At 38.3% G+C, this 67,112-nt stretch overlaps 9 protein-coding genes across 16 annotated transcripts; 7 read left to right on the plus strand and 2 right to left on the minus strand.

The window, feature by feature from the left end:
• The first annotated feature begins 2,469 nt into the window (after positions 1-2,469).
• Positions 2,470-2,997, plus strand: LOC135620397 (dirigent protein 11-like). Its single transcript, XM_065123321.1, has one exon. The coding sequence runs from the start codon at positions 2,470-2,472 to the stop codon at positions 2,995-2,997; it is 528 nt and encodes a 175-aa protein (XP_064979393.1).
• A 3,104-nt stretch (positions 2,998-6,101) lies between these two features.
• LOC135619529 (uncharacterized) lies at positions 6,102-11,130 on the plus strand. 2 transcript variants are annotated; one of them, XM_065121629.1, is made up of 6 exons: positions 6,102-6,689; positions 6,787-6,919; positions 7,959-8,062; positions 8,978-9,122; positions 9,208-9,348; positions 9,466-11,130. In XM_065121629.1, the coding sequence occupies exons 1-6, from the start codon at positions 6,649-6,651 to the stop codon at positions 10,906-10,908; spliced, it is 2,007 nt and encodes a 668-aa protein (XP_064977701.1). In that variant the 5' UTR covers positions 6,102-6,648; the 3' UTR covers positions 10,909-11,130. The 2 variants fall into 2 exon arrangements, with proteins under 2 accessions (XP_064977701.1, XP_064977702.1); XM_065121630.1 differs by lacking the exon at positions 6,102-6,689 and having other exon boundaries at positions 6,786-6,919; positions 7,940-8,062.
• Positions 11,131-16,750: 5,620 nt separating this feature from the next.
• LOC135619530 (probable E3 ubiquitin-protein ligase HIP1) lies at positions 16,751-25,399 on the plus strand. The gene is made up of 6 exons (XM_065121631.1): positions 16,751-16,976; positions 20,376-22,175; positions 23,856-23,906; positions 24,686-24,763; positions 24,840-24,983; positions 25,065-25,399. The coding sequence occupies exons 2-6, from the start codon at positions 20,418-20,420 to the stop codon at positions 25,194-25,196; spliced, it is 2,163 nt and encodes a 720-aa protein (XP_064977703.1). The 5' UTR covers positions 16,751-16,976; positions 20,376-20,417; the 3' UTR covers positions 25,197-25,399.
• Positions 25,400-26,429: 1,030 nt separating this feature from the next.
• LOC103994749 (transcription factor UNE10-like) lies at positions 26,430-30,132 on the plus strand. Of its 2 annotated transcripts, XM_009415178.3 has the most exons (8): positions 26,430-26,913; positions 26,990-27,091; positions 27,189-27,254; positions 27,332-27,397; positions 29,092-29,403; positions 29,506-29,575; positions 29,670-29,818; positions 29,890-30,132. In XM_009415178.3, exons 1-8 carry the CDS (start codon positions 26,683-26,685, stop codon positions 29,905-29,907), a joined length of 1,014 nt encoding a protein of 337 aa, XP_009413453.3. In that variant the 5' UTR covers positions 26,430-26,682; the 3' UTR covers positions 29,908-30,132. The 2 variants fall into 2 exon arrangements, with proteins under 2 accessions (XP_009413453.3, XP_064975313.1); XM_065119241.1 differs by having other exon boundaries at positions 29,670-30,132.
• Positions 30,133-31,289: 1,157 nt separating this feature from the next.
• Positions 31,290-32,769, minus strand: LOC103994668 (caffeoyl-CoA O-methyltransferase). 3 transcript variants are annotated; one of them, XM_009415071.3, is made up of 5 exons: positions 32,465-32,762; positions 32,285-32,364; positions 32,060-32,204; positions 31,833-31,964; positions 31,290-31,757 (listed from the first exon to the last, which is right to left on the minus strand). In XM_009415071.3, the coding sequence occupies exons 1-5, from the start codon at positions 32,735-32,737 to the stop codon at positions 31,464-31,466; spliced, it is 924 nt and encodes a 307-aa protein (XP_009413346.2). In that variant the 5' UTR covers positions 32,738-32,762; the 3' UTR covers positions 31,290-31,463. The 3 variants fall into 3 exon arrangements, with proteins under 3 accessions (XP_009413346.2, XP_064977704.1, XP_064977705.1); XM_065121632.1 differs by having other exon boundaries at positions 31,290-31,964; positions 32,465-32,769; XM_065121633.1 differs by lacking the exon at positions 31,833-31,964 and having other exon boundaries at positions 32,465-32,765.
• A 4,904-nt stretch (positions 32,770-37,673) lies between these two features.
• Positions 37,674-38,758, plus strand: LOC135618303 (ethylene-responsive transcription factor RAP2-9-like). The gene has a single exon (XM_065119182.1). The coding sequence runs from the start codon at positions 37,783-37,785 to the stop codon at positions 38,278-38,280; it is 498 nt and encodes a 165-aa protein (XP_064975254.1). The 5' UTR covers positions 37,674-37,782; the 3' UTR covers positions 38,281-38,758.
• Positions 38,759-45,399: 6,641 nt separating this feature from the next.
• Positions 45,400-51,546, plus strand: LOC135583803 (filament-like plant protein 7). Of its 3 annotated transcripts, none has more exons than XM_065121636.1 (6): positions 45,400-45,731; positions 47,021-47,089; positions 47,809-47,941; positions 48,052-50,491; positions 50,573-50,633; positions 50,860-51,062. In XM_065121636.1, the coding sequence occupies exons 2-6, from the start codon at positions 47,036-47,038 to the stop codon at positions 50,908-50,910; spliced, it is 2,739 nt and encodes a 912-aa protein (XP_064977708.1). In that variant the 5' UTR covers positions 45,400-45,731; positions 47,021-47,035; the 3' UTR covers positions 50,911-51,062. The 3 variants fall into 3 exon arrangements, with proteins under 3 accessions (XP_064977708.1, XP_064977706.1, XP_064977707.1); XM_065121634.1 differs by having other exon boundaries at positions 45,402-45,731; positions 50,847-51,546; XM_065121635.1 differs by having other exon boundaries at positions 45,402-45,731; positions 50,892-51,546.
• A 1,756-nt stretch (positions 51,547-53,302) lies between these two features.
• On the plus strand, positions 53,303-54,479 carry LOC103994748 (WUSCHEL-related homeobox 4-like). 2 transcript variants are annotated; one of them, XM_018830222.2, is made up of 3 exons: positions 53,303-53,723; positions 53,793-54,059; positions 54,162-54,479. In XM_018830222.2, exons 1-3 carry the CDS (start codon positions 53,487-53,489, stop codon positions 54,309-54,311), a joined length of 654 nt encoding a protein of 217 aa, XP_018685767.2. In that variant the 5' UTR covers positions 53,303-53,486; the 3' UTR covers positions 54,312-54,479. The 2 variants fall into 2 exon arrangements, with proteins under 2 accessions (XP_018685767.2, XP_064975348.1); XM_065119276.1 differs by having other exon boundaries at positions 53,793-54,479.
• Positions 54,480-56,135: 1,656 nt separating this feature from the next.
• On the minus strand, positions 56,136-60,587 carry LOC103994664 (probable arabinose 5-phosphate isomerase). Its single transcript, XM_009415066.3, has 3 exons — positions 59,832-60,587; positions 58,554-58,777; positions 56,136-56,552 (listed from the first exon to the last, which is right to left on the minus strand). Exons 1-3 carry the CDS (start codon positions 60,480-60,482, stop codon positions 56,396-56,398), a joined length of 1,032 nt encoding a protein of 343 aa, XP_009413341.2. The 5' UTR covers positions 60,483-60,587; the 3' UTR covers positions 56,136-56,395.
• Positions 60,588-67,112: the final 6,525 nt, after the last annotated feature.

Below are 67,112 nucleotides of genomic sequence, written 5' to 3' on the forward strand. Positions count from 1 at the left end.
CATTGCACCGTACTGTTTTACCTACCTATTATGTTGCAGTCGATGCATCCACGTCACCTCGAGAGAACAAGGTGAGTTCAAGTTCCAACGATATAAAAATTCATGATAACTTATAATAAAAACTAATATTAAATATGATCATTTATAATCTTTCTAAATCTCTGATTTTTTTTTGTTTACCTCATCTTTTCTTCTAATTAATTGTATGACTAAAGCATTAAATAAGTTTTTTTATTTATATAAAAATAAAAATAAATACTGTGACCGTAAGAATGATAATAATTTTTATTTTAAGTAAGACTCTTTAAAATAAAATTATATCTAATTACAAAATTTGACTAAATATTCTAATGGAACAACCAAATGGGCATTAGCATTGGCTCGTCAAAACTAATGGTTTGGTTGGACACATAAATAGCGAGAGGCCTTTTAGAATTTTTTTTTACGTTAATTGTTCCTTTTTCATTCGTATACTTTATTGATCACATAAATATGATATTTAAGAAGGCTGATAAAAATGATCAAAGAAAGATTATTTATCAAAACAAACAAAACACTAACATAAATTTGCTTCTGCTGTTCATTAGGTAGAACATATTTTTATGTTTGAACCACTTCAAAATTACTAGCCATATTATTTATGACCGGGTTAGATATTCTCCACCTACTCACCAACGACGTTTATGTCTTTCTCCAAATCTAGAAGATAGATTTAGCAAACTTTGGGAGGAACAAAGCATCAAAACGTCACCTTCAACCCTAAACCATTTCACCTCGTAAAAGCTCTTCTTTTTCTTGGTGCCTCCAAGTTGTGCACTATTTCTGCTTCGAGGACTTTCACCAACAACCCTCTCTCTCGTCAAGTTTGAATGAAACGAATTCTACTCCTTGACCAAGAAATTGTAATATGGAGCCGAATACTCTTGCTATGTACATACTGCTTCTACAGATCCACATCCACTCAAGCTTTCATCTCATTGCATTGGACTAATTCTTCATCTAGCAATGTTATATGTCACACCTTAGTCCACAATTACCATCTCCAATTAGCATGGGCAAAAAGAAATCGCTAACGACACCGATTGTTCTTGTTAGGTGATGGTATTTGGTGTATCGATACATTTTAAGCTCCATGTATGCTGCTCACACTTAATTTTGTGTAACATCATTCTTCGACAGCAACAAAGATTTCCATATTTTGTGTAACATTATCAAGGCAAAAATCGTCAATTAAATAGTCTTTTTTTTGGGGGGGGCGGGCAACAATCGTCTATTTTGTCATATGCATTTGACTGACTCACTTATACGTTGATAATAACATTAGAGGAATAAAATAATTGTCTGAAATAATCTTATACAGCAACTACCAATTAGAATAAATGCAGTTGATGCTTCTATCCATCACATTCTTTAAACTTATTAGTCAAACCAACCAATTAGAAATATATTAAACATATGGCTTTGGTTAATCAAATTCCCCAGTGATGCAACCAATCATTGCAAGTTTATGTATATGTATGTAATATAGCGTATTTAAATGTTTGTCCTTACAAAACCCAAGAAACTTGAATGCATGTTTATGCAACTAATTTGCATTTGTTGTATCTGATTTGATCGTTAGAACATATAAGTTTAATATGACAATAATAAGCATTAAAACTTCATCCTAGTGATAATATGAAGGATGGTTTAGATATTTTAAATTCCAAAAACTAGCTAAGGTAAACCATGATTATTGGTGATTAATTTAATTTTTTTTATGGATATTAAATGAAAAATACGTAATACATAATACGTTATGTTAAATGGTAGAAAAGAAGACAAAAAATACGCATACGTACGTAGTTCAAAGTTGGTAAATTTCCTACTTATCCTTCTCGACTTAAGTTTACATGTATCTTAGCAAATTTCGAAAAACTTACTTGCATTTATACCTTTGCAGTTAACCACTCTTGATTAGTTGTCATTTGATCATTAAAATAGTTATGCTAATAATGTTTAGAGTATCATAACTTTTTTTTTTTTTACACAAGATAAGTAACAAAGATAAGATTGGAACTCAAGATTGTACCATAAACATTTTTATTAGCTAAACTAGCTCACATTGTCAAAATATTTTGAATGATATTTCAAATCTTAATTTTTAATAAGTGAATTTGAAATATTATTATCAGACTAATATTTTAGGTTTTTGTGTATAATCACTAAAAAAAAAAAGGTTTATTCGAAAAGATAAACTCTAATATATTTTTTCACTCGTAAAGAAGTTGGTTCAAACGGGGATCTTTGACTTGTCAAATATTTTAGTCTAACAAGTTAATGTCAATGCCATGCTTTGAATCAAGAATTCCGCGTTGCCTTGAACTGTTCTACCTACTTCTACGTCTATCTATAAAATGCTCATGAGCTCCTCATCCCTCTGCAGCCCATCCTCCATTAGCCTCTTCACTTCCTGCAAGAAGCTTCTCCATGGCCTCATCTCCATTCTCTCCTCTTCTCCTCCTTCCCCTCGTCATCTTGGCCACTGTTGCCATTGGAAGCAGCAGTGATGAACCCAAAGAGAAGATGACCCACCTCCACTTCTACTTTTACGACTACTACGGTGGCCCGAACGCGACCACCATCACCGTCGTCAGCCCTCCCGGCAACTCCTCCTTCGGGAGCATCGGAGTGGGCGACAACATTCTCAGGGAAGGGCCCGAGTCGAGCTCCAAGCTCATCGGGAGGGCGCAGGAGCTCGCGGTGCAGGCGGGCCAGGAGAGCACGGCCTATCTCTCGGCGTTAAACTTCGTTTTCACCGCCGGAGAGTTCAACGGGAGCGGCTTCTCCATCTTAGGCAGGGCGGTGCTGACGGAGACGATGGAGCGGGGCATCGTCGGGGGTACCGGCATGTTCCGAATGGCGCGGGGCTACACCCTGAGCAAGCTCATCAGGTCAACTGGAACGACCGAACTCGAGCTTGTGATGGAGTACGATGCTTACATCTATCACTACTGATGAGCTGCCTCCTACCGCTGCTGCCCCGGCGGTCTCTCCTCGTGTGGTTTACTACTTTTTGTGTGTCGTAATAAGTCCTTCTTGTCGTCTCTATCATGACATCCTCGTGGCTGTTCCACGATAAGTTTTAGGTTCGTGTCCATGTAAGAGCATCTGGTTTTTTATCTTTGATTTATAAGCACTAATAAGAAGCGTTTGGGTCGTTTCCTCCAACACCAGAGTAATATATAAGCAGGGTTGATCAGATTAAGGAAGTAGGATAAGTGGGATATGGTGGGGAGACATGAACAAAGCTTGCGTAAAGGATCACAAGCCCATGGACTTAGCCATCAATCGTAGTTCTACCAGGTGTTAGCCTGTATCTATCTACACGTTTGATTCGCTTTAAACGCAAATGATGGCGATCGTAGCCGGACGATATATCTGCCACTACTGGAGCTGCGCTGCATGCCATCTTCTTAATCTTCGTCTCTGGGAAGAATCAGCCATCGGCTTTGCCTGATCTCAACGTCTGTGGCCGTGCGAACTTCTCTCTCACTGAAGAAGCTATCCACACGACCAACTTGAACTTTTGTTTCTTTTGTCTTTGTTTTCCCCTGCAATTAGTACTCGGTTTCTAGAGAGAGTAGGAAGAAATAAAAAGCTTAGATGATGCCCCCCCCAGAAAAAGCACTCGAGCAGCTCGCGCACTCTTCACGGCGACATCGTCTTCCAACTTGGGTGGGCGCTAATCAATGAATTCGCTTTCGTGGGTAACGTGACAACCAAGTGTCACGATATGGGATCAAAGGGATGTCCCTGTATCACTATTTATGTTGATGGAAAAACAAGTTATGGCACGTAACATCGTCGTACATTGGAAACGAAGAACAAACACTGCATTGGATACGAAGGTGCCTGGTGGAAAGAAAGATTGGTGCATCATCAGGCATCGACTTAGACCTTAATCAAAATATCTGCACCCATACATGCGATTATAAATTTCAGATGTAGAGGAAAAAGAAAGAAAAAATAAATTACTTGGAAGGGTCGTTTCTCCATCCATACTATATTTAATTATGTTACAATTATCTTATACTTATGTAGATGGCTTCACACATTCCAAGACCTTGAAAACAATAAATTACATTTATTTTCCAACCAATCATTCATTTTACATGCACAGTTTGTATTTTTCTTCTTGTTAACTCCATTGACCATCTCCAAGAATGCCATCGCCATCAATAGGCATGAATAAATAAATCTTAGAATGTCTTTTTTTTTTATTAGCAAAAAGAATGAATAAAGAACTAACCATGTGTATCTATGTGGATTTCCATCATAGCTAATTATATATTATTTTTCATAATTAACTATCTTTAATATTCTGATCTTTATATTTTGAAAAATTATATTTAGATCCTTATATTTAAAAAATAAAATATTTACCTTCATTGCTCTAACAAATTTTTTTTTTTTTTTAATCATGTTAAATTATCTTTTTAACCTTATATAGAGAGATATCTAAATGTTTTACTTTTGTAAACATAAATATCTCAATATAATTCTTAAAAGTATAAAGATTAAAATATTAAAAATGCCTACTTACAGGTGTAATATGTAATTACCTGTATCCATCACTTCAAAACCGGTGGCAGAAAAATATATACATGTCATACATGCGTCAGAGCTCTGATTTGTGAGTTAGCACATGATGCATGCCAAGCACAAAGCAGTAGACGATCATGTGATGCATGCATAGTAAAACAAAATAGTCATGCGTCTCCCTGTGTCAAACCTGTGGAGTCGCTCACGTCTAAATTACTGCAATCTTAAATCCAGCAGTAGTCAAATTGCATAGTTTGATATGGCCTATCACATCATGGACAATGACATGGTGATCTTTGTGTGCCAAACAAGCTAAAATTATGAGGTTCCCGCTATTCATAAATGGCCCATGAAACCTACATAAATATACATTATCCCAAATGGCCCATGAAATTTGTTTTTGAAAAAAAAAAATTCATGTTAGAAAAATAAACTTCATTAATTATGTTCATTTGAATTTGTCAAGTCATCTAAATAATTGTAAAATTGCTTATGTGGTCATCACTTAATTAGATAAAGGAAGAATGAGGACATACATCTTGATAAGGGATACTTTAGTTTATCTCTTATTTGAAAAAAACAAAAGGATTTCTTTAGATCATCAAATGTTCGTACAATGAATTTGGATTCCTTCTTATTTCTGGTTGGATAATGAAACATCATTAGTTAGGTTGGGTGCTCATAGTAGAGGTTTGAAGGTGCTAATTATGATGTTTACTATTGTTACAATGCTTCCATAATGACCAAAGACAATTTGTTAAAAGAGATGTTGAGTGAGTGTCTAAATCATCCCTTTCATTTAGCCTTGAACCGTGAAATCAATTTTCAGGGTGCTAATTATGATGTTTACTATTTATTCCTCATGCTTCCAGCCATTCTGGTCACTAATCATGTGCTGCTGCTGGCATGCTCTCCTGCAACAAGATAATGAGCTTTCGATGACTTGAAAGGGGCATCTCCACAATTGCATCAAAGGCAGTTGCTTCACTCGGAAGTCTTTAGTTGAATGGTAGGCAACATGGGTGGATCCAACTCCCTTTCCTTCAATCCATTGAAGCACTCCAGTCTCACAAGCATCCCATTTAGAGTTAAAAGTTAAGATGATAAGAACCAGCTTCAGTTCCAATGCTGATTCAATCCAATATCTTGTCAAAATTATGTTTGCTTGAGTTGTTTAAGGTCAAGTTTCTGTCCCTCTAATTAGAAGCATGCCAAACAAATCAACTCAGGCCAGTCCACTTAGATCCAGAATCCATAGGTAGATATTGACCCCATCTGTGCCGAGTTGTTTCGGAGTGAATTGCACCTGTGAATTGTTTGTCAACGTCAAAAAGCTTATCCTACAACCGCAGCCGCTTCCATTATGGAACTCCTCTGTTGCAGTAGAGGCGTGATCCTTGGCCATGGTTAATGACTTGAGTTGCTAATTGCTCTCTCTCTCTCTCTCTCTCTCTCTCTCTCTTCTTTCTGCATCCCACGTTCAAAGTCGTGATGGCCAGTAAACGCCTCAAGCAGTTCGCCGGGTTCCACGGAGAACATGATTGGCATCAGCAACGTCTCCATCGGTTAGAACAATAATCCTTGGTAGATGCCAAAGATCCTGCTGTCCCACTTACTTGGATTGCGATTGGTAAACGCTCTGTCAAACCTGGGGAGGTAAACTACCCACTCGCTCGCAATCCGCCACCACTTTTGGGTTGTAGCCACCCGTCTGTCTTCATGTAGTTTATCGACCAGTAAGGCATCTGTCAACGGCAGAAGAATTTGTTCAAAGAGGAGGAGAAGGATCCCTCTGCTGCTCATTTGATGCTTCTCTGATAAGTTTACATGTCTCGAGGCAGTATCCCAAAGAGTTAGCTTTAGCTTCCGCCTCTTGCCTTCCCATCTCCTTCAGCTCACCGCCACATTTAATACCTTTGTGCGTGCCGTCTTGTCTCTGTGATCCCGACTTCCTTTTGTTCTCTGGTCTGGTGTCGCGCACAGCATTCCCCCTTCGGTTCCTGTTAACGCGGGGCCGAGGAAGATAGACCGTAGAAGAGGGAGGCATCGGGAGGGGAAGGAGAGATGTTGTGCAGCTTGCTGGGTGGCAAATTCTCCAACAAATGGTAACAATTTCCTTTCTTTAATCATGTGGTTCGGTTCTTGGTTGTTCTTGCGGGTGTTCTTAAGGGTCGTTCTGATGGGGGTTGATTGGGGTGGCAGCAAGCACGCGGTGAGATTCATCAAGGCGAGGATGGGACCGATCCGGAACAAGAAGCAGGCCTTGGTGAGGTGCCTCAAGAGGGACGTCGCCGGCCTCATCGCCGCCGGCCATGAAGCCATTGCGTTCGGAAGGGTACCATCTCTCTCTCGGCTTTATTCGATTTCTCGTTCAAGAAAATGTCAAAGAAGAAGCAATTCTTTTTCGACTTCCCTTCTTTTCTCCGTTATATGGTTTGGGTTCTCCCTTCTTTCTTGTCCCTTCATTCTTGAAGTTTCCTTGGAAGATCATGTCATGATTGTGCTTCTTGGATTGCACAAGTCTTCAAGAGAAAAAAAGGGACTCCTTTGCTATCTTTTACGTGGTTTACTTTCTTTTCCGTTGCTTTGTTCTTGGTGGGTTCTTGAAAATATTATGCCAATACTGTGACTGCTGGAATGCACACATATTTATTAGTGCCTTGTGATCTTTCTTTGAATTCTTTTGATTGTCTTCATCATTTGTGGCCTGGATGTGCAATAGGAAGAAGACAGGAACATGCTGTGAATTTTGTTGCAGACCCATACCATTTCTCAGATTTTGGCTTCCTTCTATGGAATTAAATGCTGGTAGCAAGAACTGTGGGAAAGGATGACCATTTCAGCTAGGGTTTTTCTTAATCATTGTGTCCAGCAAATACCACAATGGATGTTCCTAGATTTCTGGTAGAGACCAGATTGCAACTTGCAGATGATGATAGGGAACTTTATGTTTTGACCTTATTAGTGTGGAGCTAAGATTTAATGAAGGTAGGTCATCCTACCTGCCAACCTACTGGTTGAGCTTGCTTAACCTGTTCTGTGAAAATTTGGCTTCCAGCTTGATGACTGAACAACTGAAATCGGTCGGCATCAATTCGCGACGCGAACTTTTTCTGATAAAATGATGTCCATGCTCGATCATCCAGATCAGTTTGTTTGGTGTCTTTTTGCTCACTAGCCTTAGGTTGAAAATCAAAAAGGTTTCGACTATTTCAATTCATGATTCTCTTTTTTTTTTTTCTGATTTTTGCATTGTGATTTATCGGCTGACTAGGTGATTCTGCTTGAATATATACTACTAATCTTCTATATTGCATATACAATTCTAGCATGTCTCTAACTCACTTTTGCATAGTTTTGTTTCTCTGGAATAGATTGATGCACTTATTGTTGAGATGAACCATGCATCCTGCTATGACATGATTGAGCAATTCTGCCAATATATCTTGAGTCAGCTTCCGAGCCTACGAAAGCAGAGGTATCCACAAATTTCTTGTATATATTTAAAACAAACTCTGCAAAGATTGTTATCTGCCATTTTGAAACTCATATAAATGCATCACATAAAATTTATCTAACCATATGAATTACACAAATTCCTTTACCATGTACTTTTACCGGTATATTCACATGTTCAAAGTCCTCGAGATTTTAGTAAATTGATTTGCTTCGTGTTGCGACGCAAGTTGATGGGTTCAGGATTTTGTAAGAAGGTCACTTTGCCAGTCAACTAATCTTTATATTAGTTGTTTAAGCTTAAACAATATAAGAATCTTCAGAACTTGTGTGCCAAAAATGGCATTTATAATCCACTGCCTGAACTGACACAGCATAAGCCTGAAATAAAATCCGAGTCATCCTAATATATATATAAATCCAAGCAAAACTTGAGAAGAAAGTAATGAGTATGCATTCTTAATCTGTATCCCTAATCAGATCCATCGAGTACATTTTGTTTTTCGGATATCCTATTTACGATTCGTCCTCTTAGTTTTCTGGATTTGCTATGCTCTGTCAGTTTCACCTTCTGATAATGTTATATTGTCTTGTAAATGAGAGAATGTATAGTAACTTCCACACTGTCATAGGATTACTGATGGAACCTTCCTTTAACGTTCTGATAAACAAATTCTTGATTGTAATCGGTCGCATCGACGCTTTTACTGGTAAACCATGTGTCGTTAGCGTATTTGTCTTGTAAGTTATTCATGTCAATAATATCATGTGCTGCCATTGATTTTCTCATACCAGAGACCAAGTTGGACTAAAGAATCATGATAAAAAGGCTAATGATGTTTCTAAATTGAAGATTTTAATCTGCTATCTTTTCTCCCTTTTATTAGTTTATTGGTAATGTCATGGTGATGCATATTTCATTTGTTTTGACTAACAGGGAATGCCCTCAGGAAGCCATGGAAGCAATATCAACTCTAATTTTTGCTGCAGCAAGATTTCCAGATTTACCAGAGTTGTGTGATCTCAGGCATGCTTTCGTAGACCGATATGGGAGTCATATGGAATCATCTGTAAAAGCGGAGGTGCCAATCCTTTTGCCACTTTTTTCCAATTAAAACCAATCTTTCAATTGTTTTCTATTCTTGATAAGCACAATTTTCTGTCCAGTTTGTTGAGAAAATTCAGGAAAAGTCATTTTCAAAGAAAAAGAAGCTGCAGCTACTGCAAAATATTGCAGAAGAGTTCACCTTAAGATGGGATCCTAAGACATCCTGTCTCCAATCACACAATGCCCCCAAACCTAAATCTGTAAGTTCCACAGAAACAGCTGATTTGCTACTGTAGTTTAAGAATTTGATTGCTTTTTCACATCGAATGATTTTGTTTGAAGGACTTGCTTTGAAGAAACTTTTCTTGTTCCTGCAGACTCGACCTAAGGAAGTTGCAGCTTCACATGATGTAGATAATGGAGCTTCCTCTGCGAAGGCCCCGACAAAAGAGGAGAGTCCATCCAAGAGAAAATATGGCTCTAATCCTGTAAGTGTTGTTGGAAAACAAGGAGGGGAAGTGGAGCAGAAAGACATTCATGTGATTCCAACTACTATAAACAGGCAATCGCATGATCAGGTGGAGAAACCAACAAGTACAGAGAATACTGAATTGTATCAAACTGATAATGCAGTTCGGCCATTTGTTAAACACAAGAGAAATCATGATGGAATGCGTAAAAATGATGAGATTAAAGTTGATTATCTCCAGAGTAGGACAGAAAAGGTGCAAAAGGAGCAGCATCATAGTATAGAGAAGCAAGAAGTTGGCTCAGTGAAATCTCAGAATGTGAGACTTGCGAATGTGGCTCCTCCATACGCCAAGTCGATTGATAGTCGATTTCATGTGGAAGAAACAAGAGGAGATGGTACAGTTCCTCCATGCACTAAATTGAACTGGATCGAGAATGGGCACCATGTGGAAGGAAAAATTGGTGATGTCCGAGAGCATAATAGGTCGCAAAGGCATGAAGCATCGGATCGTAGTGTAGTAGAAAAGCCATCAGTCGGACCAGTGAACAACAATGGGAGAGGACGCTATGTGATTCCGCCTTATGTAAAGCCTGGGGTCATTGATTTCTCAACCAACGGAGAGCAAACACTTCAAAACATTGGTGTAGATGATGGCAAGTCTAATGGTACCCAAGGAGTTTCTCGTGATGAGAAGCCGAAGCCGGTTTGCATGAGGAGGAAATCCCAGAGGCCACCAGTTACTGAGATCAATGGGGGTACGATCGATGATGAGAAGACCACAAGTTTTACCCCTGGCGACCAGAGAAGACATAGGGGCAAACGGAGCACTGATACCAACGATGAAAACTTTGTGGAAGAAAAGATTGCGATTAGAGAGTCAAGATCGCGAATCGGTGATGAAATGGATAATGCTATAGATTGCAGTAAGCTCTTGCTTCGATCATCCAATGAACTAAGACGACATACCAGTAGGCATACTGCTGCTATGAACGATTGTCAGTATGATGAGGAAGAAATGGCTGTGGAGAAGCTCTTGCTGCACTACAGCAGGAAAGGGAGAGCTAGAGATCCCATCAAGGAAAGGACAACAAATCATGTCGATCTAGATAGATTTGAGCGTCCTGCGAACAGCAAAATTCAACTGATCCAGAGAAGAGCAGTGCCTCCTCCAGAAAGGGTCATCTCAGTGCCATCAGAACCAGTTAGTCCAGCCGAAGTCAAGGCACCTGCTCGGTCCACTTCGATGCAGCCTGATCCATCGAATCCTAAGGTCGGTCGAGTGCATCCAAAGCTGCCAGAATTTGATCAGCTGGCTGCACGTCTTGCTGCCACAAAGAAGAAAACTTAAGATCCCCCATGGAAGTGCTCTTCCTGCATTCTGCTCCCATTTTTCTTTCTTCTCCTCCACTATAAAAGCACAATCTCTTCCTGACCTCACTTCATCTTTCTCACATTCGACAGCTTGTTTGATGTGCAACACAGTAGGTTTTTCTTTTCACTCAGCATCATCTGTGAATATGAGACGACAACAGCTTGCTTCATGATGAAAATTTCATGATATTACTTGCAACCCATTTGGTCACTTTGTTCTTTCGAATTGGATACAGATGAATAAATCCGGTGTCTTGCTTTCTCTATATTCGTCTCCTGTGAATTCCCATCGACTACTGAATTCCCATTTTCTTGCGTAAAGCCTTTCTTAAAGGTCATCGACTACTGAATTCCCATTTTCTGGTGCTCTTTTCTAGGTAGGTGAAGGAAAGCTGCAGTGGCGCAGCACAAGTTGAACTGGTCACCATACACATGCATCCATATTAAGGTGCCAAGCGATTCAACGTCTTCATATTGTTAAGCATGGAGCCAAAGTAATAGAAGCATGAACATGATTTATTTTGGACTCAAAAGTGCTTAAGCTAAGATTAACAATACTTTCACCCATCAAATCCTTGTTAAGCATTAATAATCTTAATCTTACCCAACTTTCAACGTTGTACTAATCGGGATATTACATTCTTAGCTAATTCTTTCAGGTTTTCTTCAACATAACAATCTTTAGTTGTGAAAGTCTGATTTAACTTCACACTGATGCAAACTGAATAGACTTCCAAAGACAACTGATATTAGAATTAAGCTTTTGAATTCCATTGCAGCTGTGGGTGTAATTCTCGGGATCATGAGCCTCTTATACCCATTGCAGATCCTCTTATCTGGTCATATCTTCTCATTAAATAGAGTATCTATTGAAGATTTGGTGATATACGGCCTGATAGATACACCAAGAGCAACCAAATATACTTGGGACTACAAAAGCAGCTCTTGATCTATCTCTTGGACAATTAAATCATGGCAATACATGGATTTCATAATGAAGGATTGCAAAAGTAGCAAATAGAAGAATCACAAATGATTTGAATGTCACCTATTAGCATCCTCATGGATGCGAAGGCAGCTGCTACAGAGGCAACGAAGGAGGCAAGACACAATTTCCTCCACTGCAGCTCCGAACAAGGAGCAACGAAGGAGGCCAGAGGAGCCCCACCGCATCGGCCGAGGCTGACGCTCCCAAGGCTCGGCGGAGGCCGCGACGGTGATAGGCAATGGGCGTGAGAGGGGGCCATCATCGTTGACCGGATCAAAGCAAAGAAATGTCGATCTCGACGGACGGCGAGAGAGGCGACGGGCAAGAAATTTGCTCACCCAAAGAAGAACCGCCGCCGCCTCTCCTCTCAACCGATGTCTCTTGATCCGGTCTTCCACTATCCGATGAGAGATAGTCGATGTAGCTGGCCAGTTGGGCACGCGTCAATCCGATTCGAATGAATCACATACATTTCACGTCACTCCAAACAGGTCTAATCATAACTAGTTACCTTTATATTTTAAAAAATTATATTAACTTTCTTATAGATGCAAATAAAATAATTAGATTTATTTATTGACATCAATTTTACCGATAAAAATATAAAAATAAAAAAATAATAATAATATTAACGTTCGATGGTAGACTCGGTGATGGCGGACAATAGCATCGATTATACTAGAGGATGAAATTGCTGGTGTCGATGTCGATGTAATTGCTTCACCACGTTCGATGATAATAGTTTATTCTCATCGTAATGGCACTTACCTCCATGAGGATTGTGTCGCTCACGTCGATATTATTACCTTTTTGCCCTAGAAAGGAATGAAAGATCGAATCCTCGAGACATGCTATCGGTCCAACACTTGCATCTCCTTCTAGGCTTCTCTTATGCATTGGTGCAGCACACTTGGTTATTGGCATGGGGACAACAACGAAAAGGAGACTCGAGAATGACGACAATTATGACACTCTTGGAAGGTAACTCCTCGACCTTATCTACCTGAAGCATACTGTCGTGGTGGAGGTGAGCGGAAGTACCAACTCAACCACATCATCCAAGAGTTATGGAAGTACAAGCGCTACAAGCATACCCTTGAAGCATGTCCCATCCCACCTTTACCCCTCCTCAATTGCTTCTTCACCATTGATTTCCACTAGTAATGCTATGCTAGTGTTCATATAATTTAGAATTAGTCAATTTGATAATCAGTGCGACGATATGCTCCTTATGGAGTAGAGTGGCATCGTTGACCCATTGGGATGATTCTAGAGTATGACGTTGTGCTTTGGGTAGATAAGATTGAGGATTTGCCTTCCGAGAGTGTCTCATGTCAATTGTCACTGGGAGGATGAGGTAGGTCGTGTCAGCGCATAAGTAGACCCCAGAAAGAGACATAGGCATTGAGTCGATAGCATGTCTTGAGGACTTGACCTTTTGTTCCTCTGGGGGGCAAAGAGGCAACGATGCCAACATAGGCAATGCAGTCCTCATGGAGGTAGGTGACATCATGATGAGAGCGAACATTATTGCCATTGAAGGTGGTCAGACAATTGCGTTGATGCCAGTAATGCCACCATCCACTATCATTAAGTCCATCATCAAATGTTAAAATTATCTTTTTACCCTTTGTTTTTCGTGTATTTGTCGATAAGACTGATATCGTTAGGATAAATGAACATAAATATTTTATTTTCTTAATTATAAGTATGCTAATATAATTTTTTTTAAGTGTAGGAATCGGAATACTAAAGACAACTAAGAATAGGAGACAAATATGTAATTAGCCCCTTCAAGAGATATGAATTATCCACACCGAGTATAGATATATGCAAGGATTCACTCTCCACTTCAAATAACATGGGGATGGGGAATATATGTGGACAGGACATTTTCTATTATCCGCATTGATTATAGAAAAGTTCTTTACACTAGTTTTTTTTTTCCATTTATATTATTATATTATTATATTATTATATTATTATATTATATATATTAATAATAATGTAAAATAAAAATACATAATTGAATCTATTGCTTATAATTCTAACATCTTAATATTAACTACTAAATCAATCTTGTTTAATTTTTAATATATTTTAAAAAATAAATAAATAAAATTTTCATCAAAAGTTCAAGACCAATTATGGAATAAAATATATGGTATAAAATTTAATTTGAGTGAAAATACTTTAATTTTATTTATTCAATATTAATTCTCCATTATTCTTACTTATGTAATAAATTAATATTTAATTGAATATTCGAAATGCTTCACAACATTTCAAGAAGATAAAGATGAATGCAACGTTATTGATATATATTTTAATTTTAATAATATTATTTATGTTTAAATTTTTATTGTTAGACACTTTATATATGTTTTTATATATGCAAGATCCATCTTGCATAGATATGGAAGCATGAAAATTGGAAAAGAATATTAATAAAAATATTAGTTTATATATTTATTTGGATATACTTATATTTATTTGATTGTGGATATATTGGCTGTATTTATATTTAAATATTATTATGATGTACAAACTTTACAAATATTATTGTTATTATTTATAAATTTTATCATTGTTAATCAACTTTGATAATAATTTTATTTTTTAAATAGAATTGATTAATTATGAGAATACGAAGAACTCATGAGTTTCTCACCCGAGAAGATAGGGATGGGGACACGGAAGCACTGCCCACTCCATCCCATTGTCATCCCTAGGTACTTAAACTTAATTATAATCTTTATTACTAATCAAGTTAAATACCTAAAATAATTTCATCCGTTCTAAGGATACTAATGTTACTATTTTATGGTTTTGTGACCCAAAAGGCATCTTTGAGGATGGGCATATATGAGGATGAATTTTTTTTATTCTGAATGTATGTGAGACTAAATGCATAAAGTAGGATCTTCCTAGTTCACTCTCGAGAGTCCAACACGAGATTTATTTTAAACGTTCTCATTCAAAGTTTAATCTATTAAGTCAAAATTTGATTATCCTACGTAGATGAGCTTAGAGCAAGCAAGCCAATGATCACTTCATAGGTTAAAATGTGTGAAAAATATGAGAGGATTTGGCCCGAGACATTTCAAAAATTAATCTAATGTATACGAAACTAAGCTAATCCAATACTTAATTTAGTAACAATATGAAAGATTCGATATGCACTCGTGGAGTTGAGACCACAATGACTGTTGAGAAATATTAAATATTATTTGGCATGGGTTGGTGCATTTAACCCAAGAGTTATGAAATAATAGTTTGCGAGGTCGAGTTAACATTTTCTTATTTAACATTACCTATCTTACAAGATTAGGTACCATCTAATATGTCGATCGGATAGAAGCAGAGTATTGATCAAATAAGAATAGCATATCGATCGGATACAAATAATAACAGATAAGGAATAAAAGATTTCACAGCAAACACCCAAGGAGATATTACTCCATTGCACTGTACACTTTTCTCCACAGTAACATATCATCACCCTAACTCCTACCCACCCCATCTTCCAACCATGACTGTACTGTACTTTCTCCATGTCATCTTGGACAATACAGTAAAAAGAGAAACAAACGAATGATCTAAGTAGAACCGTAGCAATGACCATCCTTCCCCATGGGAATGGAAAGTATTCCTCCTCCATGTATTCCCAGAGTCTGACGCAAAGCATAAAGCTAGTGCGGTGGGTATTCTTCTGTTCACAATCCAGCACAGAGAAAATAAGTATATGTACAGTAAAGAGAGTTGGTTGAACGCCACCGAGGAGGGGGAGGGAGAAAGGCCAGCATGCATAGAGTTTTATTCTTATCTTTATTTATATATCTATATATATAACAGTGATGGTTTGGAGAGAGTAACGTGCACCGTCCGCCGGTGGGCAGCTTCCCTTAAAGCTGAAGCCTGTCAAAATCTCTGGCACAGCTTGCATGGGTCATGCAGAATATTAAAAAAGGATGCAAACCACCATTAACTCAAACCCACAACTCCCCACGCCTTCCAAAGGCTCATGTTCTTCCACCAATGCCTCCTTTGGCAGCGTTTTAATTACTTACGGCACTGATCCACATACCACAGCAACACCAACAGCAGCAGCAGCAGCAGCAGCAGCAAACATACTGTTGGCTTCCTGATTGCCAGTAATAACTTCTTACTTCTGTGTGGAGCATTATTGGCATCACAAGAGTCTCTGCTTTGGAATGGTGAAAGTTTCAAAACACAGGTGTTTGCTTCAGACTCTTTTTCTTCTCCTGGAATACATGTGGAGACGAATCCTTCTCTGATACTACACATAATGTGAAGGTGGGAGAAGAAGGGACCCTCGTATGGAGAGGGAGGCAGTGTGCAACGAAGACGGTCAAGATGTCCCACGAACCAAACTGGTACCACGTCGTGATTTGTCTTGTTAGGGGGTCCCGCAGGGCCCCCGTGATTCATGGGTTCTCTACCAATTAAGAGGCCGGCGAGGTGACCATAACCCTGTGGGGAGCGCACGGAATCAAGTCTCACCTCCCTTCATCCTACCTGTTCATATACCTTTCTTGTCAATCAACCAGTTGCGGGATCCGGTGCTGGCCGCCGTGTATTTAGCCGACACGTTATGGCGACACAGCAGGCAGGTGCAAAAGGGCGGAATACGGTTGCGATTTTATGATCGGACTGACCCTAGAAGAACAGCCAATAGTAATTCAGGAATTGGAAAACGCTGTCTCGAGCAGACAGCCGAGTGCAGCCCGTGAGTATGGCGCCCACCCCGTAATTAACGAGTAATTAGTTGGAATAAAAGCAGGTATTTAGTGATAAAAGTGGCAAATTTCCCCCACAAAGTATTCCCCCATCTCTATCTCTCTCATCGCTCTCTCTCTCTCCATTGATCGTCCATCTCCCCTGACCCTATCCAACGAAGCAGACTCCTGCTTCCGATCTTCCCTTGATCGACGGGTTGATGGAACGAGAGAGGGGAGTGAAGGCGGTTTCTTGACTTCTAGAAAGGGGACGATCCCTGTTCTTTCGATCATCTTGGATTGAAGGATCTCAACTAGGTATGTTCTTGTGAATCGAATCGAGTCCCATCACAAAGTTTACTCTTATAGTCTGGGCTTCGTCGCTGTAGATTGTTTTGTTTCTTGCAAGTTGTTTCGGGCATTTGTTCTTGGTGATTATCCCTTCTTTTTTTGTCTCTCTGTTTATGCGTGGAGTTTTCTTGGATAGATCTGCCTGTCTTGGGCCTTTTGTTCGGATGGACGACATCATTGTCTGATCATGCATTTTCAATGTCGAATTTGCTACCTTTTTCTTCGGTTTCGCGTTTTTACTGTGGTTTGCTGGATGTTTCTGTTTGGTCTTCTCATTTGTAGGTCTCTTGGTTTAATTTGAATAGAACGTGGAGTTTGACTTGAGAAGAAGCTTTTAGCGTATTTCTTGGTCCCATTTTGTTCGAAAGATTTCATCTCTTTTCGTGATTGGAGTGAATCAGTCGTAATTTAGGCTTTGATTGTAGTGTGCGACCTCTTTCATTTTTCGTTCTGAGGAATCTGATCTGAGTAAATTCGTCGTTTGTTTTTCTGTATTAATTTTAAAGGTGACAAAAATTCAACCCTCATATCGTTAGTCTTGGGCATAAAAGAATGGAAACGAGAACTGTAAAACCATTGCTGAAGAAGCCCGTACAGGCATTACCTTTTATGTCTTATAGCTTTCTGATACATTTTGTAATTCAAAGCTGGTGGAGAAGCGATTGAGAAACATAATTTTGTACAACTGTTTGGAGTTGGTTATGTGGATCTTTTGTTGACATTAAGCTGCTTAAGATTTGCGTTTTTTGTTTATTTTTTCCTGTCCCAAGCCCGGAAAGAGGAGGGTGGCATTAGACAGCTGACATCTAAGGTAAAGAAATGGTCAAATCTTGTATGAGTAATGAAGATATATATGATGAAAGTAGTTGACACAATGAATAAAATTTGCTATCTCTACACACACGTTAGATAGGGTAACACACATATATCTAAATCATGTTTTTATCAATTGAAGTTGATTACATCATGTAAAAGAGATATCTAAGTGATGTTTTTATCAAGTGAAGTTGATTAGAACATACAAAGAGTAAATATCTTGTATACCCTCCATGCATTTGCTTCATAGCAAGTTGTGCATTGTTAGTAGCATGAACTCCTCTGGAGGATTAAGTGCAAGGGTAGTATCACCATTGAATGATTGTTAGGAGTTTGTGCATGCCAAAGGACAATAGTTGAATTTAACCAGAGAGAGATTGGCTTGGTTACCTTTTGTCTGTCCCTCTGAAGTTAGATATGCTCTCTTGTTACTTTAACGAAATTTGGTAGATATCTTGTAGTTCTAAATGACAGTTCCTTACCTTTAGAATATATTTATTTGTGAAAATTGGCATGAAGTTCAGTTTTTAGGACAAGTTGACTCGTCTTTTTCACGTTAGCACCTCTTTCCTTTAAAGTGTAAGAGTGTTTTATTCACTGGATCTTGTTGGTTTTTAAGAGTTACTACCATTTTATGCATGTGATTTTTCATAACAACCATCTCATTCATTGTTGAACTTGGTCTTTTAATGATTTTTGGCTTATAGTTTGAGCCGTACCTGTGTGTACATCTTCATATGTCGAATCTTACCTTTCTTTCTTTTCAAATTCTCTTCACATCTCAAGGAACTTCTGAGGTTGTGCCATGTTTGTTTTTTCAGATACGTTTTAGGTGCTTTTGATATAGTAATTCAAGGAAGATCATGCTTGGATCATTCACTTTGTAAATGTTATCACCTAGACTCTTATACCAATCATTTTTTACTGTTGACTTTTGTTTTAACCCCACTTGGTGTTGTATAGTTTTCTAAAGGCTGGTCATTTACGATACCTGTTGCAGTCTCCAAAATTTTATATATATATATATATATATATATATTCTCTTTTCTCTTGTTCACAACTGTAGCCATTGAATAGCTCAATAGGTCATTTTTATATTCATCTTGTTGTCGGAGGGTGGAAAATGTATATTATTACTTTGTTTAATATGCATGTATCTTTTTAATAATAATTGTCATATGATTCCTCCATATTGGATGCTTCATGCGCTGAACATCTCTTTTCTATGTTAAAAAAGATATTCCAAAAGTATCCGTTTTCTTTATTTTTTGGCTCTCAAAATTAGTTTGAGTCCTAATGGAATTTCAGTTTTCAAGCTTAGCAGATCTTCTATAGGAATGATTTGTTCCTTTTGTGTATGTTTGTTAAATATAATTTTTGATATAAGACACTATGAATTTTGCTTTAGTGATAAGGTGTTGACCATTGATGGCCTTCAATTACTATAGTTGGTTTGTGTTTTCTTTCTAATCATTAGTTGTGGCTGATTGTTCCTTGTGGCTATTCTGGCTATTTAATTGTCTTGGTTAGGAAGTATATGTTACATTTTTCACTACCTGTTAATGAGAATTATGTTTTGATGATTCATTGATTTCCTGTTTTCTCTGCACTAGAAGCCCTGCCTTCTGCAAATACAACTTCTCAGTTTCTATCTGCAGCCTTTTCACTTTACTGTCTAGTCTTTGCTGACAGATTCCACAACCCTTTCGATTTACCAAGTGGGTTGTGTTGAATTGTTTGATATTTGTCAAACAAACAGTTTTTGAACTAGAAGTCTTTTTCTAGAGCTGATGTTTGTTTTTGTATGATGATAATTTACTCGATTGAATCACATAGATAATTGAGAAAGAACAAGTAAAACCTAATAAGATGAACTGATTGATCATGTACACTGAGGAAGAAAGGTAAATAGTCTTTTTGTTATAAATTGTGAAGTTTTGAATATTGATCTACATATCCTGTTATTTTCTTATTATGATTTTTACAGGCATTCTATTATGAAATGGTATTATAAGTTAAAGATAAAAGTGTCATCCAAGATATTGGCATTATGGTTCAAGTCATAGTTCGATATGCATACCCTTATACTGTGTTCCAATAGGTTCTATTGGATTTCAACACAAATCAATAAAGATGCAAAATTGAGTTTTATGTGATGACTGGTGGATGCAGCATCACATTTCTTGATTGCTAGGATGTTGATTCCAAACAAGCAATGAATTGATTTACATGATGCTGAATTGTATAAACTTATGATGCCCACCACTCATGAAAAAAGAGAATTTTTATTTGAAAAGGATGACATAAGAAGCCATGTACACGATAGATCCTTTGATTTTAGGAAAAATGGACTGGAAATTTTGACCATCGGTTTATGACGTCAAATGCTTATCATTTAGGCCAATGATGTTTAAAATTTCCAAGGTCAATAATCCATTTGATGACTTCTTGTTTCCTTACATCGGGACTAAATGATGATTTCTTCTTGTTGTTTCTTGTGTCGATTGAATTTACCGGAATTGTTTACTGCCTTTGTTTTTACTAAATCAGGACATATTTGGCTGCCATTTAGAAGAAAGTACGCTTGCTTTGATGCAAGGCCAAAGGAGTTTTGTTGAACCCTTCCATGATTCCTTTGAATTTGACCACGGATCCAATACAACCAGCTCTGGCATGAATCAACAATTCATGTGGAATAACATGCTTTTTAATCCAGTAGAGATCCAGAGCATGACAGATCGTATAGTATCCTCTGCTAATTCAAATAGGCCATGCTTAAATATGGCTAATCAAGATGGTGCTCGATTGAGCATTTGGAACACAGGTGGATCTAGTTCGAGTGAACATGCTCAAAACCAGGGGGACCATGAGGAGAATAAATTGGATACTGGGTGGACACCATCTGCAACAATTACTTCCCAAGGTGGGCCTAGAATAGAAGAAAATCGTTTTGAAGCTTCCCATGTGCTTTCTTTGGAGAACGTTAACATTAGTCATGGTACAACACAGATTGATGGCATCCAATCCCTTCCCCGAAATAATTCCCACTCCAACAACATACATCAGAACTCAGAACATGCTGCTCTTCAAGATGGTATAGCCAATGAAATCTCAGAGCCAAGGCAATCTCATCATCCTTATATGTTGCGCTTTTTAGATCCTGAAACTGTTCCATCTTCAATTGGTTCATCCAATCCTAGTGGCAGTGTTTCTGAGAGTGTTGGATTTTTGAGAGAAGATGATGAAAGACCAGAAAATTCATTGGATGGACGACGCTCATCCTGCAAGAGAAAGAATAGCGATGGGTTCCCTGGACAGTCTTCAGCAAGCGGAAATGCAAGCTCTTCCCACCAAAGCGAAACCAGCTTGCTTCATTCTCGTAGTTATAATCCTATGACTGGTTTGAATATTTCTAGCACATCAAGTTATCCATCTGCTGCACATTTCACTGAAGAGTACCCAGCAGGTTTTGCTAATGTTATAAGAGGCATGGCCTCTAACTGCTATCCCTCTGCAAATGCAGCAGGGAATGCTGAAAGTTCACGAAGAAATCACCGAATAAGAACTAACCCTGCACAGGCACAAGACATCTCTCTGCGGAATTCAGTTGATACAGTTGGGCAATTGGAAGCATGGTTGCAAAATCGACCACCTTCTCATTCCATTTCACTGAATCACTCCCTGGGGCCTACACCACTGCTTACAACTGCAAGTTCACAAAACCAACCTCGTCCACCAATTGTTCCCGGAGTACCCCCAGTTGCATACAGTTTTCCATGGAATGGAACTTCCAATTCAAGAATTGGCATTTCATCAGGCTCTTTTAGTACAGAGGACAGAATGATTGCTGCTAGAGAGGGAAATAACTTGAGGAATATGCCAGGAACCAGCATTTTGGATGTTGTTCCTGTAACAGATATAAGGGACATGATACAAGATCAAGCAAACTGGAGTATGGGCAGCAGAAATATAAGCATGGTTCCTAGTTCACAAGCTGTTACAAACTCAGGGCTCCATCCTACATTAGGATCCACTTGGGTTTCTCATCAAAATCCTCCCGCCCAATATCCACAACCCTTATCAGAGAATATTCATGCATCATTGCTATCATCTGGCAGCTTTGAGTCTGGAGGTCAGCGTGCTAACTTTCCTATGCAACATTCTGGTCACTCTTTTAGTTCACAGGAGGTAGCTCAGCAGATTAGAGCTAGTTTGCATGGCCCGCAGACACCACCACACATCAGGTCAACTCATCTGATAAGAAGGCGGTATGATGGTCTTTTGGGTGCATCCTTAACCATGAGGAGTTTAACAGCTGCAGGGGAAGAGAGAAGTAGGATGTTATCTGAGGTATCTGTTAAGTTTAACAGCTGCATGTCCTTAACCAATTTTTTCATATAATTAAGATAATTTCTGTTGTGGACTATTCTTTGCTGAGTACATTTGAACATTTATGTATTATTCTTTCCTGAGCACATTTGAACATGTATATTTTTTAGTGCATCTTCTGTATCCTGGGTAACATTATACTTATTAAAATAAATTCGTTGAATTTATGATAATAAGATTCTAAAATGGATTCATTGGTTATTAGTGTTCCTAGGCATCACCAAGTTCCGAGAGAGTTTAGGGCAACCCTTGGTAGGAGTTCCCATCTTTTGGTCTTGGCTCACAAATATCTTCATTGATCATCTCATGTATAGCGTTGGTAATAAATTTATAACTAACAAACCTATCCTATGCAATGTCATCTTCTTCTTTCAACTAGTCTAGTGCCATTATTATTTTGATCGTCGAACAAATATTTGGAGCCAGTGATTTAGAGTTATGAAGGATACAGACTGGATAATGTTACGATATTATTGAAAAATGCTGTTCCCAGTACAATGTTATGTTGCTATTGTATTTGCTAATACACCATGAATACATTGACATGTTTGCAGAAGTCAAACAATCAATTCTTATTATAAAAATAATTATTAATTTGATAAGTCTACATTCAGATCACATTTTCTTGCCCATGTGTTGTCCAGTAGGAAGCCTTCAACTTTGTGAACATAGTTGCCAATATCTCCAAAAACTGTTCATTGTAATACTTGACAACCCTGGACAAATTCTGACGACTTGTCATTTGTCTTCTCTGGGTTGAAATTTATATGGCATTTTGAATTGTCAATGATGATTTAGGGTCTCTCATCTATAATAATTATATTTCCTTTGGAGTATTTGATGAAAATAAACCATTATTCACATATTTCACTGTCAAAGAACATCAAGTTGATAAGGTGATAGACAGAAAGATGATGTATAAACTGTCATCAGAAGTTCCTCTTGGGTTTCTGAAGCATAATCTTTTATATGGTCAATCTTTTGAGTAGACAAATTTAAATTTTCTTTTCACCATCAGTCCATTCTTTTCTTTTTCTTCTCATTCCTGTTACAAGGTCTAACCATTCTCATCTACATTCTGCATAAGATTTACCTATACTGAATCATGGTTTCTTTTTCCAAAATAAGAATACATTATATTACCCTATCCAATATAAAGAGATATTGCTCTCCTCATCAGAGCATAAAAGATTCCTATGTTCTGTTGGGAAGTCCTGTCTCCGGAGCATAAGTACTAATCATCAACTTTAATTTATAGCTTGTTGATTACTTCATTCTTAGGTAGCTTGACACCCTAAAAGAACAGCAGCCACTTCATTGAAATAGCAGTTCCTTGGTGGATGTTCTTGTTTAATTTTCTTGTTTCAATGTGGTAAAAGATTTCCCTCTTCTGTGGAGATTTACTTCATCTGATATCGAGTCTGAAAATTATTTATTTTTACTGCATATTATAAACTTATGATTCCTATCTTTTATGTAAAGATAAATCTATAATGTAAGGTACCTAGCTGCTTGCCATCTCAGATTCGACGGAAATGTTTGTTTAGTTGGAATATTGTATGTGTATAGTTACTGATGAATTTATCTCCATGGAATTATTCTAAGTTTTCATTGTGTGCTTACATTTTCCCTTTGCACCAGATTCGTCATGCATTGGAGTCCCTGCGCCGTGGCGATGGTCTTCGGTTTGAGGTTAGTTTTTGGGCAATTTCTTCTACATAATCAGAAATAGCAAGGTATTTAAAAGAGAGGGAGATGCTAGTAAGGGTAAAGATTCCTATGGTCTGTTTTGTGCAGGATCAGAGTACATAGACCACACTGGAGTTTAGAACCCAATTATTTTTTTTCACCATACTTTGTAAACATAAAAGTTGGTAGTCAAAATCATACGGTACTTTGAAAAGGCAACAAATAATTGTTTCTGATAGATTAGCTCAACTATTGCTGGAAGCAGGTTGTTAGTTCCTGCCATTGATCGTATGCTTCCATCCTCAATCCATCGATCGGCATCATCCTCACCTCCAGCACTGGCAAAACGTGTTCTCTGCCACTCTGCAATATTATAGGTTTAGGGATACATCAGCCGAGCACTCTGCCACTCTGTATGGCTACCTGGAGGAATTATAAAGATTCTTTTAACCTGCTGCAAACTTGATTTTAAGCTTGTCAAAACTTAGAAGGCCAGCTGGTAGGTAGAGAGTTCCAAAGTCACATATGTTCTCTTTGTAAAATGGAATTACCATATTGATCAAATGAAATCCGTATCTTCAATTTTTTGTTTTAGCCTCTTATTGCTCTTTGATTGTCTAATCCTTGAGCAAATCTATTTGTACAACTTGTTGATATTACAATAATGTTGACAATACATCATTGATCTATTCAAGGACTCCACAAATGGTACCATAAGTCTCATTTTGTGGGGTTCGATATGTTTGGTTTTAACTGGCCAGGATGTCTTTGTCCTTGATCAGACTCTCATTTTGGCGGGCAGCGATATGCATGACAGGCACAGGGACATGCGTCTTGATGTTGATAACATGTCATATGAGGTATGAACTTCCAATATGTTGTAGGAATTTGAACAGACGGACAACTTGCTGAACCCAAATGCAATTTTCATTGAAGGAACTCCTGGCATTGGAAGAACGGATAGGAGATGTTTGCACCGGATTGAGTGAGGAAACAATTTTGAAGCACCTTAAACAGCAGAAGCATTCATTGGGAACACTTGGAGTATCTATGGAACATGAACCATGCTGTATCTGTCAGGTATTTGTTCCGTTTAATCTCACCAGACCTGTTGATTTTTTTCCCAGCTGACGGCGTATTATTTCGGTTGCTTTTTCTCAGGAGGAATATGTGGAAGGTGAGGACCTCGGCACCTTGGCTTGTGGGCATGATTTCCACACTGTTTGTATCAAGCAATGGCTAATGCACAAGAATCTGTGTCCCATATGCAAGAATACAGCCCTAGTTACATGAAGAGGGGTGTGGCACATTTCACACACAGCAAATTTGACCATGCAGATGGTGTAGGATAATTGTATGTATTGAAATCCATGGTTTATGTCTTAATTTTTCGAGCTGTCGATTATCAAATTTTGCTGTTGGCTCAAATGGGAGTCTGTTGACTGAACTGCCCTCCTTTTTGGTTGAATAAACAACAGTCAACTGTTCAAAAGCTAGTGGTTTGTGTGCCAGGGGGGGTTGGGGTGGATGATTCATAGGGCACTGCCACTGATGTCTTCTCTTACGTGGAAATGTTGTATCCATGTCCACAGTGCTTGGATTGGGTTTGGCCATGGACTCTATTAAGAGGCTGATCTGTTTGAGTTTCGTGGAATATTTTGAACAGGCAGATGCTAACACGTTCGTTACCCATTGGTGAATTATATAGGCAAGCTTTCTTTTTGGTATCGACTTGTTGTTCAAATTTTGTAAATAGCATGGAGAAGGGGGTGTGATGGAAGATGGAGAGTGACGACAACGAAGGAAACAAAGAGGGGAGTGTGGCGGGAAGGCAAAAGAGTGCGGCGACAGCAGCGTCAATGGTGAACGGAAGCCGTAGAGGATGACAGCAGCGTCAATGCAAACGTGTTGAAAGGCAGGGCAGCGGCATACTCGGAGGAGAGAGAACGCGTCGAGGTTGGCAGGGCAATGAATGGAGGAAGAAGGGGTTAGATTGATTTGGTTTAAACTTTAAAGCCGAATGGACAAGGATTATATTCATCATATCACCCACCATATTTGGGACGCTGCCAGTAATATCCAAGAATCACTGAGTTCTTTTAAAAGTCATATTTAAAAAAATATATATATATATGTAAAAGAAAATCATTATTGTTTTTCTTTAATAGCAGCCGGTATTAAACATATCAAAGGGGTTTTGGAGTTCATCCTCCAGCCGAGTCGGTGTTCTCTCGCTCACTCAGGAACCCCAACGGAAGCAAGCGAGATCCCATCTCATCAAAGTCTGTGCCCGTTACGTCGCTGTCCTCGGGCGCAGCAGAGGCGGGGAGTGATGGCGATGATGCCACCCCTCACATCGGTGGCAGTTCCGTGGCATGTCGGGAACACAGAAGAAGACCCATCGCGTCAACGAGCAGTTGCTGCAACGTGACCCTCTCTCTCTCTCTCTTTCTCTCTCTCTCTCTGCTTTAACCCCATTCCTTTCACAGACATCCATCTTACACCTCGAGCAGGAGATGTCAGGCATTGCCATGTTCTTCTCCTGTACTTTCACCCTTTTCGCAGTAGACCAAAGACTTCGACAACTGCCTCATGTGTTCACTGGGTATTTGGGTCCGGCCTCGAGAACCTGCAGCTGTCAGTGGTGTGAGTGTAACGAAGAGCACTGGTTGAGGAACTTGCGGAGCAGCTTAGAGCAAATAGGGCATTGGTTTTGCACATTGCTGCACTTGTTTCAGCTCATTTTGCCTTTTGCTGTTGCAGCTTGGTCAGAGCTGTGATGGATGACCATAGCCGCACGCGTTACGGCTCCGGCAGTAGCTACACTTCTTTCCAAGGAGATCAGGAGAAGATCTCCTGCTCTTCTGCTTGTGTTGTTGGATCTTTCTCTCGTGACGCTGAACAGATGCCATCCTCTTCTTCCTACCCCATTTCTGCTGGTGGTGATGGTGGTAGCAGTGGGAAGGAGTCTCAGGACCAGGACTTTGACTCTCTCGACTGTGAGAGTGAGGTGGTTTGCCATGCATGTTTTCAGCATGTCATTCATCGGGCTGTGCCTTGATCGATTGTTTGTTTGTGGTTCGTAGGAGGGCGTGGAGGCGTTCGAGGAGCCTGCAAAGCCGGTTCCTCGCCGGAGCTCTGGCTCGAAGAGAAGCAGGGCAGCAGCAGTTCACAACATGTCTGAAAAGGTGATCTGAGGTCTTCATTTTTCATCTTTTTTATGTATTTAATTGGTACACTCTACCTGAGATAAATGGTTCTTGTGATATGATCTTTTGAATGCAGAGGAGGAGGAGCAGAATCAATGAGAAGATGAGGGCATTGCAGAATCTTATTCCCAATTCAAACAAGGTGCAATTGTGTACGACTTTTCGTTGTTTTAGTCAAGTGTTCTTGATTTGTCTCTGAAAGATTGTGCATTATATCAGACGGATAAGGCTTCCATGCTTGATGAGGCCATTGAATACCTCAAACAACTGCAACTCCAAGTACAGGTCGGTAACTACTGTCAAATTTCTCCTTTCTATAATTTTTAGATGATGTTTGCCAATCTATTGTCAGTTCTTTCCTTCTATGTTGTGTAATCTTATTTAGATACATGTGAAATGCGCCATTATCTGGTCTTCTCTGCTTGGAATATATTTTCCTTGAGCATAAATGATAAAGAAGATTAATGAGATTTGTCAAGCATGCCAATTCCACAAATTACTACTAACAAAATCTGCAGAGCTTCACAAAAGCTGCGTTGAGGTGTATTTGTAAATTGTTAAGTGTTGTTGTTGTGGTTCCTTTGAGCACCAAATTACAACCTCTTGGATTAGAAAGATAGAGTTCTGAAAAATCTTGCATGATAACACATTGCAATGTTTTAATATTAAAGAAGTACATTATATAATCAACTTAAATCAGATATGAAAAATGACTGATCGATCCGCTGTCAATGACAGAGTTTGTACCCTGTCAACTTCGCCGACGATCATGATTGTGTTGAAATGTCAGGTAAAATTTCTCCCATATGCATCTGTCCAGTATTTATTGGTAAATGATATTCTCGAATTTGATTCCTTTTGTTGGGAGCCAAAGATGATAAGTGAAGAAAACGTAGTGAGGTTCAGAAAACAAGCCTCGAATAGCCACAAGGAAGTTATGTGGTTCAGTTGATAAACATTGGAAGACAAAAGAGTTGATGTTTGGGAAACTGGTGGTTTTCTGATGTTCGGACTTATTGGCTGTACATTGGCTTTGTCATTGTGTCTCTTTCATTGGATACGTTCCATAGGCTAATGTTGTTTAAAACTTCTAGCCTCTAAATGTACATATGCCTCACTATTGCACTGATAGAGAATGAATAAAATTGTGCCTCATGCTCTATCTCCAATATATTACTCTATGTGATTCTTTATTTCTTTCTTTTTGTATTTAGGGTGTTTGGTTCCTGACACCACTTTGGAATTACACACCTTAGAGAGTCTTAATGGTTATGGTTTCCATAAGTCTGCTGTGTATCTGTCCAAACTCCAAACAAATCAATTCATTTTTTGCTCATTGCAGCTAATTCACTATCATTGTCGAAATGATAATTTGGAACCATGAGTCAGTCCTCTTTGAGCCATAAAGATCTTTTCAGATTGGAAATTCTGTAGTTCCTCCATCACTTTCTCTTCTTTTGCTTCAATTCTGGCTACTTAAACTTGTTGGATGCACACCCTTGATACATAGGATCATGTTAAATAAAGTTAGAGTGGGTTTCATGTATGATTAACCATGCTACGTCTACCTAATTAACTCTATATTATAATAGAACAAAGGCTCTGAGGAGAGCCAAGACTCTAGTAGGAGAGAGAACGGAACAGCGAGGATAGAATCATGGAAACCTTATATTTCTGTTGAATTCCCAGTCCAAGAGTCATTGGAGAAGTTATTTTAACATCTGCAGATAGACTTTACAATTCATCCAATTCTCGTTCGTCCTGCTTTTTTTCTGTATGGAGTTCACTGACAGACCAAGAAATTGAGCATCCAAATGGACCTCGACTTTCGTTTCAGTTAGCAAAGAGCACATCTAAAGACTATATACTCAAATTGATTTATATCCTCTTAGCTCTCAATCAACCTTGCTGTTCCTAGCTTTATTTTTATGCTAAAGCTCAATCATTAGTCATCATCCATTGTTTTAATTTTCTTGCAGATTCTGTCAATGAGGAATGGTCTTAATCTCCACTCGATGTATCTATCCGGAGCTCTTCAGCCTTTGCAAACTTCCCAAATGTGTATTGGTTTTGGTCTGAATAGTGATATGGCAATGAATACAGGAACAGGCTTGCTACCCCTGAACCAAGATTCAGCTGCTCAGATTTCATTTGATCTGTCAAATCGGTGGACATCCTCCGTCCAATCTACCATCGAGGCGAGTGTCATCAATGTGACAAAGCCTGAGGCTTCGTTATTTACATCCTCACACTCTCATCATGCATCATTCCAAGTGCCTGTTTCCTGTGAGGTAGAATTCTTGTTGCTTCGGAACAAAGTCATCTTGAAGAACGATTCGATTATGCATATATGTGGAGTTTTAACATGAATCTTTTTGCTTGTATATTGGAAGGACATGTTCTCAGGTGATGTGTCAGCCCACATGCAATTAGCTGCAGTGCATAACACAATGAGCCACATAGGTAAATTATTTTAGATTCTTCAACCAGTACGTTTGGTGGCTATTCCATTCTTGTCGCTGAGACATTGTTTTCCTCATCTCATTGCTTCTCCAAGGAAATGAGAGGAGCTCCATGGCTATCAATGTGAAGCATTTGGGTAGGCGAATCGGTGTTGACCATCTCAAAGAATGCATGTTTGGCAGAGAAGAGAGAACAGAAGGCACGTTATCCGATGAGGAAAAACTTCATCCAGAATCTGCATGGGTAATTTTTTCCTTCTCTTCCTTTTAGCACTGTCTGATGCTGATAAGTGTGTCATATATGAAATTGACCAGCTTACAGACTGGAGCTGATGCCAAGGAAGATTTCTAAAGTGCACCTGATACACAGAAGAATCTTTGCTGATTCCTACTGAGGCATTCAAGCCAACAAGATTTTGGACTCAGCCATGTCAAGAACTGCAACTGTGTTTTTGAACATTTCTTTGGCACCGAGACATCTAATATGTAAATTGATGAAACAGACACCTCTCATGTTCAGAGAAAGTATCATTTGAAGAAGAGATCCATTTTGATTAACAGTTCAATGCCAATCACAACTTTATGGAGGGAATAACTTGTTTAATGTCATAATTATTTTTTGGGTCAAAACAATAATATATTCCCTTTTGATGACCTACCAATTAAACAGAGGAGGTGAATTACAATTATGTCTATATGCATAGAACAAAATATGTAATTATATCATATGGAAGAGTGCTAAACTATAATAATACTCTACTCAAATATAATGTTCATATGCGCATATATACATGCACATTGTATGCAAATAAATAATGTTGTGTGGTTAAGTTGTTTGCCTCATGAATCTAAATAACATCAAAGTCACATACTTTGTGAGGTCTCTCTCTTGTGGCCTTGCAAGTAAATGGAACTTGGCCAAAACCCATCGTGTCAACTTGTCACGACTCATCATCAAAATCATCCACCAATGTGAGTGGATGTGGCAGGTGCTCTACCCCAATTGGTTTTCTCCCCTGTCATTACAGGCTGAGGTCACTTCCCATTCCACCTGCACTCAACTCACATGCTTTGGTACTATTCACAATAATATACAAAAAGACATGAAGATTTCAGTGTTTTTTCTTTTCTTTTTGAAGGGGCAAAAGAGTTTGGTGCTATTCATCTTCCCAATGAAGAAAATAAACAAACTCATCATTTGTTGTTACATCTGATAAATTGTACAAAATAGAATGTACAAAACCCTGATGGGTTTTTCATGGTGAGGTAAATAGCTTTCTAATTTTGATAGAACTTGAACCATTTTTAGTCCCCTAAATATCTTTTCTTTTATTCTTTATTTTCTTTTTTTAGTTTCCATTTGAACACGATTTGTTTGCTTCAGTCACTCTGGAGGAAGAAGGAAGAATTTTGACATTGAATAGTTTGCTTGGATAAAGAAACACATCGCTTTCACCTACCAAGGCATTGAAAACATAGAGATCCCCACCAAATTAAGTAGTCCAAAGGGAATGGAAACAATATTGAGATCTTAATCTTAAACAACGTCTGTAGAAAGTCACTGTGTACATCTTTATCTCTACAATCTTATGCTCATCAGTTCTCGATTGAATTTGTCATCTTTGTGTTGTTGATGAGATGACACATCTCAAAATGACATCAAGCAAATGCATCAGAGTTATTTTGATCTGTATGGGTAGCAGCATCACAAGAAAAAGTCGAACAGTCAAACTCATATTGCTGAAATTTAATTTACATGGCATAGTTCTTCTCTCTCAGCTACGATTGTAGCAGGAAAAATGTCATGCGGTTGACATTTGATGATGATGATGACATTAATTAGAACAAATTAATGGGGAGAGATGGGAGATGTACATAGATTGCCGTGATCATTTGATCCTCCGGCAGAGGGTGACGCCGTCGCCGACAGGGAGTTGGCAGATCTCGATGCGGGGGTCGGCGGCGAGAGCCCTGTTGAGGTGCAGCACGAAGTCGCGATAGTAGCGGACGTACTTGCGCAGCGGCGCGTCCGGCGGCGCCACCACGGACCCGTTCCAGAGCGTGTTGTCGTACGCGATCACGCCGCCCACCTTCACCAGCTCCAGCAGCCGCTTGTGGTAGTTGAGGTAGTTGTCCTTGTCGGCGTCCACGAACACGAAGTCGAAGCTCCCCTGCTTCTTCTCCTGCGACCAACCACATCGACAGCATTTATCAGCAGAGACAAGGAGTAATGGTTGGAAGATGCATTCCATTCTCACATCTTCAAGCAGTAGATCGAGAACAGGGAGGGCCGGGCCTTCGCGGAAGTCGATCTTGTGGGCGACGCCGGCCTTCTCGATCACCGGCAGACCAAGCTCGTAGTTCTCCCGGTTGATGTCCATGGCCAGTATCTAATTCATGAACGTACACACACACACACACACACACACACACACATAAAGCAACGAAGACCAAACGCCAAGGCCTGTCAAGTGATGGTGGCTACCTTGCCATCGTCGGGGAGGGCGAGGGCGGTGGCGAGGAGGGAATAGCCGGTGTACACGCCGATCTCCATGGTGTTCTTGGCGTTAATGAGCTTGAGCAGCATGTTCAAGAACTGCCCTTCGTCAGCCGAGGTTGTCATAATATTCCTGAAGAATCCATCCAGCGTTAGATCAAGGAAAGTATACGTCCACCCAAATCACAACCAGTAATTGCATGATGTATATACCAAGGGTGATTGGCGGTGATCTCGCGGAGTTCTTTCATGCATTCGGGCTCGCGAGGGTAAACGGTGGTCTCCAGCATGTACTGCAAGCAGTGATATCAGAGAAGAAAGCTCAGATCCGAACCGCAGCAGATGAAAGACAGCGCATAAGCTCGGAATTGGAAGTGAATCAAAGAATCGTGCCTGATAGAGGGCGTCGCTCTGAAGAAGGCTCTTGTGCCCGACCTCCTGATGCCTCCGTTGCTGACTGCTCTCAGACTCAGAGGAAGACATTACTCTCTCTCTCTCTCTCTCTCTCAGCTTTTTTGCTGGAGTAAGAAGGCTACCAACTATGCTGGTTTGGGGTGGAGAAGCTGTGGGATCATAAAGAGGGATACACTGAAGCTGGTGACCGTCGGCGAGTGATTCCAATTGGGTGCATATTGGTGAGATGAAATGGTAAGCGGTCTTTCCCATGTCTAGACTTTGTGCTTAGGATGCTCCTTGCGACAGTTCTCTTGACAGCTTACACTGAGCTGGTTTGCTTCATCCGTATGAGACTTCCTGTTGTTGTTTCCAAGAATGATGTCTACATAGGGTTGGACCACTATCATTTGTAGATTTTATAATTTTAATTAATTAATTAATTAAGATATATTAATTAAATTTTAATTAAAATTATTGATCAATACAAAATTATTTATATTAAAATATTTTAAGAAATATCTTGATGGAAAGAACTCTCTTAATTATCTTTAATAAATCCTCATCTATTTATAATGTTAAAAATAATAATAACTTTTTTTATATAGATTTATGATATATGTAGATAACAATGTATTGTTTTATGATATCCGATCTACCTAAATTTTTACATAATAATTTTATTTCTTACGATTGATAGTATCATAGCAATGTCATTCAAAACTAAGTTCTCATATATTATTAAAGAAACTAGATCAATTTTATATTATATTTATTTTTGATCTATTTATGTATTAGATCTATCTTGATTATATCGAATTATTATTTCTATTTTGATCTTATAATGCTCGTAGGATCCATTTGAGTCTTTCCCTCTGAAACAAGTCATCTACTTACAAGCGATGAGGATTTTCTAGCCCACATGATTTATATTATGGACTACTATCGACAGTATCGCAAGGAGTTACGATTGTAAAATCTCGATTGCTACCATTGAATTATACTGGTTTTGGTGACGTTGAGGGTGATGTTCTAACAAAGTTGTGTGCCGCGATGATTAGTCATCGTTACTATAGGCAGCAATAAGTGTGCAAGGTGTTGTGCTCAACAACGCAGCACAAAAGCTATTGTTGTGTGCAATGGCTCTAAGGAGGGTGGCGGCCCGCTTTGGTCACCAGTCTTATCGTATGTAATCGGTGCACACGTAGCAATGTCGTTGCGTGTGGTTGCACATGCTAGGTAGTCCCTCGAAAATAGATAGCAGTAACTTCAATGGGCAACGATGACTATTGTGTGGAGGAGCTATAACACTACGGTGAAGGTGGGCAGCATATGGACCGACGATGCTAGGAGCGATTGGAGGGAAACCATGGCAGGAGAGGCTGCGGGGCCCGCAAGGATGGTAGTCGACGCTGGTCGTCTGATGGATGACTAGCTCGGTGACCGCACGATGGAGGATGATGGCAATGTGGTTGCCCTCGTAAGTGAGTAATTAGAGCAGCCTCAATTTTGATCGAATTTGGTCAAGTTCTGCCCTAATTCAATTTTGACTGATTTGGCCTTAGTCAATTTTGATTTTGACCCAGTCCTAATTTTCACTTATCTCTCCCAAATTGATTGGATTTTAACCCTAATTTATATCTTGATCCCAAATTAGTTTTGAACCCAATTTTGACCTAATTTTTGTTTTAGGTAAGTTGGTTTTGGTCCCAAATATGATTTTGATCAATTTTTGGATTTTGATTGGGTTAAACTCTAATTTTGATCGATTTTGATTCTAACTTCCATCAATTTTGCCTTTGACTAGATCTGAATTTTGATTGTCTGGTTAGATTATAACTATAGCTTAATTTAAACCTATTTTAGTTAAAATTAAGTTTTTGACTTATTTTGATCTCGGTCTAACTTTCATTTGAATGAATCCTAATTTTGATAAATTTTGACCTTGTCAACTTTAATTTTGATTGGCCTAATTGGATTGATGTTTGGTCCATAAGTTAAATTTGAACAGCCCAATTATAGGCTTGCCAAATTAAATAAGATTATTTGGATTAATTTATAATTTTTATATAGAATTAAAAAATAAATTATGAATTTTTTTATAATTTTCTCATTAATATATTAATGAAATTTTTGCTTGTGATAATTGAATTTCAATTATTGTTCTTGGAGATTTATGTAATTATTCATATGCATATGTTTAAAATTATGAAAAAAAAATATTTTTCACATAAAGATATGATTTATATTTATCATGATTACAATTATCACATGAGTTTTTTTTATGCTGATTAATATTTAATAATTATTATATTATTATTAAATTATTTATATATAAACTAGATTAAAATAATTTGATAAATATTATTTTAATTTATATCCCTAAGCTTTATTTGACTAGCATTTAAAGTGATCTCGGATGGCAAGTTTATTGAATATGAATTATAATAAATATTTTATCATTTATATGATATTTTAAATTATATTTTATATTATCGAATTAGTCTTATGATCGTTAAGGTGGCTTGAACTAATAAATTTATAAAATGACATTAAGAAATTAATCTTAAATAATATTAAAAAATAATATTCATAATGATACACATTATAATGATATTTAAATAATCTCAAAGAAGAATATATTTTAAATAATTATATGATAGAGCAGGATGATACTATTTTGAATATCCTTGTAGTTTAGGATTATATATCCAAAGATAATAATATTATTACAGAAAGATTATATCATTCCTTCGGAAAAATATCATGTGAGCACGATATGTCAATATTTTACTCAAAAATAAAATAGAAATGATATCAATAGTTTAATATTTACTAAAAAACTTAAAGTATTAATATTTTATTATTTTATTATAATGATACTTCCTTCATTATATTCTTATAATTATCCATATATTTTTTAGATTAAATTATTATAAATAGATTAAGCATGTGTAATTTACATTGAGAGTTAGATATTGACATTACTTGTTGAAAAAATTATAGATTACTAAAAGTTTGTGAGACAAATAATCAAATGATTGAAAAAGATATAAGTGGCTTAGTTTTAATAATTATTAATAATATTTAGATTTTATTAAAAAATATAACTAGCACATTGAAATAAAGGATTGATTTAAAATTATTGATAAGTTATTAAGTGGTACCTTAATAAAAGAACTACCTTAATGTTCGAGTAAATCTATTATATATCCTCGTTATGACTAATAAATCTATAAAACTTAGTGATATTCAATATGAATGTAAATGAGTATTTCACGTATAATATATTCTTAATTCATTTTATTTTTAGTTAGACTCATGTAAAATTTGGTACAACATAAATAAAGGATAAGTGAAATTTAAATAAGCTAACTAGTATATATATATTTAGAAATAATTAAGATTAAAATATTAAAAAAAACTTAGAATATTTTGGATACATTTTGGGAACTACTAAAACAGTAGGCAACAATAAAAGGTTAAATGTGAATAATAGGATCTTGACAAGATAAATTATATGGATTATTTTACTAGAGCTAAAAAGAGAAATAATGGTGACTCTTTTACTATCTCTAACTTCTATCTAATAAAAACCCAACCAACAGAACCCCAACATAATCACCTTTCCCTTTTGTTTTGTGGCTTGCGTATAACTAATGGAGCTATTAACTCACTGTCAGCACTGTCTTTTCTTAGCCAAGGCAAAAAAAGATAAAAAAAATCAGCTAAAGACTAATAGTATTGTAATATAAAGAAAGAAGTGTGATATTAATAATATATAATCATTATAACTTATATTATTAGTCAGATTTAATGTAGTATTATTATATTTATTAAACTTATTAATTTATTTTTAAATTTGTGTGCATATAAATGTTTTTCAAAATTTTAAAATCTAATTGGATAAATTTACTTTTAAATATTTTTATTTTAATTTTAAATTTTTTATCTTATCAATTAATAGACCAAGTGAGAGAATATTAGATTTTATGATCCTAATTAATTGATTAAGATATATTGAGATTCTGATTAATATTATCAGTGGAAAGAAAATGACTTATGTTAGGATACCTTACGAGATAATATTGATGAGAGGTACTTTCCCAATTATTTTTTCTATATCCTTTATTATCCTTACGAGATAATATAGGCACAATCCTTTACAAATCATATTATAATCATAGAGATCTTTCTCTTATCAAGTATAATGATTCTGAAAATAATAAAAGAAGAAAATAGTCTAACTTCTATCTTTTGAAGATTTATTGTGCATATAGATAAAAAATATGTTGATTTACGATATCCAAGATATTATATTGATTATTATATTAAAAAAATCTAATTTTTTTTTTTATCTTGAATCTATGATACTTAAATTTAATTATAATATTAATTTTTTATATAATAATTTTTTTTTATCATTCTAATATCTTAGCGCCTCATTAGCTACAAACGAAAGAATATCTAACTCCCAACACATCAATTGAAAAGGGAAACACTTCTAAGACTTTCATTTGTTAATGATTTCATCATCATCGATTGTTACAATTGAGCTTTCTTAAGAGCGTCAAGAGATCTTACATGAACATCAGACTTTGCAGTGGCTGAGAAGCACTACGTCTTGATCTTCCTAGTCTTTTTCTAGGGAGAAGATGTCAAGAGCAAGCAGATGACTTGACTGACTTGTTTCACGGGTCAAAAGGGGTGCCTCGTGTGAGCTTTGAGGTAAGTGTGAAACTGTACCTCATCTTTTCATAAGCTATTTGGTCGGTTGTGGTTTCACTCTTCATGAAAGCACCAAACAGGGAACCAAAAAGATTGATGATGGGGATACAGAGATATGACACCAAATCCAATTAGGTAGCTGCAGAAAAGTCTACTGATGACAAGTTGGTACTGTAATTAATTAGGAAGCCAAAGCACCATATCTACTTTTGGAGGCCCATTAGGTTGTTGCTATGTTGATCTCATTTTCATACTAAATGAGCACATTAAGGACCTTCTATTGGGGCTTGGCTTTTATGTATTTATATATATGTCTGTATATATATATATATATATATATATATATATATATATATTAGCAATTAAGATTTGTTTTACAATATATATTTTTTAATGATTTTAATTATAATTTATAAAGTCCGAAAGAACACTTGTTGTAGTCATTTCCTTGTCAAAGCTTAGACCTTTGCATATGTCCAAAAAAAGGTCTCCCCTTTTATTCTGACAATGTGTTCATCGATACCACTATAATTGCCAACATGAATAAGATCTAACAGCGTGCCAAGAAAGAGGGAGATCCCGTGGGGAAGATGGATGGCCACTGCTGCTCCACCAGCGGGGAGACAAGGAAGCCTCAACCCTCACCACCCCCCGCCGACGCCGCCAGGCAGCGGCAGTACAGAGGGGTGAGGATGAGGAAGTGGGGGAAGTGGGTGGCGGAGATACGGGAGCCCAACAAGCGGTCACGGATCTGGCTGGGGTCCTACACCACCGCCGAGGCCGCCGCCAGGGCCTACGACACCGCTGTTTACCTCCTCAGGGGCCGCTCCGCCCGGCTCAACTTCCCCGACGAGGTCCCCGCCGACGCCTGCTACGACGGCGGCGGCGGTGACCCCCAGCTCGCCCTCTCGGCCGCCTCCGTCCGAAAGAAAGCCATCGAGGTGGGCGCGCGGGTGGACGCCTCCCTGCGGACGATGCCAGCTTCGTCACCACCTCAGCCGCAGCCACGGCCATCGCGGCCGACCAAGAACCCCGATCTCAACCAGGCGCCGAGCCCCGACAGCTCGGACGTGGACCGACAACTGTAGCTGCCTGCTTCATCTTCTCCTGCCATGTCGTCTCTCTTCTTTTTCTTGCTCAGTCCACAGTGGCTTGTATCGTATTATATTTGCCCTTGTCTTTATTAGTTGAGATTAGGAAGGTTAAGATGGTAGGCTAAACTCTTCAGAGTTATTGAGACAGGGAAAAGAAGGGACGGATGAAGACACAGTGATGACAGTCTCAGACTAATGCCGGATTTGGGAAACCAATGAAACAGAGTGATCAAACGAGGGGTTTAAGTGTGAATAAAAAGGTTGCATCTGTTCCTGTCCTTCGAGCAGCAGCAGTGTTAGCAGAAGCTGCCATCCCCTCTTCCTCTCAAGCTCAACAACAAGCTTGTGTTTGATTTGCTTGCAAGTCTCGAAGTAGTGTGCATGACAACATTAGATGTGCATATCTGTGCACTTCATCCCTACTAACATATTTATGTCTGAATTAATGACTTTTTTCTCTCCAAGTTCTGATCTTTAAAGACCTTTGTGGATGGTGTGGGGTGTGAAGTAGTGATTCATGATGGTCACACATAAATGTGTGTTTGCATCCCTTGAATTAAGCTCCATGCTGCATTGTTGTATCATGATCGTTGTTCGGCTGTCTGCTATGAGCTTCATGGGCTTACATATGTTAGGATCATTCCGAACTATACTTTCAGTTTCAATGCAATCCATATGGTTCAAACCCAAAAACGTTGAGATGCCTCGAGTGAGATTGAACTGTGATTCCCTCGAGTCCTTGCCGCATGAATCCGTCTCTCCTTCCGAAGTTTCTTGCTCATCATTCTGCCAACAGATTACTCCGCACTTTCAATCTCTGTTTAATGTTTCACTTTGTAAGGCACCTTTGGATTCATTTCATGCATAAATGACTCATCATTCTCCAGACATTTCACGTTTCTTCTTTGATGACTTCACCCTCTTTCTTTCCAATACAATATCATTCTGTGTCTGGGGAAAACTCTGACTGTATGTATACATTTAAGATCCAAAGCAACTAAATCTGAACAATATTCAATTGGTATTTATTCATCCTGACAGTATCTGTGTAGGCAATCTAAATGAATATTATTCTTATATTCAATTGGTATTTATTCTTATAATTGATGAGGATGAAAACACTCATCAATCTCGATGCTAAAATGTCAATATTAAAATCTGTCACTTGTCGAGCTATGATCCACAGACTCAGTAAGCCCAAATGCTATCTTCCGATTGCTGAGAAAGCTTGGCATGATTTTGTATGTCTTTGAGCCAAGACAAACAAAATTGCTAAGCAGCAAATTATAAGAATGAAGGCAACAGAAAAGAACAATTCATCTCTATTCCTACCTTTGGTGATGACCATTTGTTTGGCCCATTCCAACTTTTGTTCCATGGAGAATTATTAGAACACTGACTAGAATCAACTCATGGATTTTTGATATTATAAGTTGAGCAGAAAAGAAATATTTTTCTTAATAGAACATAGTAGTGTATTTCAATCCTTTCATACAATTATTTTGTAGAATCTGGGCTAAAATTCAGTAGGTTTCTCATCAAATTGTCAAGGGTACAGACATCATGTCACTGATGCAGGCATGTCATATACTTTTGTTCTGCTGTGATTTCTAGCAGGTGAAATTTGCACTTAATTTTGTGGTTCTATTGATCCCTCACATATGACTTTTTCTTCCTCATTACATACTTGGTTGTTCTACCTCATTTCTTGAGTAATTTGTCCATAATGAAACTAGTATGTGAATTTGCAGAAAATAATAGAAAGATCAAGTAAATACCAAGATACAATGTGTTTTTTCCTGTTTCATACAGACTTCTATCCATTTCCTTTGTGGCCTTGCTGTATGATTCATCACTGGTCTGGGGTGTATTCTAGTGCTGATCTAACTTTTTGAGCTGAGATTTCAGTGACCTCATTGTTGGGAGAGTTACTTAAAAAAATGTTAATCCTAATTTTATATAAGTTAGATGAGAAAAAAATTTAAAATATGATCATCACAAAATTGAAAAAAGCTTTCATCTTGGGAGAAAAAAATAATTGACTATTTATTACTAAAATTGCTTATGATTGTTATAATTTTTTGGTATGCTAATCTAGACACCATCCTTGATTAGTATAAAATTTTATGATTTCGTGGAAGATTGATCTGACTTACCCATAATTTTTCCCTTCACAGTTTTTCTATACAAATCTTTTCTCATGATTTATTTAGTATTCTATCACTAATCTAATCTATAATATATTTAATGTTAAATTATATTTTATTTGATATATATATATATATATATATATATATATTATATTTATCATTTTCACATGACTCGATATCTAATATACTTCCAGCACATATGGATAAAGTCCTCATTCGAGCAAAAGATTTACCAGAACCCTCAGGACATACAATCCAAAGAGGAGGTGTGTATTTACACTGCTGCATTAGCACTCATTAGATTGATTAGTCAGCAGCACCTGTCTTAAGCAAGCTTAATGCTTCAATTTATCCACCATGCTGAAACAGGCAATGATGGGCATGATGAGCGAAAGGATGGGAACTGAAGAACTCTTAAGTGTTTGATGGATGTTGCAGGAGGTTGGATCACACCCATCATGGCAGAGCTATTGCCAGTTCTTTTATCACCAGTTTCCGCACCTCACTTTTAAGCTTGTCTTTCCAGATGCAGGCTTTCCATCAACAGTAAACTCTGAGGATCTGCTGAGACTTGCTTTGCCTTGCAAGGACTTACATGCTCCTTGGGATCTGCGTCTTTGTTGTAGAATTTGTTCACCGTTGTGGAAGCTCCATTAAATTTCTGTAGCGTGGGAGGATGCACGATCTGAAGACTAAAGGGAAGTTGAAGCAGAGATCGTTCTTCACTACATGTCCATGATGGTGCAGAGTCAACATGAAAAATAGTTTGTCTAGCAGGGCTGCTAACCATGAGTTGGTGTATACACTGCTTTTGTGAGAGAGAGATAGAGAGAGAAGTGAAGACGTCAATCCCTATGCTGCTGACTGCAACAAAGACTATTTATATAGACTGCAGAGGATAAAGAAACAGACATCATAAGCCTCACACTGGGTTGTATCCTCTCGTGATAAAATGAGATTTGATGGTCAATATATGATACTTGTTATGCAATGAGCAAAAGGGCTGACTGAAATGGTTTGAGTATTTGGAACGATTGATTTCCTACGGAAAAAAATGTTTTACTTGAGCTGCATTTGTTTTTGGTCACTGTAAACTTTCAGCCAAATAGTAACTCCTTCAAAGGCACTGCACACACTGAAGCTAAAGAAGAAAAAGGTTGCGGATACAACATGCACTTCAGATCTAGTATTATGACTGTAGATGAGTACAAGAGTAGCAGTTAAAAGAGAAAAGCTCCAAAGTTTTGGTGGGGGGCCAATGTTTATGTGGAATCCAATGTTCTCTTGCATGATCTCTAGGGAAATGTAGATAGATTCTGCAAACTTTTACTGTGATGTCCGGAATTGAAATGATCGGCATGTGAGGACATATTAATGTTCTCTCTTTCAGTGATCTACAAGGCCCTACATGACACTGGATTCACTACTTTTACCCACAAAAGTATTTGAATTGATTTATTGGTCTTTAAATTACATTTATCAAGAATTTTTCCTGCATGCAAATCGACTAAGCACACACTGAGCGCAAGCTCTTGTGAAACATAGAATGGATAAGGCTTATTGGATTCCTTTGTTTTTTTATTTTTGTTCAAAAGAGAAGCAATATTTTATCATCCAACTCTGCTCTGCTTCTGTTGATTGTCTAGACAATACATCCACCCCACTTCCACCTTCACCAACTCAAGATCTGATGTAGGTCATTTTTTATTGGATGAGAGCAATGGTGAGTTCACTGCCTTGTTGAGGAATCTCATCTTAAGATCTCTATCAACATCTGGTTTAAGATTTCTGACAAAGATTGGACAAAAGATGTTATATTCTTGTTGGTAATAATCAGTGTCCTGGATGTTAGATGATCCCATGACTAGTAGCTGGCCATCACATGAGGAGAAGATTAAGTCAAATGGAAATGAGGGATCTGGAGGAGCCAAGAAATCATCATAAAGAATACCAAATGAGTTCACTTTGCACAGAACAAACAAACAAGTAAAAGAAAAACAAATCAATCTAGGAATGGGGAAAACTATTAACCATCATGCCTATGTGTTTGGCTTTTTCTGTTCTTCAAGAAAAATATGCTTGGCTTATGTTTCTCATTCCACTCGATGCCAAACTTGGACCACAACAAATGATCACTAGAATCAATCCATATTAAATCCTTCAGCAGACAACACACCACCAGCAGCAACCCACTTTTCCTGATGCTGGGATATATCCTGTTATGAGTGTGACACTGGGAGGAGGAGGAGGGACCATGAAGAGGGCAGTGGATGGATACAAAGAGAAGAGAATTGAAAGAAGATGATTACTCTGGTTGGAGTATCGGAGAAGAATGAAGATGCTAAAGGTGGAGGTTATCCCACCAAAGTATTCTTCTCTTTCTCGGGAGAAGTCTTTGGCATCTGTGCTCAAGTTCCTGTTTCCTTCCTCGCTTTACTTTGGATGCCACTGCAGTTGCTCCAGCCATTGCTACTTGGGAGCTTGAATTCTGGAGCACCTGCTGAGAACATGTCTCTCATCAGCATTGACCAGATCCCCATGATCGTGGGGAAAGATCATTCAGTCCACACGCATTGCAGCATTATTGCCTTTTAACTCGACACCATGCAGAGAACATCAAGTCGATTTAGGTTGGATTTCATCAGGCTGAGATCATGCTGGTGTTCGCATGCCATCCAAGTGTCTGCATGTCTTGTAACAGAGAGAAGGTTTCCAATGTGCCAGAATGATTAAACACCCTGCTGCAGGGTATGATGTTGTCCTGGGAAACCAGTCCAACTGTGTTATATGATTCATGGTACTTGAGAATGAATTAGCATGATTAGGTCCCCCGTTAATTCATCACAGAAAGAGAAATAGCCATTTCATTCATCACATCTTGGAGTCAATTATAAGGTGGAGAGTCCCTTTGCAGGTTGTGTCATTGAGGAATCAGCCAATCTCAGTTGCATCCAAATACTGTTAGCAGAACTGGACAACCATGTTATTTATGGGGAGGGAAGGAAGGATATCTATTTCTCAGCAGAAAAATAATATTTTCAGTCACATCAATGTGGCAGCATTTTTCTTTTTCTTTTTGTTGTTGTTGTTGTCGTCACCAATGGCTTCACAAGTGCCATAACCACAAATAAGTTGGACATGAGTTTTTTATTATTTCAGTCATGCTATAAACTCATTGTTGGTAGCCTTTCACTAGCATTCACCACAGATGTGTAGCCTAATTCTGATTCCCATTGTTATCAACTCCCTGTCATTCTGGATTCTTAATATCTTTTAAATGGTATCATAAAATTCCATACTATTATTTCAGAAATTTCTGATTATTATGAGCCTAACATTGTGAATGATGATTTTGGAAGAGATATGATGATGCATATTAATCTTTATCTTTTTTTTTTCTTTTTCAAAAATAAATCTCTTGATTAATTCTCGATAATACATCTCACTTGGGATTCAGATTGGTTGTGAAGCTCTTTTCATTACCCAACCTTTGTTGTTGATTGCTAAACAAGAGGGGATGGGCATTAACCATGTATCAAAATCCCACTATAATCCAAGAACATGAATTCAGCAATGAAGAGTTGATTGAACCAAGTACAAGTTCCTCTCACACTGTCCTAATCCACCTGTGTGTGCAAACCACTCCATGTTTAGCCATACCAATAGGGGTGAGCTACCATTGAAGGAGGACATCTCAAACTAGGTTAGGCCATCACCATCTCTCAACTGAAAACAATGTTGGACCTACCAAAACCCATGATTCCAATTAATCAAAGTTGCTGTCATGCTACAACATCCACACTAGAGATTTTCGATATAATATTATAAGTCTTCCTTTTCCATTATTAAAAATGAAACAATTATCCCATCAGTTATAGATTCTCACATACTATTTATTTGTAATATGAAATCTTTTTCTTTTATACCTTGATCTGTAATAACAAGAAACACATATAATGGAAATTGTTTCATGACAAAAAATTATAAAATAAATATTTTTTATGTGATTATTTATCGATATGTTCATCATCGATTACTTTTTAATTTTTTGTTATCATATCGTATCACTCAGGCAAAATTAAATAAGTTTGAAATGAAATGTAACGAGAGTAATTTTTGAAGAAAAATTTTGGATGATTTTGAATTGGATGAAATAAAATTTAGCTGAGGGAACTCCAAATTTTTTATGCGGAAAAATGAAAAGAAAAAAATAATTATCTAATTAATCTCAATCGAACATTAGTTTGCAACTAATCATATGGCCAACTTTCTCTAATTGTTTGCTTGGGTCCGAGACCAAGATTTGTTTGTTATACTTCCACGCGATGGTTGAGGAGGAAAAATATCTTAGCCTGTCGATTCGACAAAAATGCTTCGTCTACCTGTCCACGGAACACCCGATCGGCTACCCGCCCTGCTATAGGACCGTGCGACGACGCTGGTGTAGGCGCAACCTTTTCGTTAGGAGAGGTACGACTTGTACGTAAATCAGGAGCGTGTCGCCGATGGGGTGGTCGTATTAATGCGAAGGGCGAGATCCCGTGAAGTCCCGACCAAGCGACAGAAATGGTCCGGCTTCACCTGTCCTGTCGAGCCACCGAACATGTTAGGGAGTCTTTCCATTCGTCGCATCAGTGGGTCAGGCCCATGTCCATTGGTTGACATCGCGGGTCCCACGTCCGCTTGTTATTCGCGAGGCTGAGCCGTGAAGTGCGGCCGCAGGTCGCAGACAGCTAGCGATAGGTATTTCTGAAGTGGAGCCAGAGTCGTCGCCAATGGTAAGGGAGCCTCTCCGGTTTGGTGATTCTTTCGGAACACAGGATCCGCGCTCTCGTAACGAAGCACGGTCACGGGGACGACTCTGCCACACGAACGCGACCGCCGACACTTCGCTCGCTCTCCTCCTCCTCCCACCTTTTTACTTCCCCGTCCTCCTCTCCGTTTCACTGAAACCAAAGGCACCACCAGTGGTGGACTCGGCTTTCACGACTCCTTTATCTTTTCCCCTCTGCTCTCTCTCTCTCTCTCTCTCCGGTACCTTTTGTCCCACCAACCTGTCCATGCGCACTCCTAGAAAGACAAAACAATATATAAATAGAGAGATATGACGAGTTGCTTAGCTGGTCTCATTACTGTCTACCTTCACCTCTTCTCTCTTCTTCCTCCCCCCCCCCCCTCTCTATCTCTCTCTCTCTCTCTCTCTCTCTCCGATAGTGCATGTTGCCCGCTATGGTGTCCGGCCGTCCTTCCGTCTTTGCTTTCATGCTGAGAATGGAGCTCCTGGGTTGATGTGAGGTCAGCCAGCTCTCTTACATTGCCATGCATGATGCATTCTGTCCCTCTCTCTTTTTTCCTTTCTTATTTGCTTGCTTGTCTTCCTCTCTCGGTGGTTTTCGTTCCCTTATCTTCCGCCTTTTTCTCCTAAACTGAAAGTTTAGGAACTTCCTTAAAGAGTGGATAGTTTTGCATGGTATAATCTAGTTGGTTTTGAGCTGTTGCCTTCATTTCCTTATCTCCCTTCATGAAAAATTTGGGGTGGATTGGCATCTAAACTCTTACCGTTTGAGGTTCATGGCCAGATCATTAGCTTAAGTCCAGAAGATTCTGTGTTGGCATTTGAAGGTGCTGATTGAACTCCAAGGTGATATTTAGGCTGATTCTGTAACACCAAAATAATCAGGCACAGAATTTGTGAAGCATAGATGTTTGAGGCTTGAGCCATCCTTAGTATTTCTTGAGCTCCTCTTATCGAAATCGATTTTGGAGCTTAGCTTGATCGAGTGGTAATGGTCCCCAGAAAATTAATTTGCAGCTTTGGCTTTTCTTAAGCTGATGCACCTAAAGGGTGGTAAAACAGGGGATAATGAGTTTGAGTTAGTGTAGAAAGTGTCCTCCAAGTCCCCATAGCTGCTGCATGCATCACACATTCTAGTGTATTTATATTCATCAATTACGGTATTTAGCTGGTCATGCATCACACATTCCAAGTCCCATATCTGCAGCATTTCTGTTCCTTGAGGAGAGTTGAGCTTTGAAATAAATGAGACGCAGGCTACAAATTTGGATGTAGGCCGAGGGTCTAAAGGCAAGCTTGCCAATTCTGCTCCAAGCTAACTCTTTATATTGAAATATGTTGGTATTAATAGCTGAAATAGAATGCCAACATCCTCTATTATATAACAGTTAAAATATCTGTTGTTTCAGCCCCTTTTGGCTGCAATGTCATATTTGTCTTTCTGTTTATATGGGCATGTATGTTTGTTTATAAGAGTGCATAAATGACTTAACATATATATATATGATACAAGAAATATACAATGATCCAGAAAAGGAAATCTGGAATATTTTAATGGATAATGCATATCAGTTAGGAAACCAGAATGGGAATAACATGTTAAAATATACTAGTGGGAAAAAAATTCCATCGTTTTCTTTTTATGATTGTTATCTCCTTTTACTGCATGCTTTAAAAGAAATAGTTGGTGCATCCATCAGAGAAGTTTGCAGCTAATGATTTAATTTTACTGTTGCTTAGAAAATAATCATTTTTAATCTGGCCTCAAATTCTTGATTTACTATTGTAGGAAATTGTCAGAATCATGGATAACAAGACATGGCTTTGGAAGAGGAAGTCTTCAGAAAAGAGCATCGAGGTAAAGCATTAGTTAGATCTGCTTGATTGATTGTTCAGTACTTCTCTATCCTTCTTCTTCCCTTTCCGAATATAACGATGTCCTGTGATGAGCAATAATAGGACTTTTCATATCTGGATGATTTTTTCTCTAAAATAAACTCAGCAAACGGAATCTGTGGATCATTTTTATTTTAACCTGCTTAACAAAATGATTTTTCTGCCATTGGCATTGAATTAAAAGGGTGGCAATTGAATTACAAATTCTTTACCTAATTTAAACATATATTATCTCAAAATTTAGTAGTACTTTTCAGAATCTCACGCATTGAGATTTTGATTTCAAACTATGGCCTATTAATCTTTTTTGGTCCTTTTCATGTGAATAAAATTGTATATGTACATGCTATATGTATATGATATACATATATGCATGTATATGACATATATATACATGTATGTATACGCATATAGCCTCATAGAGCAATGACCTTTAGTTCCTCATCGCCATGACCAGTCTGGATGAAACCATGTAAAAGAGACTGATGTACCATGCCAACTAATTTTTCGAATGAATATTTTGATGCTATTATTCTTTATCTCTCTTTGGAAAGATCATACCAAGATGATACAGAATGTCATCATCATGTGTCAAACTATTTTCTGTTTCCAGTGAAAAAAGATATACATTCTCTTTTTATGCTAGGAGTAGTTCTAAAATTGTTCACAATTTTATTTCAGAAAGAGAAGGCTCTTGAGTTAGAAAGATCCTTAGAAGACTTAAATGAACAACTATCATCTGTTCGCACCGAGTCCGGTGCTAAAGATGATCTTCTGGCAAAGCAAGCGAAAGTGGCTGAAGAAGCAATTGCAGGTTAAACATGTTATTCTATATGTCTGTGCCTGGCACTAGATTCATATAAACATGATGGAGTTGCTGAAGGTATTTTTTGTCTTAACAATTAAACATTGTCAACTTGTTAGGATGGCGGAAAGCAGAAGCTGAAGCCCTTTCTATAAAGCAACAATTGGATGATACAATACTTCAGAAAAAAGCTGCTGAAGAAAGGGCAGCCGATACTGATATGGCATTGAAAGAATGCAAGCAACAGCTGCATGCTGTCAAGGAAGACCAGCAGTTCATTATTAGCAATGCTGCCCTGAAGATATCACGAGAACAGGAGAAGTCACGAACATTAGAACAAAGGTTGGTGGAGACAAATAAGAAGCTCACTGAAGCAGTTGTTGAAAATGGAAACCTGAACAGAGTTCTAGAGGTCAAAGAGAAGTTGCTTAAAGAGTTGAGCGAGTCTAATTCCACGTCAGAAGCAAAATTCACAGAAGTAAAGTCTAGACTTGATTCCTCAGAGAAACTAAATGCTTCTCTGAAGTATGAGTTGTGTATGCTTCAGAAGGAGCTTGAGATTCGAAATCAGGAGAGAGAATTCAATCACAGATCATCTAATGCTGCTCACAGGCAACACCTAGAGAGTGTTAAGAAGATTGCTAAGCTAGAAACAGAGTGCCAAAGATTGCGTGTCATGGTCAGGAAGCGACTGCCAGGACCAACAGCTTTGGCTAAAATGAGAAGTGAGGTTGAAATGCTGGGGAATAATTCTACTGAACTGAGAAAGAAAAGGTCAAGTTCCACCAGTGAAGCCTTCAATATAAAGGACATTATTCGAGAAGACTCTTATGATGCATCAGGCAAGGGAGCTGCTTCTCTTGTTGAGAGATTACACACCATTGAAGATGAGAACAAGATCCTCAAAGAATCATTAACCAAGAAAAACAGTGAGCTTCAGGCATCACGTGTGATGTTTGCACGTACAACATCCAAGCTATCGCAGGCTGAGACAAAGCTCGAGGAATTATCAAAAGGACAAGCTTGCTTTGAGCTAGCAAGGGGCAGCCCAGCGTCATATGACCTGCCCCTTTCATCAATTTCGGAGCATGGAGGCAATGAAGATACCATTAGCTGTGCTGAATCATGGGCTTCTGCTTTAATTTCTGAACTGGAGCACTTCAAAAGTGGAAAAGCAACCGGATCATCTTGCCAAAGTGCTGTTGTATCGGAGTTGAGTTTGATGGATGATTTTGTTGAGATGGAGAAACTAGCAGTAGGTTCTGTTGACAAACATTTTGAAGGTTCACTCGGTACATTGGAAGATAGTAATTCATGTGTAACTACCAAAGAATCTTGGACAGGAGTTGATCTATCAGAAGCAACAGGCAAGGAGTTCACTCCAATCAGAAGTAATGACAATCAACTTAGGTATGTATCACTTGAAAACCACCCTAGTTGGCTTCAGGATATTCTAAGGGTCATCATACAAAAGCATCATATCATGCAAAAAAGTTGGAGTGCAATTCTTGATGATCTCAGAGTTGCTCTGGGTGATTCAAATCAGGCAAAGCATTTACTTCAACAACCCAAACACACTTCATCGGATTCATTTGATGGAGCAATCAGTGCAGGCATACCGAACAGAGAAAGTGGTACCCAACTTTGTCAGTCAAACTTAGAGAAATCAATTCACAAGCTTATTGACTTGATTGAGGGAATCATTCAGAGAAATAAAAAGGGTAACAACGGTCAACACGTTCCATCTGGAGACGATGAAGGCACTTCTATGCATCATAGTGTTACAGCAGCAAATGGATATGTTGCTCGCGCGTTTCTGTGGAGAAGTTCTGAACTTACTGTTGTTTTACAGAGTTTTGTTGCAGTCTGTAACGACGTATTGAATGGCAAGGTCGATCTTCGACAGTTTGTGGCTCAAGTAACTTCATCTGTGGACTGGATTATAAGCCACTGTTTTTCCCTTCAAGATGATTCAGAGATGAAAGAGACTCTCAGAAAACACTTGGATGGAGATGTTTCTTACAGTATTGAAGAACTTCAAGCTATGGTGTGCCCAGCCAAAGAACTAGACAAGTTGAAGGCACATGAAGAATCCAGTATTACTGAACAGAGGAAAAGACCTTTATTATCTGCATCAAATGGTCTGTATATCTTGTCCAGAACAGATGATATGGAATCCAAACCAAAAGATGAAGGTGAGAGGCTAAAATTTGATATCATGAGTATGGAGTCTAGAAGGAAAGATTTGGAGGAAAAGCTGAAAATATCTAGCGATAAGAATGAAAAATTGGTAGCTCAACTCCAGGAATCAGAAGAAAAAATTTCCAATTTACGACTGGAGCTAGCAGCACTCAAGGAATCCAAGGGGAAGATCGAAGACCAGATTATAAACCAAAAACTAATTAACGAAGATCTTGGAACACAGCTAACAGTTGCAAAGTCAGAATTGAACGAGGCTCATCAGAAGTTCTCATCCCTTGAAGTCGAACTGGAAGAGAAGAGTAATTGCTATGAAGAATTAGAGGCAGCATGTCTTGAACTACAGCTTCAGTTAGAAAGGTAAGCACCATTCTTTTTGTGGGTTTCCTTTTAACCAAGACATCATAAATGTCTTCTGATATAATTAATCATGTGTCACAGTGCTTCACACAAGGAAACTCCAAAATATATCATGGGTCAGGAAGAAAAGCAAATCCAAGCAGTAAGTGCTGTTGTTTCACTTGATGAACTATACGAGATTTATCCTAATTGCGCTACTTCATTAACAGTTTTCTTGGTAGCAGACATTAGAATATCTGCAAGGACTTCCCGCTGGTTTTATTCTTTCTTGTTAGTTGCACGAACAAGATATCACAATTATGACATTATTTTCATAAATTATGTATCAAGTACATGTTAACGTATGATCTTACAGGAATGTGATATAGTTGCAGCCTCACAGAAGCTTGCTGCTTGCCAGGAAACCATTCAAAACCTAGGGAAACAGTTAAAAGCATTGGCATCACCGAAAGATGCACCTCTATTTGACAAAGTGATATCCAATCCTGCTGCTGCAAAATCCAAACGTCGGCTTCAATTACTTGATCATATGAGAGCAGAGGATCATGCAAAATCAGAGGAAACCGATTCTCCCAACACAAAGGAAATCATCTGCACTGATGCACCAAGGCCACCGGCTGCAGCTTCTGAGAATCTGAGTGCAGGCTTGCAATACAAACACAAGATTCATATGAACCATGGCCAAAAAAGTTCAGTAAGAAGTATCATTAAGCTCTCGCCGGAGAAGTCATTGATGATAGTACCGAAGAGAGAAAAGGGAGCTAAATTTCTGAGAAGTCTCTTGCACCGAAGGAAGCGAAAGCACTAAGAAGCTTGTCATTGCAATGTTTGAAGCTTCTCGACTTGGGAGCAGCTCTAAAATCTCTCGAGTAGCAGAAACACAAGTGTTGGCATGCTTTTGTTGAGCTGTTGTTCATAGTTGCATACAAGTTAAGAAGATGACACTGAGAGAGAGCAAGCCAGGTGCTTCTCAGTAGCACATTCCATGGCTTCTTTGGTTTTGTGGCATAGTCTGGTGTGGTGTAAACTTCCATATTAATAAGTGTTACCCTGTATGTAGTTTCCCTTTGTTTCTTCCCTTTGTGTGTTATGCCAAATAACATCATACCGCACGAAAACATCATCTCAGTTGCTTGAAGATGGTAAGCTGCAGCTGTTGACATTGACATCCTTCAGCTTGCCTTCATGCTGCTGAGATATATCGCTGTCTAAGATTCAATTTATATCATTAGTTAATTAACACATAAAAAAGTTCTCCTAAATCTTGCAATCTTCATATAATCTGTAGACAGGTTTTCACTGAATTATAATACTTGTTCAAAGTGAGACCATAAAAATCAAATGAAATCATAAATATGCATACAAATTGGATTAAAGAGTCAAAACTCGTACAGACTAAATCAAACTTATGTGCAGTATTATTATACTGCATTTTTTTCTTTTGTATTATTACATAAACACTCGTAATGAACTATAAAGAGGAGAAAGGCAAGTTGGTAGGAGAGCAGTGGGTGTTGTAATAGGAGATGCATGCACAAAATTAATCTTAATTTAGGTGGATAAGAAACATTAAAATTAGATTAGGAAATTGAAATGCTGATTATCCAACCTAGTCATTCATAAAATTTTTACTCTTACTTAAAACTCAAATTAGCAACTTCACTAAAGTAGGGTGCTCGCAATCATTTCTCTCTGTTAACTGATGATGAGGGGTATGATCGAGGATGATCACATACTTAACTATCCTAAATGTAGGATTAACAATAATGAGACGAAGGGATTCAGTAATATCTTTCACCTGTGGAGGAATCACCTTCAGTGCTCTGACATCAACAATATAACGCAGGAGGCGAAGATTGAGGAGGAAGAGTAGTAGAAGAAAAGATCTAATCTTGGAGTGCCGGCATCCAACAACAGCTCGTTCCATCGTCGCCATCATCAACGCCTACGCACAAACACACACGGACGCATCATCTTTTTCTCGTCTTCACTCCTCCCTTTTCCTCTTTTCCTCCCTTTTGTTTTCCTTTTGGTGGATTGGAGGAATCTCCCTCATTGCATCTCCACCGAAAAGCGAGGAAGCCGCCATCATGAGAGGCAGAAGCACCGACCGATTGGACGGGCCAGCACTGCACTGGAGCAACGCATTCAGCTGCGTCGTCTCATTCCAATTCAAAACCTACACACACTCTCTCTCTCTCTCTCTCTCTCTCTCTCTCTCCCTCCTTTTTCCCTTTTCCTCTCTCCCAAGTCAAACTCCTCTCATCATTTGGTCTTCCCTCCCCCGCATGCTTCAAGTCCCAACCATGCCTCCTTCCCTTCTCCTTTGCATCCAATCCAATCTTTCCTGCACTTTCACATCTTATCATCAGTCCAAAAAACAGAAACAAATAGTTAATATTAGCTCATTCGAGTTTCATCAATCCAAAAATATTTTTTAGTGTTATTATATTTAAGATAACTTTAAATTTAATAATGATAAAAAGATCCATATAATAGTCGAAATATTATGACCTTCATCGAATCTTTACAACAATAACTGATGAAGATTATATATATGTATGCAAATTTGTCTGTCTTGCATATATAGCCTTTCTCCCAAAAAGAAATAATAGCTACTACTTGGACTTGGTTTGGCTTGGCATGGCATAGTCTTTGGGACACAAAGAAAACAACAACAGTAAGTGTGGTGCAGTGATCTCTTAAGCACAGGACACAGTAGAAAACAGTGTTGTATGTACCACAACCTATGAGAGTTAGGGAGATAAAATGTGGGAGATGGCATATGGCGGCATGAATGGAAACGTTCATGAGATGTTCCTATAGTTAAAGCATGATTACTTACCGCCACCTACCCAACATAGGAGTTGGCCATTTTAGCATGTAGATCTGATGCATGCCTTTACCACGCTTGAGCTCCATGGACACAGTATAAATACCAACCTTTGTCCCTTCCGTGTCCACCCATTCACACACCTCTTTGACCAAAGAAGCCATGAAGGTTCACCAGTTGACGTTAGGCTTGTGGGAGCAACTCCCCTCCTCGCCTTCCACCTCCTCCTCCCTCTCCTCTTCCTCTACCAACCACCATAAGCGCCTCCGCCCGCTTGCCCCGAAGCTTTCCTCTTCTGCCGTCGTTTCCACGACTACAATGGCGGAGATCATCAGCTTGAAGAGCTTCAATTCGCCGCTGACCACCAAATTCGCCTCCAGAAACGTAGACGCCTCGCTGGTACGTCGTCTCATCGTGGACGTGCTTCCGGTATTCATTGGTAGCACTGAGAGGCGTTGCTGTTTGCAGATGCAGCTGCAGTCAGGGGGAACGCGGTGGAACCCGATGCCGGAGCAGATAAAGCTACTGGAGGCACTGTATCAGGGCGGGATGCGGACGCCGAACCCGGTCCAGATCGAGCGCATCACCGCGGAGCTTAGCAAGTATGGCAGGATCGAGGGCAAGAACGTGTTCTACTGGTTTCAGAACCACAAGGCGCGGGAGCGCCAGAAGCAGAAGCGGAGCGCGCTCCTCGCCCTCGCCACCAACAGTGCTTCGCTTCCCAATCTGCTCAAAGTACGAACGAAGCATGGTTTCTCGCCTCATGCACACTTCGTGTGTCGCGTTACTTGTGAGGATTTAGGTTTATGTTGGTCATGCATGATGGTGCAATTACAGGGAGAAGAGATGAAGGAGCTCCATGATGGGAGCTGCAAGCGCAAGTGCAGGAGCTGGGGCTGTCTGGAGCCGGACGTGGAAGACAGTGGGCCTGGTGACCGCACCTTGGAGCTCTTCCCGCTGCACCCAGAATGGAAGCAGGTGGGATAGTCTCCACACAAGCAAGAGAGGACTACTGTTGCTCCTTGTCTTCTTTAACCGGGTGACTGTCTCTTTCCCCCTCATGTTAAGCCATATCTGTGTCGCCCTCTCCAAGTCCGCGGTCTCTTTTGTTCGCACTGTTCTCCCTAAAACAAATGGAAAGACGAACCTTTTTTCCTTGTGCTCGCCACAGTGCATTCTTTTTCTTTTGTCAACCACAGTGGGCGGAGGAGACCTGAGAGCGTGCTTTCCGTGCTGCGCTTTTCCGAGACTAACAGCCACCACATCTCTCTTCTCCTTTGTTATCTTCCGCTCTATACACTCGCACTGCCCTGCCTTCATGGCTTGCCACAACGCTGTCAGATAACTTCAGCTGCTCACAAGCAGCAGCAGCATGCATCGACATGACAGCTTGCCGTGGTTGGTTGGCAGTAGTCGGGGACACGACTGCTTCTTAGTTCTCTGAAACGGAGAGCATGCAGGGCTCCTTCTACCTTGGTGTTTCTGACACCCCTGCAAGAAATGCCCGCCTGGGAAGGGCACTACGCCGAGTAAGTGCGCCAGTCCTGTCAATGACACCCCGCAGCTGCTGGCGATCCTCCTTCCTTTGCTTTTTGCCCCTCAACAAGAAAAGGCTCGATAGGATGATTAATCGTCACCAAGAACTTGATGTTCGGACCAGAATTCATCGGCGAAACTGCTACTCTGGTGGCCTTTGCCATGGTCACACGCTCCCCGTGGCACGCCCCGGTTCGTCTGTCCCCGTGAGGGACGGAGTTTCCGGAGCAGGGTCTACACGGATCGACCAACCGGGGCCGACCACATCGATCGCCAGCTGATAGGGGTGGACAGGGGAGGCCCAACCTAGCATGAGCGTGCACACACACACTCAAAAGGCCATCATGGAGTGAGTGAGGGTTGCAGCTACAAAGATGGTGATGGAATCATCCTTTTTCTTTCCTCATCTTTTGTGTGTTTGCGCCCAGATATGTCGCACAAAGCCGTGCTACCATATCCTAGATTTGCTTCTTGTTTTGCGTTGTCATTACTAACCTAATGTTCTACCAAATTAATGCCATTCTACTTAACCTCTGAGAATATAGTAACTCCAGGCAGAATCATCAAGCTGAAGCTTGATGAGTACATAAAACAGAATTGAGCAACAACCATTGTCACCATACTGACAATGGTTCATAAAGTCACCAAATTAATGTCATTCTCATTCATTGTTCTAATGAGTACATAAAACAGAATTGAGCAACGACCAAAGTCACCATCATCTCTCCTCCTGTATCACTTCTTAGCCCTCTCCCCCTATCGACAGAGAAGGGAGAGAAGAAGAAAGAGGAGACAGAGTATGTGATGCAGTAGTAGTAAACTAGTCAAAACTTTGTATTCTACTCTCCCAAGGGATCTGAAGCTAATTACAATATGAAGGGATTTAACACATCAATGGCTAATCAAATCATGACTCTAACATATGAAACTATTCATAGTGCTTAACATTGAAAAAAACAAAAAATGCCTACCATTCTCACTTCAAATTAACAGATCTTACCATACCAGTCTTTCCCATATCTTTTGGCAAAGGATGCCATCAAGGAACAGGTAGTCTGACATCATTGTTTACTCTTTGTTCCACTGCCAAGTAATTTGCAATCATTGTTTACACTTCATGTCATCCTTTCTAAAGAGAGAGAGAGGCTTAAAGTGGAACTGTCACTACTGCAAGATATGCCCTGCCATGCCCAAGTTTCAGGGTTGGCCTAACGTAGCCCTGAGCCCATCCCCATCAGTCTTGTGTTGGATCACAAATATCATTACTCATAAACATTAGATGTATTATGTAATAAATACTTATGTTACAAAATCACTGATGGTATTATTACAAATGCCTTGCTAGATCCATATTACACCAGCATTGCAAGTGAAAACAAACTTTCTTTGACAGAAAAAAAAGGAAATAGAATGAGTGCCCATAGGCACCTTACTATTCAATGGCAAGATATGAACTGAGATACAACATCAACATAGAAGACAATGCCCAGACTAGAAAAGCGAGAAAGAATCTATAAACATAAGCTGAAGTATGATCACAAGCCTGCTGTTACCAGTCCATGCAAGGTGATGATACCGATCACAAGGTTGTGGTCATCAACAACAGGCAAGAACTGCACAGCAGATGGTGGTGATTCCATCTTCTGCATCGCCTCCACTGCCATAGCATCTGGGCTGATTGTTCTTGGATTTCTGTTTGGCAAAAAAAAATGTATCCAATTAGTTTCCATCTTTGCATCATGACGCACAAAAGTCAGTAGATCTAAAAGCATACAATTCTTATGCAAGCAGCGAAATTTTGACATCCTATGGCCAGAAGTTGCCCCATTGAAACATAGAAAACCACTTGATAGGTTGCCAAAAAACTATAACCAGACAATCAGAGGCCACAGTGCAAAAGAAAAGAGAACTACTATGACATGCATAAGAAAACTTAGCTCTGAGAATACAACTCACCAAGTAGCATCTATGTCCACTTAAAAAATAGTGAAAAACTGTAAAATAATCAATTAGAGTCTAGATGTAATACATTACCTCCAGCTACAGTTAATATTTATTAACTACCCTATAATAATTGGGTAGCATTTCAAAGTTGCATATGTTATACCACTATATAAACCACATGAGTTTAGGGGTGTTTAGTTCTCTGTCAATCGATCGCCTGTGAGCCTTTATAGCAAGTTGCCGAGTTGCAAGTATTTGGTTGCCTGCAACTATGCTACTTATAGCATGTGTACTTGCAGCATGCAACTAAAGCCCTACATGTGGCATGTGGGCTTTAGGTTTGAAATACCACATATCACACTTGTTGACCGGCTGCAAGTTGAAATTGTCTTTGGATACCCTCTCCATTCTTTCACATGTTGCCTTCTCAACATTGTACCTCCCTCCGCTCTATATTAAACCATGAAACTGCCAACTCTTGTGCTAGCACTGGCCACCATCTTGTTTACCTTGGTTGCAATTACAGGTTTGCAATCATGCATGCAAGCACCCAAATAGTTGCACCTACAACTGTTAGTTGCATCATTTGCTTGTGTTTGCAACTTTATTTGCAGGCATTTCCAATTGCAAGCAACAAACCAAAACCTTTGTGAAACTTAAGGATGACCACCACTATGTTCAAACTCCAAGATGCCCGCAAAATTACAATCTATCTGCTCAAGTGAAATAAGAGAGAATAGTTGCTAGCATACTCTCGTAAATGAGTTTATATGGTTGCATACTTTTCTTTTCATCCACTGTGGAGGAGTTCAGAAGGGTACAGGGCAGGTTAGTTATATGATGAGAGGTTCAAGCTCTTGCTGTTTCTGCTTGTATGAACTTGTCTGTTGAGGATGCTTTGGGTGATTTGCTCTGCAGTCCGGTATTACTTTGTCATGGATGGGATGCACTTCTTTTTCTTGACAAAGGAATGAGATACTGTATCTCAACTTTTCCTAGAAAAGATATATTAATCTAAATCTATGCTCTACCATAGTAGGATCAAAATGCAATGTGGCACAAACAGAATCTGTTTTGTTATCGTTTACCTATCGAATTGTTTTACACTCTTCTAAGGTTCGTTCTGATTATCAGACAATATACAACAATGCATATGATATTAATGTCATCACCAGCTAAGATGATAATGGGTAGTATGAGCTTATTAAACAAAGTGGCTGAAATAAAAGCCTGTAATAAGTCATGCATATATAATTTGAACATCACAGCATTCATATGAATCAAGGTTGTTCAACTTGAACTGATATAATAACAGTCTGGTTGTTCAACTTACTAATTTCAGCTGCCAATATAAAGATTTGGGGGTTCATGTTAGATGACAAAATATTTAAGTCATGCCAGTTTGTCCCAAGATACACAAAAAGTTCATTTTCAATCAAGATGCCTATAACGATTGCATTAATGGTTTTGGGAAGTGTTTTTTTTTTGTTAGAGAAGTGTTACATTATTTAGGTGCTGCTAGGAACTGGGAACTATTGTGGCTTCTTAAAAGTACTTTTATAACACTGTTAAAAGTGTTTTTACATGCAGCTGTTATGTTAAGCACCTTGTCTTTCCTTTTTGGACTTAAAAAGATGGTTATTCATAGGTAAATGTTATGCCCATGCAAAATGGAACATCTGCGAATTTAGACTCTTCCAGGAGCAAATTGAATTCATAGATTCTACTCAAAATGAAATATTTAGATACCTGTTGCACATCTCACCAACTGTGAGATTGAAGATGGCAGCACCACTGGATTTGAGTGTGCGCCGAAGATCACCATCTGTAAAGGTACCAATTAGATGCAACATTTCATCAACAACAAGAAGACATCCACATCCTTTGCTTGTCAACTCCGTTAACTGATCCATAATCATGTCCCCGTCCTTGCACAAAGGAAGCTCATTTTTCTTTTTCATGACATCCTTCACCTGCATAAGAATGGCTGAATAAGTGTATGCTATATCTCTAGCTCTATAATTTCTTTTGGATGCTTTCATCCACCAATGCAATTGTCTTAAGTCATGCTGAGAGATTGCATCATCTACATATGCTCCAGCTAGAATCTCATGCAATAAGCTGTCCTTTTCTTTACCATGATTGTCAAAAAAAATATAATGTGAGATGGAGGACTATTTTCAACGCATGTGAAAATCATTTAGGTATAAGCAAGATCGACGACTGTTATCCTTGACGAGTACGTTCTATCACCAAAATACACTATATATACTATTGTCACCAGGAAAATAAATCACAACAGCCCAAAGTCCTAAACAGAGGTTCAAAATACCAATTATTTAGTATATAAACCAGTGAAGTGTAAAATTCATCTACTTTCTACCTCTTAAGTTATACTCCAAGTAGTAGGATCATTACCATTGCTAAAGTCTCGACTTGCTTCTGACTTAAGAACAGCAATGTGGAATGTTGACAATTGCATCATTCCTCGATACAATTGTGTGAAATGGGGTAACACAATGGAAAAGATGTAAGACTTTACCACATAAAGCAAACTGGCTGCCAGAGTTTTCACACTAAAGTGGAAATATGTTATAACATTAGTTCATGATTTTATGACAGTCCTAAGCCTTCAATAGGAAGAAGACAAAGATACAATGCCATTTAAAAAACCTACAGGCAATCCTTAATGGAACAAATATTTATCAATGATCAGCAAAAGACAAGGTGCAGATACCACATCATTATGTTTACAAGGTACCCAAATTGACAACCTACATTGCAATTTCAAGACAGTAAATCGAGATCTGAGCCAAAAGTTAAGCAAATGAATGAAGCCCAGATCCATATTCATTCCCAAACTAGTGGTAATAGTCCAATCCAATTCATCTAAACACAATGCACCTCTTGGAATTTCTTCGGGAGAATCAATTTAAAATCTTTGCCGGATTTGGACAGTCTTCTTTCAAAAAAGAATCAATCTAATTAAAGGAACAACAAAATACCGTTCTTGAGATCTCAACGAACCTTAAAAATGAGGCTTTTCCCAATCTTTCCGGCAGGGTGGTTGGCCGCGTACTTCTCTTTGGTGAGCCTCCGGGCGGCCATAAGGGCGGCGATGACGGTGTCCCCGAACATCATCTGGATCGCCGCGGAGGTGACGGGGGCGAGACCAAAGGGGCAGAGCTCTCGCTGGAGGGGGAGATGGACATTGACGTCGCAGAGGGTGGCGAGTGGGTTGCCAGCGCCCTCGGCGGCAGAGGTGAGGGAGAGGAGGCGAGCACCCTTCGCGCGGGCGCAGGGGACGAGGGCGAGAAGCTCCTGGGAGGAGCCGGACTTGGATAGGAGGACGAGGAGGTCTCCGGGAAACACGGCACCCAGGTCTCCGTGAAGGGCGTCTACCGGGGGTAGGAAAGCAGAGCGGGCAAAGCCGAGGGAAGCGAGGGTTTGGGCGAGCTTGTGGGCGACGATGCCGGACTTGCCGACTCCGGAGAAGAAAACGGCGCCGGGGGCGTCCAGGAGGGCTTGGGCGAAGTCCGACGCTTGGGCGAGGTCGAGGTGGTCGAAGAAATGCTCGAGGTTGCTGCGCTGCGCCCGGAACAGGTGGCCGAGCTCACCGGCGTCAATCTTCCCGGCCGATCCCGGCACGCCAAGAATCTGCGGCGGCAAAGATCCCATCTCTGGGTCTCTTCTGGTATCTCGCCGGAAACGAGGCCGGGGATGGTGGAACTGGGGAGGGAAGAGAGCGCCGGGAGAAGTATTTATCGTACGTGGATGCCCGCACAGTAGCTATTATGTGCAGAAAGATTTGACGGACGAGGGGGAAATACTCGAGCGGACGAACAATCTGACCTCGTCACTTACCTGCCTTGTAATTGGCCAGTCTAAGCCTTCCAACATGGATTAAGATCCTAATTACGTCACTGTGTAAAATAAAGGTTCATTAGTGGGTCATCCCGAAACGGGGCTGATCGAAAGGTTGAAGTGCGTTTTAAAGGTGTGCGATCATTCTCCCAAAATTGTTTGGAAACGGAGATACGATGCAGATCTTCTGCAATAAAAACTTGTAAGAGGCTTGTCAAATCCCACAGAGAAGTCTCCATATCCTGTGGTTCCCACTGGCTGCTTAAAGGGAGATATGATTCCAATCGTACAATGCTTGGATAGGATTCAGACTACTTTGTCGGTCGCCTGCGGACAAAGTTTGCGACCCAGGAGACGACTTACTCTGCGGTGGCAAAACGCAGGACGAGGACTTTGTGTAGTAACACCTCGTCAAGAACCCCGTCGCAGCGACCCGTCTCACGATTCGACAATCATAGAAAGCCAACGTGGGAACCAACAAAGTTGTGCCGTCGTGATGTGAGTCTATTGAGATGAATAGGGAACGTATTTTTTATTGCTTGCCCATGTGGAGAGCGTGGTGCTGAGGCCACCGACAGGCTCATTAGTCTTGTCTATTTATATGTACGATCGTTTTTCTACTTAAAAGTTGATAGTGACAGTATCGGGTACGAATTTATCGATTCGAAGAGAAAACTTGGATGTCCAAAGGTCCGAAGTCTATGTTATTATTGGGGTTTGAACATGTTATAAATCGTTCAAATTAAGAAATATTTTTTTTTCAAAAAAATTATTTGAAAAGATGATTTTCTTTTTAATTATTTTGATAGTTATTTTTTAAAGATTATATCTTTTATGAAAAAATCTATAAATAAGTATTTGAGAGTAAATTATCATGACATCTTTTTCATGCTTTTTTTTTACTCTCCGGGTGATTGAATTAGACATTCGCTAATTTCTCTTTGAAGATTATTTATTATTTACTCAATACAAATGGTTTGTCATATCTACTAAAACTATTTGCATCAAACCCAAAGCAATCTTATTGAGAAAATAATACAAATACCGTTTTTAGAAAAATATTTATACATGTTTCAAGCCTAAATATATTACCTAGAGTATTCTTAGTGTTTGTTATTTATTTCCATAGTATTTTCATCTTCTTTATCATATTTTTTAATAATCTAAAAATAACATTTTATGAGTTTATACAAATTCACCATGGATGCCACAAATACCATCAAATTATTGAATCAAGATTTTATTCATTTGAATCGTTTTGATGGAATGAATTTTACCCGTTGGCAAGATAAGATGAAGTTCATGTTAACTGCTTTGAAGATCTTTTATATATTTGATCCAAATCTACAATCAATTCCTGATCCAATCGATGATAACACTGATGAAGTCAAGGCTGAACAAAAGAAGAGAAATAAAGATGAAGTCATGTTTTGAGGACACATTCTCAATGCTCTTTCAGACCAACTTTATGATCTTTATATAGTGGAACCATCTGTAAAAGTAATTTGGAATGCTTTGAAATTCAAGTATCATGGCGAGGAAGAATGTACAAAAAAAAAAAGTTTAATTTCTAAATATTTTGATTACAAGTTTGTGGATGATAAGTTAATCTTAGCACAAGTGTATGAGTTGCATGTCATTATTAATCAACTGAAGGCTAAAAAAATTAAACTTCCTAAACCTTTTCAAGTAGGGGCTATAATAACCAAGTTGCCTTCATCTTGGAAAGGGTTTAGGAAGAAGATTTTGTATGACTCCAAGGGTATCACTTTGGAGCAAATTCAAAAACATCTTTGAATCAACGAGGAATCAAGGATGAGAGACAAGAGTGATAACTTTTTTGGTAATATAAAAGCAAATATTGTGAATCAGGAATTTCAACAAAGGCAAGCAAAACAAGGAGAATCATTTTGGCCCCAAAAAGGATCAAAGAAAATTTAAGAAGTCAAAGACTAGAGGTTGTTTTGTTTATGAAAAACCTAGTCATTTTGCTAGGGATTATAGATTTAAAAAAGGCCAGAAACCGAAAGTCAACTCCATTGAGGGAGATGATAATATAATCGCTACGGTGAGCGAAGTGAAAGTCATATTTGGCAAGGTTTCTGGTTGGTGGTATGATACTTGTGCTACCATCCATATTTGCTATGATAAGGCACTCTTTAAGACTTACAAAGAAGTTCGTTCTAAGGTGATTTACAAGGGAAATGTGAAACTCACTTTCACTTTGAGAAAAAAAAATCACTCTTACTAATGTTCTTTATGTACCAGATATCAATAGAAATTTAATGAGTGAGAATCTCCTTGGTAAACTTGGAATTAAATCTGTATTTTAATTTGAAAAGTTAATTCTATCCCGTAATGAAACTTTTGTTGGAAAAGGTTATTCCGCTGACGGAATGATCAAATTATCTATCATTGGCGATTATTCTAAATTTAATAAAGATTTTATATTTATTTATATTGTTGATTCTTATTCATTATAATATGATAGATTAGCACATATTGGAACTAGCACCATTAGAAGAATGGTTAAGTATGGCTTAATAAATTATTATTTTGATGATCTTAATAAATGTAAAATTTATGTTAAATCAAAGATGATGATGAAATCCTTTAAAAGTGTTGAAAGATATACTAATTTGTTAGACTTAATACATTCTAATATATGTGAATTAAATTACATATTAACAAGAGGAGGTAATAGATATTTCGTTACTTTTACAAATGATATGTCTAGATTCACTTATTGAAACATAAAAATAATATTTTTAATACTTTTAAGGCATATAAAGCAGAAGTTAAAAATCAATTAGGGAAGAAAATTAAAGTTTTAAGAACTGATTGAGGAGGAGAATACTTTCCTAATGAATTTAACTTGTTTTGTGAACAACATGACATAATTCATGAATGTTCAGCACCTAGAATACTTGAGCAAAATGAATTAATAGAAAGAACAAATTAAACTTATCTAGAGATGATTAATGCTATGTTGCTGTATGTCATATTTTAAATATAATTTTCTTTAAAAAGAATAAGATATCTCCGTATGAGTTATGGAAAGGAAGACAACCTAACATTGGTTATTTTAAAGTATAGGGGTGTCTTGCATATTATAAGAATAATGATCCTCAAAGGACAAAGTTGAGAACTAGAAAAATTAAATGTGCATTTATAGGCTTGCTTCAAATAGCAAAGCTTATAGACTTTTTCATTTAAGTCTAATATCATAATAGAATCTCGAGATATAGAGTTCTTTGAATATTTAATGATTTCAAGTAATAATGTTCATCCTCCAACTAGTGAAGAGTCACCAGTAGAGACATCTCAAAAGGTTGATGAGCAATCTAATATTTCTTTGATTAGACATCAATCAAGTTCACAAGAGATTGGAGAGCAATCTCATGAATTAAGGAGAAGCACTCAGGTATGAAAAGTAAAAACATTAAGATCGGATGAGATCAGAGTATTTCTTTTTACCTTATAGAAGGAACTAATAAGAGTCTTAAAAACAATTCCTCTTATTTTACAAATGGAAGATGATTCTAAAATGTTTAAAAAAGCTATGACATCTCATGATGTTTTTTTGGAAAGATGCTATTAATGATGAGATGGATTCTATTATGTCAAACCACGCTTGGTAACTTGTCGATTTACGTTTTGCCTCCAAACCTATTAGTTGTAGAAGGATATTTTGTAGGAAATGTTATACAAATGGTACTCTCCAAACGTTCAAAGCAAGGTTAGTTGCTAAAGGATTTCGACAAAAAGAAGGAATAGATTATTTTGACACATATGCTCTTGTGGCTACGATCATATCTATTAGAATTATTTTTGTTTTAGCATTAATTTTTTTATCTTTATGTTCATCAAATAGATGTCAAAATGACATTCTTAAATGGAGACCTCAATGAGGAGGCATATATGGAACAACCTGAATATTTTATTCTACTAGGAAATGAACATAAAGTGTGTAAACTTATTAAGTCATTATATGGTTTAAAGCAGGCTCCAAAATAATGGCATAAGAAATTTGATGTAATAATTCTTTCTAATGAATTTATTCATAATATTGCAGATAAATGTATTTATCTCAAAATTTGTGATGACTATATGGTGATAATTTACCTTTATGTTGATGATATGCTAATAGTGAGTAACGACATAAAAGGTATTGTAGAAACAAAAGAGGTTTCTATCTTCAACATTTAAGATGAAAGATCTTGGGCAAATTGATACTATACTAGATATCGAGGTAAAAAGAAATAGTAGGGGATATATTTTAAGTCAAACTGATTACATAGAGAAAGTTTTAGAGAAATTCAGTCACTTAAAAATCAAAGAAGCAAATACCCCATTTGACCTAAGTATCAAATTAGTCAAGAATGTTGGAAGAACAGTGACTTAATTAGAATATTCAAGTGCTATAAGAAGTCTTATATATGCAACAGAGTGCACAAGACCTGATATAGTATTTGTAATTAGTAAATTGAGTAGATTTACTAGCAATCCAAATGTAGAGCATTGGAAGGCTATTGAAAGAGTTCTTAGGTACCTTAAACGAACCAAAGATTATGGCCTACAATACTTAAAATTTTTTGCTATTTTAGAAGGATATACTGACGCAAGTTGAATATCGAGTTTTAGAGATAACAAATCCACTACTGGTTGGGTGTTTATCTTAGGAGGTGGCATTATTTCTTGGAAGAGCAAGAAACAAACGTGTATAACTCACTCAACTATGGAATCAGAATTTGTTGCTCTATCAGATGCATAAAAGAAGGTTGAATGGTTGAGGGACTTTCTATTAGAAATTCCATTGACTTCTAAGAGAGTGAATTCAATTTCTATACTTTGTACTAGTCAAGCCACTTTAGCTCGTACATATAGTGAAATATATAATGGAAATTCAAGACATATAAGTCTTATATATGATTATGTGAGAAAATTAATCAAGAGTGGGATTGTTTCACTCGCATTTGTGAAAATAAGTGAGAATTTGGTTGATTCATTCACCAAACCTCTTACAAGAGAAGTTGTAAGATCAACATCAAAATGGATGGGGTTAAAACTCTTTGAATAAAAGATCCACCAATGATAGCAACCCTACTCAACATTATGAAATGAGTAATGATGAGTTCAAAGGGTTAGAATAAGTCATTGACATGTGGAGGGGTTCAACACTTTGAAATATTTTACGAGTCTCATCTAAAGATATTAAAGTGCTAATTGTCACCGAATGAGAGTTGAGTTAATTATACTTTTGATGAGGTTCAGTCAAGTTAGAACAAATATCTTAAAGAGTGACAAAGATACTATAAGAACTTTACCTATATGAATTTAGAAGTGGTGCCGTTTCGATTGAGAGTTAGAGTTTCTCTCGTAAAAGTTTAAGAACTTGGATGAGCCCAAGGTCATATTAGGGCTGAGCGAGATTTTATGAGGAATACAAGGATGTTGTATTTATGTGTGTGGTATCATTGGTGTTGTCATTAGAAATGACAAATTCAAAGCTTTTATGCTATTTAGGATTTCGACTTCACTTTGTGATGCTTACACTAAGGTAATATTCAAATCGAAAGATATATGACTTTATTCATAAATACTATTTAATCACTTGAAAAAAATTTTAAATTTGAACAAGTGAGGGATTGTTATAAATTGTTCAAATTAAAAAAAAAAATCTTTTCAAAAGATTTATTTGAAAAGGTGGTTTCCTTTTAGTTATTTTGGTAGTTATTTTTCAAAGATGATGTCTTTTACGAAAAAAATCTATAAATAGGTATTTAATAGTAAATTATCATGATATCTCTTTAATGCACATCTTTACTCTCCAAATGATTGAATTAGATATTCTCTAATTCCTCTTTGAAGATTCTTTATTGTTTGCTTAATACAGATTTTCTATTCTAAAGGCTTGTCATATCCACTAAAACTATTTGCATTAAACCCATAGCAATCTCATTAAGAAGATGCAAATATCATTTTTAGGAAAGTGTTTATATACGTTTCAAATATAAATATATTTCCTAGAGTATTCTAAATCTTGTGTTTGTTATTTGTTTCCATAATATTTTCATCCTCTTTTTTATCGTATTTTTCCAACAGGACACGTCTAAGCCCAACGTACACATGCATTTGCTTGACCATATGCTCCAATTTGGTGATGCCTCATCGATGAGTGTGTTCTTTCTTCTCAGGGGAAGACTGTTGCTATCGACTTATGCATGCAACCTGAATGAACGTTGCGGAAGTCCATCTCCTTGACTTGTGGTTTGTTTCCAATCTAGACTGATAATACATCGCAGTCCTTATTGGAAAGTCAGGTTTCTATTCTATGAAAAGTCATGACCTGATTAGGTTTTGAAAGGAAGTTGACGACATCTCTGATCATATTCCAAGGCATGACATTTCTAATCACTTTGATGTGGTGGTCGCTTTGACTGC

This window comes from Musa acuminata, chromosome BXJ2-8 (assembly GCF_036884655.1).
Source record: "Musa acuminata AAA Group cultivar baxijiao chromosome BXJ2-8, Cavendish_Baxijiao_AAA, whole genome shotgun sequence".
Lineage (NCBI taxonomy): Eukaryota > Viridiplantae > Streptophyta > Magnoliopsida > Zingiberales > Musaceae > Musa > Musa acuminata.

What these genes read in the sequence shown, in the direction of transcription:
- LOC135620397 (XM_065123321.1), top strand. Translation starts at nt 2,470, where the DNA reads ATGGCCTCATCTCCATTCTCTCCTCTTCTCCTCCTTCCCCTCGTCATC.
- LOC135619529 (XM_065121629.1), top strand. Translation starts at nt 6,649, where the DNA reads ATGTTGTGCAGCTTGCTGGGTGGCAAATTCTCCAACAAATG. An exon ending in AATCATCTGTAAAAGCGGAG is followed by an intron (nt 9,123 to 9,207) that starts GTGCCAATCCTT and finishes TTTTCTGTCCAG; the next exon opens with TTTGTTGAGAAAATTCAGGA. An exon ending in ATGCCCCCAAACCTAAATCT is followed by an intron (nt 9,349 to 9,465) that starts GTAAGTTCCACA and finishes TTGTTCCTGCAG; the next exon opens with ACTCGACCTAAGGAAGTTGC.
- LOC135619530 (XM_065121631.1), top strand. Translation starts at nt 20,418, where the DNA reads ATGCAAGGCCAAAGGAGTTTTGTTGAACCCTTCCATGATTCCTTTGAA. An exon ending in GAAGTAGGATGTTATCTGAG is followed by an intron (nt 22,176 to 23,855) that starts GTATCTGTTAAG and finishes CCTTTGCACCAG; the next exon opens with ATTCGTCATGCATTGGAGTC. An exon ending in AACCATGCTGTATCTGTCAG is followed by an intron (nt 24,984 to 25,064) that starts GTATTTGTTCCG and finishes GCTTTTTCTCAG; the next exon opens with GAGGAATATGTGGAAGGTGA.
- LOC103994749 (XM_065119241.1), top strand. Translation starts at nt 26,683, where the DNA reads ATGGATGACCATAGCCGCACGCGTTACGGCTCCGGCAGTAGCTACACT. An exon ending in TTCACAACATGTCTGAAAAG is followed by an intron (nt 27,092 to 27,188) that starts GTGATCTGAGGT and finishes TTTTGAATGCAG; the next exon opens with AGGAGGAGGAGCAGAATCAA. An exon ending in TAACACAATGAGCCACATAG is followed by an intron (nt 29,576 to 29,669) that starts GTAAATTATTTT and finishes TGCTTCTCCAAG; the next exon opens with GAAATGAGAGGAGCTCCATG.
- LOC103994668 (XM_065121632.1), bottom strand. Translation starts at nt 32,737, where the DNA reads ATGGGAAAGACCGCTTACCATTTCATCTCACCAATATGCACCCAATTG. An exon ending in AGAGCGACGCCCTCTATCAG is followed by an intron (nt 32,365 to 32,464) that starts GCACGATTCTTT and finishes CACTGCTTGCAG; the next exon opens with TACATGCTGGAGACCACCGT. An exon ending in ATCACCGCCAATCACCCTTG is followed by an intron (nt 32,205 to 32,284) that starts GTATATACATCA and finishes TGGATTCTTCAG; the next exon opens with GAATATTATGACAACCTCGG.
- LOC135618303 (XM_065119182.1), top strand. Translation starts at nt 37,783, where the DNA reads ATGGATGGCCACTGCTGCTCCACCAGCGGGGAGACAAGGAAGCCTCAA.
- LOC135583803 (XM_065121634.1), top strand. Translation starts at nt 47,036, where the DNA reads ATGGATAACAAGACATGGCTTTGGAAGAGGAAGTCTTCAGAAAAGAGC. An exon ending in CTACAGCTTCAGTTAGAAAG is followed by an intron (nt 50,492 to 50,572) that starts GTAAGCACCATT and finishes CATGTGTCACAG; the next exon opens with TGCTTCACACAAGGAAACTC. An exon ending in AAGAAAAGCAAATCCAAGCA is followed by an intron (nt 50,634 to 50,846) that starts GTAAGTGCTGTT and finishes ATGATCTTACAG; the next exon opens with GAATGTGATATAGTTGCAGC.
- LOC103994748 (XM_065119276.1), top strand. Translation starts at nt 53,487, where the DNA reads ATGAAGGTTCACCAGTTGACGTTAGGCTTGTGGGAGCAACTCCCCTCC. An exon ending in GAAACGTAGACGCCTCGCTG is followed by an intron (nt 53,724 to 53,792) that starts GTACGTCGTCTC and finishes TGCTGTTTGCAG; the next exon opens with ATGCAGCTGCAGTCAGGGGG.
- LOC103994664 (XM_009415066.3), bottom strand. Translation starts at nt 60,482, where the DNA reads ATGGGATCTTTGCCGCCGCAGATTCTTGGCGTGCCGGGATCGGCCGGG. An exon ending in GGAAAAGCCTCATTTTTAAG is followed by an intron (nt 58,778 to 59,831) that starts GTTCGTTGAGAT and finishes ATTCTTATGCAG; the next exon opens with GTGAAGGATGTCATGAAAAA. An exon ending in GTTGGTGAGATGTGCAACAG is followed by an intron (nt 56,553 to 58,553) that starts GTATCTAAATAT and finishes TTTGCCAAACAG; the next exon opens with AAATCCAAGAACAATCAGCC.